This window comes from Urocitellus parryii, chromosome 11 (assembly GCF_045843805.1).
Source record: "Urocitellus parryii isolate mUroPar1 chromosome 11, mUroPar1.hap1, whole genome shotgun sequence".
Taxonomy (NCBI): Eukaryota; Metazoa; Chordata; class Mammalia; order Rodentia; family Sciuridae; genus Urocitellus; species Urocitellus parryii.
This window is the reverse complement of record NC_135541.1, coordinates 10,375,020-10,437,588: the sequence shown is the minus strand read 5'-3', so window position 1 is coordinate 10,437,588 and position 62,569 is coordinate 10,375,020. Positions and strand designations below refer to the sequence as shown.

At 58.1% G+C, this 62,569-nt stretch overlaps 2 protein-coding genes and 1 non-coding gene across 3 annotated transcripts in view; 2 read left to right on the top strand and 1 right to left on the bottom strand.

Annotated features, from left to right (window-relative positions):
- Window positions 1–3,699, top strand: part of Arhgef19 (Rho guanine nucleotide exchange factor 19) — a 9,435-nt gene extending 5,736 nt beyond the window's left edge. The window contains exons 12-15 of the mRNA XM_026400853.2: window positions 773–931; window positions 1,220–1,299; window positions 2,614–2,718; window positions 3,038–3,699. Coding sequence (XP_026256638.2) covers window positions 773–931; window positions 1,220–1,299; window positions 2,614–2,718; window positions 3,038–3,195 — 502 coding nt within the window. The 3' untranslated portion in view covers window positions 3,196–3,699. The remainder of the gene's footprint in view (window positions 1–772; window positions 932–1,219; window positions 1,300–2,613; window positions 2,719–3,037) is intronic.
- Window positions 3,700–4,607: 908 nt separating this feature from the next.
- Window positions 4,608–4,680, bottom strand: Trnat-ugu (transfer RNA threonine (anticodon UGU)). Its single transcript has one exon. It is a non-coding gene; the product is annotated as a tRNA-Thr (tRNA).
- A 31,785-nt stretch (window positions 4,681–36,465) lies between these two features.
- Epha2 (EPH receptor A2) lies at window positions 36,466–62,003 on the top strand. Its single transcript, XM_026400849.2, has 17 exons — window positions 36,466–36,662; window positions 41,207–41,274; window positions 43,103–43,772; window positions 51,690–51,845; window positions 51,921–52,253; window positions 52,760–52,875; window positions 53,148–53,301; window positions 53,790–53,889; window positions 54,314–54,369; window positions 54,627–54,752; window positions 54,859–55,047; window positions 55,187–55,248; window positions 55,369–55,578; window positions 55,695–55,844; window positions 56,369–56,562; window positions 57,163–57,318; window positions 61,114–62,003. The coding sequence occupies exons 1-17, from the start codon at window positions 36,581–36,583 to the stop codon at window positions 61,217–61,219; spliced, it is 2,928 nt and encodes a 975-aa protein (XP_026256634.2). The 5' UTR covers window positions 36,466–36,580; the 3' UTR covers window positions 61,220–62,003.
- The last annotated feature ends 566 nt before the right edge of the window (window positions 62,004–62,569 follow it).

Genomic DNA, 62,569 nt, shown 5'->3' with positions numbered 1-62,569 from the left:
AAGACAGGTCAGAGCTACCATTTGGGGGGTGGTGCGTTGGCACCTGACTTCCTCTGGGGCAGTTGGTGGGGTTCTTCCCTAGAACGGAGAAAGAGAAGGGAATTGATTTGGAATGGCAGATGCTAAGATAAGGAAGCTACGGGACAGACTGGCACAGTGGTGCCACTCAGGATGTTGCAAGTCACAACTGTAATTCCAACAACTCCGGAAGGAGGATCCCAAGTTCAGGGCCAGGCTGGGCAACTTAGTGAGACCCTGTCTTAAAAATAAAAAATCAGAAATAAATGAAAAAATTAAAAATAGGGCTGGGGATGTAGCAGAAGCTGTGATACCCTGCCCACTTTCCACCCTCCTTCTCACAAGTGTTTACTGAACCTAAATCGTGTGCCAGGCAGTGCCCGGCTGTAGGATGCAGGGCTAAGAGGCAAGGTTTGGCCTTCTTGGAGCTTCTATACCAGTTAGGGAGTCAACACCAAACAGGAACGCATCTAGTTGGGTCCTCGCAGCAGGAGCTGGGGCAGAGGTTCAGGGAAAGCTGAAGGTGTGCCTGGGTCAGGACTGGTCACCACTTTCCCCCTCTGTCAGCGACCTGCAGGGATGGAGCTGCCAGTTTCTTGCTGGCCCCTGGAGGAGTGGCACCCTGCATGGGCGAGGTTCCCTGGGAGGCTGCTGGAGGGGCAGAGACCCCTCTCCCTTCGGTCATCTTACCTTGTCCAGAGGATGGTGCTAGGAGCCCGGGCCCAGGCCAGGCTGACCTCCTCCTGTCCCGCAGGCTCGGGAGGTTTGCCGTCTTCGTCCATGCCAGGATGGTGGAGCTGCAGGTGAGGGACCTCAGCCTGCAGCTGCAGGGCATCCCGGGTCACGTGTTTCTCCTCCGGCTCCTCCACGGGCAGCATGCCAAGCACCAGTTCCTGCTGAGGGCCCGTACAGAGTGAGTGGCCAGGGGAGGGAGGAGGACCCCGAGTGTCCAGAGCAGCAGATGTGTCCGACTTGGGGGCCAGGGCCAGGCCCTGGGTGTCTTCTGGATGCCAACAAATATCCCTTATCTCAGGCTTCAGGATGGGGCAAGGCAGGACATGGGCAGCGCTAACATCCTGGGGGCTCTGGGGCGGAGCAGACGTGGCTCCTGGGTTGGACATCGTTCTCCGTGACCTGGTTTCCCTCACCTCTGGGCAGTGGTATTTTGCATGTTGTGACAATACAGCCCCCTCTTCCTTAGGAGTGAGAAGCAGAGGTGGATCTCAGCCTTGTGCCCCTCCAGCCCCCAGGAGGACAAGGAGGTTATCAGCGAGGGGGAAGGTAGTAGCCTCCACCCCAACCACCCCCATGTCCCTTAGGCTGGGGACCTCACTGCTTTCTCTTCCTCCAATCCTGGGTGGCTGTAGGGAGGGAGACTGGCAGCCTGGGGTGGTTAGGGGTGGCTCAGAGGACCCTGGAAGGCTAGGCAGGATTGGCACAGGACAGGCCGGCCCTGTGGGAGGGGGGCAGCACCAGGAATCTCCAAAGTCCATTCTGCATGTTAAAGACAGATTCTGAGTGGGGAGGGGATTAGTCCAAGTTCACCCAGCCTGTAAGTGGCAGAGCTCTCTGGAGACCGGGTCTGCCTCTGCCTTTGCATCAGTTGCAAAGAGAACGGTACCTGTGGGTGGTGGAGAGAAGGTGGGGGTCTTCTTGGTTGATAGAGTCACCTCCTTGGAGTCTGGGCTGGGGAGTCACGGTGCTGCCTAGTCCCAGAGCACCTTGCTGGCAGGCAGTCGATCTTGATGGCTCTGAGCAGAGCCTTCAGGCTGAGCTTTAGGAAGGGGTGCGTTTAGGAAGGAAGGAATGCGTTTCCACCAGCACCTGCCACACGCCAGGCCCAGGGCTAGGACCTTTGCTTTGGCATTTATTTTATTTAATCTTCACCACAGCTCTGTGAGAATCATTTTCTTCATTTTTCATATCTGCCCAGAAAGGTTAAGTAACTTACCCAAGGTCACAGAGCCAGTAGGTGACAGATCTTGTTTAGATGCTCTAACCTGTGGCGTTTGGACCTCCTGCCCACCTAGCCTGTTTGAAAGGGTAGGGCCTGGAGCCACAGATCCTCTGGCTTGGGCTGAGTCCCACTGGCTGGCATGAGACCCCTACTCCAGACAGGTGGTGAGGGCACGCCCCTGGGAAGTAACCTCTGAGCCCTAGGGGATGAGGAGGGCAGCCATGGATGGTCCAGGAGGAGCACTCCTGGCCGACCACACAGGCCTGTGGGCCCAGGGAGGTCTGAGGATGTTCTCAGAGGAGAGGGGAGGGTGTGGCTGGCATCGCTGAGGAGGGAGAGCCTCAGTGCTGTCAGGGGACCTGTGACGCCATCACTATTTCCTGAGTGGCGTCTGGAGCAGTTGGAGGTTGGGGTCTAGGGGTCAAGGGCAAGGTGTGGGATTGAGCTGGGAGGTGAGAGCCTTGGCCAGAGTAGAAACCAAAACGTGGAGGGACTGGACCCAGCAGGGTTGAACTGCAAGAAGAGGGCGCCAGGTCTTGCTGGTGGCGGGGAGGGACAGAAAAGCTCCTCCCTTTGCTTTACATTTTCCTACTACCCCTCCCTTCCCTGGGACTCCCCGACCCTCCCTTGGGCTGTAGACCGCCCTCAGGTTCAGTGTGTCAGGACGTACAAGGCCCTGCAGCCTGATGAGCTGACCCTGGAGAAGACGGACATCCTGGCAGTGAAGACCCGGACCAGTGACGGTGAGCCTGTCACCCTGGAAAGCACTCCCGGCCAGGGCTTGGACATCACAGGGAAAGATGATGCAAAGGCTGATAAACCACAGCGTGTGGGAATCCCTTAGATAAGAGGAGGAACTTCCTGCTCCTAAAGCTGCAGGATCTAGAGTGATGGGGGAGAGTGGGAAATACCCTTCTCAGAGGTGTCAATAAAAACAGGTCAGTTTATCTACCAGACAGCGAGGACATGCTGAAATGATGTCACCTGGGCCCCAGGCTTGCATCAGGCGGAGGCTTGGTGCCCCTTTGATGCTACCAATGCTGCTGTCGGCTGTGTCCCTAGGCTGGCTGGAGGGGGTCCGGCTGGCCGATGGCGAGAAGGGGTGGGTGCCCCAGGCCTACGTGGAAGAGATCAGCAGCCTCAGCGCCCGCCTCCGGAACCTCCGGGAGAATAAGCGGATCACCAGTGCCACCAGCAAGCTGGGGGAGCTGCCCGTGTGACTGGCACCCCTGGCCTGGACAGGTCAGGGGCCTGCAGTGTCTCCACACCCCGGGCTGCTGCTGCGGCTGGCCCTGCCATCGAGGGAACAGGCTGGACCGAGGAGTGGGGCCTCCAGAGGGTCTTCCCTGTCCTGTGCTCCTCGGCGTCCACACTCCAGGGCCGAGTGTGGTTCTTCCTGTGGGATGGGGCCCTTCCCGCTGTGCCCTCCACCCTGCCCACCTCTGGGCCCCTCTGGCAGGGTGCTGGCCGAGGAGTACTCTGGTGCTGGTTGGTGGGTGCTGGGACCTCTGTGTATCTGGAGTCTTCTCTGCCCCCTCCCCACAGCGCCAGGTTGGGGCTGGTGGCTGTGACCTGTCTCGGGAGCCGGGAGCCTGCACACTGCCCCGCTGTTTCCCGCCTGAGACCAGGAGCGCCTCTGGCTGCTTCCCCCTGGGTTTCCTTTTCCAGAATTCTCTAGGGACAGGCGCTGCATGGTCAGGCTGCCTTCAGCTGCCGTCATGAAACGTTGGGTTCCAACAGCTGAATATTAAAGAGATTTTATTAGTTCTTGGATTTGTCTCCTATGGCTTCTGGGTGACTTAAATCAACAGAAATGTCTCTGTCACCGCTCTGGAGCAGGAATCTAAAGTCCAACATCGCTGGGCCCACGTCCAGGTGTTGGCAGGCTGGGCAGGGCTGGTCTCCACTGGGGACCCAGGAGAGGGTCATCCTGCCTCTTCTGGCTCCTAGTGGCTGCTGAATTCCTCGACTTGGAGCCACATCGTTCCAGGCTCTGTCTCTGGAGTCACCTTCCCGGTTCTTGTCAGATCTCCTGCCTCTGCTTACGAACATGTGATTGTTCCTAAAGTTTGGAGCCCACCCAGATAATCCCCCATGTCATCATCCTGCACTGATACAGGCAGAGTGGGGTGCAGTGGCACATGCCTGTGATCCCAGGGACCTGGGACACCAAGGCAGGAGGATCCCAAGTTCAAAGCCAGCCTCAGCAACTTAGCAAGGCCCTGTCTCAGAGTAAAAATAAAAGGGGCTGGGGGCATTGATCAGTGGTAAAATGCTTGCCTAGCATGTGCCAGGCCCTGGGTTCAATTCCTGGCATCTCAGAATAAATTAATAGATCACATTACAAAGATACTCCTAATCTACTATTTTAAAAAACCATTTAATCATTTTTGAAAAATTGGTTTCCAGAGATTAGGATATGGATATACTTTGAGGGGTCATTTTTACCATAGTTTTTATACTGAGCACAGAAGAGACAAGATGGGCTTCAGACTTGGCTTGGTCAGGTGGCTCATTGATGTCACTGAGGACCCAGCTCTCTGCATTTCTCGACTCCTGTCCTTGGTGTTATCTTCCTCTTAGAGCTTCTAGGGGCTTCTTTGTTCCTTTTTTTTTTTTTTTTTTTTTTTTTTGGTGGTGCTGGGGATTGAACCCAGGGCCTTGTGCACACAAAGCAAGCACTCTACCAGCTGAGCTACATCCCCAGCCCTGGGGCCTCTTCATTCATATCCAACATGGAGGAAAAATGTCTCAGTGTTCCCAAAGTCCTGGGATTGTTTTTTTTTTGTTGTTGTCAGTGATCTTTTATTTATTTATATGCGGGGATGAGGATCGAACCCAGGGCCTAACACATGCAGGCAAATGCCCTACCACTGGGCCACAACTCCAACCCCAGTCCTGGGATTCTTTCTGACTGGACTGCCGGGGTCGCATGGCTTCCTCTGTGTTGGTGTGGGGCATGGTTTATGCTGTTAGATGTAGACTAAGTGTGTCGGTCAGCTTTTCATCGCTGGCACAAAACACCTGAGATAATCAACTTAAAAGGAGAAAAGGTTTATTTTGACTCAGGATTTCAGAGATTCAGTCCAGGGTCTTTGGCCCTGTCACTTTGCCCTGTGGCAACACAGTACGTCAGGGTGGGAGCGAGTAGGGGAAGAGGTCTGCTCACCTCAGGAAGTGAGAGGGGAGAACGGGTCCCAGTGTCCACTTTAAGGGCACCCCTCCACAGTGACCTAACCTCCCACCAGCCCCACATCCTACAGCTCTACCACCTCCCAGCAGAGCCATAGGCAGGGGACCAAGCCTGGGACACGTGGGCCTGGGGGCACTGGGATCCAAACCGCAGCACACCAATCACATGCTCCTCCCTGAGGCCTGGCTGGGGTCAGCTGCCCTGGGGTCCAAGTGGTCCCCAAGCAGGATGGGCAGCTGCTGGGAAGCAGGGTCCACGTTGAGGAGGCCACTGTTGGCGAAGTCCAAGCCGCCAGGAGAGCGGGGGGAGCTGGGACAGTGAGCTTTGAGAGGTGAGCGGGGGACAGGGGGCTGGCTTCAGCTTCCAAAGGAGGTCACTGGGGGAGGAAGACAGAGGCCTACCCTGCCCCAGGGTGCAGACTTGGGCGGATGGAGAGAGACACAGACCCAGGGCAGGGCTTGGGGAATGACTGAAGTGCCCTGTCACTCAGTTAACCACACCCCAGCCCCACGTACCATGTTTACAGTCATTTTAAGTTTATTTATTATTATTATTATTATTTATTTATTATTATTTTTTTGCAAAGCTGGGGAAGGAGCCCAGGCCTCACCCACGCACGCTCCCCACCCATGAGCCCCACCTCCGGCCCTCCCACCTTTTATTCCTGAATCCTTTTGGGTGTATGGGGAAATTGCAAGGGGAGGGGTCCCATCCACCCCTCACAACCCTCCACTGGAAATGCCTCCCAGGACGGGGTCCCCGTGGCACAGCTAAGGACCCCTCCGCACCCCACCGCTAACTCAGCTGTTTGCCCTTTTCTTCTCCTGGAGCCCTTGTTGCTTCCAGCTACCATGTCTGTCTGTCTGTCTCCCTGGTCTGTGACCGTTTCTCCGTCCTTCCTTGCTTTTCCTGACCTTGTACATTTTGAGGAGTTCTGCTCAGTGTTTTGCCGACGAGCAGGGTATCTGATGTTTTCCTCATGACCAGACCCGAGTGATGGGGTTTGGGGGCAGACAGATCGCATCTCGGCAGGGGGCACATGCTGGCCCGGGACTTGCCACGTGAGCTGGTTCTGTTTGTGTTTTTGTGGTGCTGGGCATTGAACCCAGGAGCGCTTAACCACTGAGCCACATCCCTGGCCCTTTTTATTTTTTTATTTTGAGACAGGGTCTCCCTAAGTTGCTGACGTTGGACTCCAACTGGTGATCCTCCTGCCTCAGCCTCCCTCGTAGCTGAGATCACAGGTGAGGGCCACTGCTCCAGGCTTTGGCCTTTTTAATTTTTTTTGAAACCACCGAGTTCTGCAGCCCCAGCCATGTTGACCTCGACTATGTGGGTAAGGTGGTGTCTGCTGGGTTTTCTACCATGAAGCTCCTCTTTCTCCTCTTTCCCAAACTGTTCCTTGGAATCCAGTCGAGCCAGGGTGTGCTGCAGTCTGGGAGGATGCATCTCCACGTGTTATTTGGAATGCCTCCTCATGGAGGATTTGTCCCTTTCCCTTCATTTATTTAGTCAGCCGTTTCTTCTAGCCACGTGGACCCGTGTGTCTATGCATTCTAAACTCTGGGCTGCAATCTAATACTATGGGCTTGTCCAGGGGTTCAGATTGCTCCAGCTTTCTGCCGAGGTCTCTCAGTTCACCTCCTGTGACTGTCTGCCTTGCCCACGTCCTCTGAGGTTTTGAGCATTTCCTTGGTTTGGGCCCCCGCAGGACACTCCAGGCTCATCTTGCGTGTCTCCTGCCTCCACGGAGGACTCTGCTGTATCTCCAAGGAGGGCAGGCTCCACTCATTAGGACAGTGGTATTTAGACACCAAGACCTGGCTGCTGGGGGTGCCCATTGCTGCAGAGGCACCTCGCTTCAGCCGTGGGAAGTGTGTGCGCGCACTTGTGTGTGTGTGTGTGTGTGTGTGTGTGTGTGTGCGCGCACGTGCACATATCATGGGATTTTAGACAAGGCCCCAAGCTCCTCAGAGGGTCTTTAAGTCCCTGAGCCTCAGTTACCTCAACTGCAAAATAGGGTACCTACTTCCAAAAGCCTCCATGAACAGAAGCGTTGGACACGTGCCCTGTGAAGAAATTATACCAAGCGATGGCTTTTTTGGCACCGGAACTGCCCAGTCAGAGCACAGGCCTTGGAAGTGGTGCGGCCTCTGCCCCTGGAGGATTTAAGGCACGTGGACAGCGTGAGGACGGCTTTCCTGTGCCTTCCCCAGTGCTGAATCTGCTCGGGGAGAGCCGAGGTTGACATCGGCTGGCAGAGCAGAGGCCCTCCCACGTTTCCCTGCCCTGGCACATCTGATTCTGGCCTGTGTTGGGGCTGGGCTAGACTGCTGGCCCCGGGGGCTGGCTTGGGGGTGCTGCCAACAGGGCTTCCCAAGGCTGGCTGGCCCACTCCCCTCCCTCCCTGCCTGCTCCCCCACCGAGAGATAGGTCCAAACCAGGCCTCTTGGAGGCCCCTCTCTCAGCAGCGCCTGCCTCTGCCCACTAGGCCCTGCACTGGTATCTGGCCTTGGCCACGGACCCAGGGCCCTGCTCCTGCTTGCTGAGGCGGAGGAGGCTGGAGAAGGTGGTATTGGACAGGGCAGGAGGTGGAGGCGGGCATGTCTAGGGCAGGTCTGGCCTGGGGCTGTCTGCCCAGCCAGTCTCCAAGCCACGTGCCTGCGGGAGCCAGCACACATGGCTTCCGGGGACTGTCTCCCCACCAGCACCCACGCCCCTCTCTGCTGCCCATGACCATCCCAGGTCCCCAAACTCTGAGCCTATGTAGATTTTTGTCCTGAAAAATAATTGAGAGAGTGATGCATACCGGTTGACAGTGCAGCCCAGTGGTTGGGCACTTAGTATAGGCAGGGCCTGAGGCTCAGTCCCCAGCACCAACAGAGGGGGCAAAGGGAGGGGAAGAAATTTGCTCAGTGGTTTGTTCCCATGGCACAGCCTGGTTTTGGGGAACCAATGAGCACAGCTTCTGACTTGGTGGGCACTTGTCTGAGGCTGCAAGCCTGGCAGAGCACAGCCCTGTGTGCTTCCGCCCTCCCTCCCTCCTCCTCCCCTTCCCTCCTCCCTCCCTCCTCCCTCCCACCTGCCCCCTCTTTCCAACCTCCTTCATTCTCCTCCCTCATTTACGCCTCCTCAGGACCAGGGGACACAGTGCCAGTCTTTGTGGCGTCCCCTACTGGGTAAACAGGGGAAGTACGGGACTCTTGAATAGCTCCCCAGGGTTGGCACAGCCAGCCAGGCAGGCAGTGGTGGGGCGTGAATGGGCACCGCCGCTCTCAGCAGCCCAGCAGCTTCGCTAGAGCTGAGCACGTGCTGAGCGCACAGTCCCACCACCTTCTTGGTACACACTCGACAGAAATGGGCACATTCAAATCCCCAAAGACGGGAACTGGCACCTAGTGCAGTGGTGCATGCCTGTGACCCCAGCAACTTGGGAGACTGGGGCAGGAGGATTGCAAGTTCTGACCAGGCTGAGCAACTTAGCAAGACCCTGTCTCAAAATAAAATAAAAGGGCTGGTAATGTGGCTCAGTGGTAAAGCACCCTGGGTTCAATCCCCAGGGCCAAAATCCCCCTAAAACACGAAATAGCATGTTCTTAACATTAATTGTCAAAATAGGAGAAGCTACCCAGGTGTTACCAATGATTGATGACAACCACACCGTGGGACTCTGTACAATAACGAGAATAAAACATCTGCAGCCACGTGTAAGGACGTGGACATGCCGTGAGAGAAACCAGACCGGATGGCAGAGGAGATCAGATGGTTGTATTTGCATGAAGTACAAAAGCAGGCAGGACTGACTGGCCAGGGCGGGGAGTCCCCTGGCTCGGGAAGCAACCAGAGAGGGAGGCGGCTGGAGCTGTTTGCCCAGGGCCGGTCCCTTTGGATCCACCCAATGAGCCACACACTTAGGATCTGTGCAGTTTTGCATGTGCGTTAAACTTACTCACTAGCTGGAGTGCAGCCCCTGGGCTGTGGAGTGCAAATAAGGAGCAGCCAGCCCTCAGGAGGAAGGACAGACTGCCTGGAGATGGTACCACCAAGGGGACATCCTGAGAACCCAAACGGAGGTGGCAGGACAGGAACATGCTGAGCTGTGGCTCAGGAGCTGCCCTCCCCTGGGAAGCAGTGGCCCAAGGAGAAGTCCTTTCCTGCTGGGGAGAGGGAAGGGATTGCCTCCTTAATCTGACCTTGGCCTGCTCCTGCTCCGTTTCCATGTGGGAAGGACCAAGGACCCTTCTTGCTCCAATATTCTCTGGGTTTTTTTTTTTGGGGGGGGTGTTGGCAATTGAACCCAGGGGCATTTAAACACTGAGCCACATCCCCCACCACCCTTTTTATTTTTTTTTTTTTATTTTGAGACTTGGTCTTGTTAAATTGCCTGGGCTGGCTTTGAAACTGCAATCCTCCTGCTTCAGCCTCCCGAGCCGCTGGGATTATAGCTATGTGCCATTGTGCCCGATGCTTTGGGCTTCGATGGAAAGTCACCTTCTGACTTTTTTTTTTGTACTGGGGATGGAACACTCGGATACTTCACTGCTGAGCTGCATCCCCAACCCTTCATTTATTTACTTATTTTTTTTTTTAACTTTTGGACAGGATCTCCCTGCGTTCTGAGTGTGACCTCAAACTTGCTACCCTCTTTCCTCAGCCTCCTGAGTCACTGGGATCACAGATGTGTGCCAGGCTAGAAGGTCACCACCTGATCTTAACCAAGTATAGCCCCGTGCCAGCACCTCCCTGGCTTGGGGTTCTGGGTGTCGGGAACACGATCCTTCAGATGTCAGAGGATGGTAAGAAAAGCTTTGGAGTCGGGAGTTCCTGGTTCGGGGGAGCAGGGCGCATGGCAGGGCCTGAGCCTGAGCCTCCTGTGGCCTTTAGACCCTTTGCCATCGATGGCTCCAGAGGTTTTGCAGCGATCAGACTTCGCAGGGCACTTCAGAGATCAGAGGAAGTGCTTGACAAACTGTGAAGTGCCGTGCATGAGCACTCAAAAATATCTTCCAGTACCCAAGGGAACAGTCGAGCAGCCCCTGAGCAGGTGGGGGGCATTTTCGAGGGGGTGGTGATGAAGTGAAACCCCGAAGGCTTTCACGGATGGCCTGGCTACTAGACTAAGGACTAGGTGGTACAGCACTAGGGACTGTGAAGCCGTCCATGTCAAGATGGAGTCGCGTTGGTTGGGCGCTGACCAGAAATTCAATACAGCCCAGAGGCTCTAAAGGAGGGGATCTGGTGCCCGATGACAGGCGCCCCTCCCAAGACTGCCAAGCCACCACCTCACCCAGAGGCCACTGCACCTGACACCCAAAGCACTTCCGCACGAGGCCTCCCCACACTGCCTGCTGAATCCCGGGCCGACACGCGGCCTCTACTGATCCTCGCCGTCAGGAATTGTTATTTCAAAATACTTTGTGGCCTCCTTCGCGTTTTTGCCTTTAAAGCATCCTCCTGGGCTGGGGACGCAGATCAGTGGCGGAGCCCTTGCCTGGCACGTGGGAGGCCCTGGGTTTGACCCCAGCACTACGGGACTCCCCTGCCCGTCTGTCCACCCCTGTGGATCGGAGTACCTTTGGGTACCATTGATTCCATTTGACAGGTAAGAAAACTGAGGCTCAGAGCTGGGGGCCCTGTGAGTTCTCGCCCTGGTGGGCCCACAGAGCCCTGCCCCTGGCCATCTTTCTAGGTGGCTTCACACCAGCTCCTTGTGCCCCGGGGCGTGGGCCCAGCAGCTCGTTATCAGGGTCTCCCCGGGATCTTGGGGCCTCCCTCCTTCTTGTTATTCAGGCCTCATCTCCAAGCCGCCTCCCTGGAGACCCTTCCCAGTCACCTGGCCAAGGGTCACTCCACCACCCTCTGGCCACTCCAGGACTCCTTGTCCATTCATCTCTGGGCTGGCTCACGGTCGTGGACTGTGCCATCCTTGAGGGCAGGGACGTTGGTGTCTTCCCGGTGCCGTGGCCTGGGTGCGAGGTGCGTCACCAGGCCCAGAGGAGGAATCAGCAAACGTGTGTGGACGGTGGCAGAGCTGCTGCCAACCCGGTTCCCAGAATGTGAGCACCACTGTGCGATGAGGCAGGGTGGACTTGTCGGGCTGCCCGGGGCACCAGGAGGAGACCAGCTCGGCCACTCTTGCCACCCTGACCTGGACTTGAACTTGGGTTCGGCTCTCACTTCCTGCCCCTGAGAGCAGCTTTCCAGTCCCAGGGTCCCCCTCCGTGGTGTCAAGTGTGCTCCTCACCTGGTAACTCTGACACCACTGGAACAAAAGGAGATGGGCGGAAACTGCAGCAGGAAGGACTGTGGTTAGACACTAGAGTCTGCCACTATGGGAACCCTCTCAAACACCTGGGCGGGAAGAGGAAGCAGGTTATGGAATCTCCTCCCCTGAGCAGCATGAAGAACAGGATGAACAGTCACCTGCCTGGGTGGGGTGCAGAGGGATGGACGGGATGACCTCTGGAAGCCACTTGCAAGCTCTGGGCTCAAGAGTGGGCTGGGGAGCTGGTCAGGAGGGAAGGGGTCAGCTGCTGGGCTTGGCATTTCAGTGCTGCCACGGAATGGGAGGAGGAAGGGACTCTGACAGGGACGGGAGCTGGGCCTGCAGAAGGATGCAGGCACCCTCAGGAGCTTCAGAGTGCGGAAGCGAGGTGGGGCTGGAATCAGCACACAGGCCTTCAGTCCTGCCTTAGCACCTACAAGCTGTGAGGCTGCAGGCAAGTTACTTCCCCTCTCTGGGCCTCGGTTGCCTAATCTGTTAAATGGGGGTCACCCTATGGATTAAAGGAGGAGACACCTTGAAAAAGCGCTCCACAGAGGGGAGTGGCCTCACAGACCAGGCCAGTGTCACTAGGTGACGATGCCTATGTTATTGTCCCCAGCTCAACCTCTGTGACAGGCAGTGGGTCTCTTAATCCTCATAACAACCTTGTTTTTGTCACCCCATTCTACAGAAGAGGAATCTGAGGCTCAGGAGATGATTCGCACAAGGTCACCAAACCTGTTGGCCCAGGGCTTAAAATCCCCCTCTGATTTCCGCCCAGAACTGTCCCCTGCTCTGTGCTGCCCATGCTCGGCTGGGGAGCTTCTCCGCAGATTCAAAGTGATGAACAGCAGAAGCAGAACTGCAGCATCTGGGGTTTGGGTGTTTGCTTGTTTATTTACTTATTTATTTTGTTCTGGGGATTGAATCCAGGGGTGCTGGACCTTGAACCCAGGGGTGCTGGACCACTGAGCCACATCCCCAGCCCCTGCTTTCTAGTTTGAAACAAGGTCTTGCTAAGTTGTCCAGGCTGGCCTCAAACTTGCCATCCTCCTGCCTCAGCCTCCCGATTGCTGGATCACAGGCTGCTCGACTGCGCTGGTGCATCATCATCATCATCATCATCATCATTATTAATTTATTTTTTAATGGTAATTGCCATTTGGTTCCCCCAGTGGGAGCAGCGTCCTTCTCAGGACAGCCACCAGGGGGCAGCAAAGCCCAGGGTAGGCATGGAGGGGACTTGGGAGCCGGGCTGTGTGTTCCCTGGGTCCCAGGGTGAGCCTTCCTGTTGCTTAGCTGCCCCTGGGGCAAGGGAACAAGGCAGTGGGCTGCGCAGGGGCACAGATCTCAGGAGATAGGAGCTCACGCCCCGTCCTGGTCTCAGCTCTGAGGGTTCCTAAGACTGGAAGGTGCTTATTTCCAGAAACTCTGGGGACCAGCAGCTTGTGCTGTCTCAGTCCTTCATGCCAAGTTCTTGGCTGAATAGTTGGACCATAAAAACCACCAACACCAAGTGCCACATGTCACCAGTTCATTGTCACTAAGTACCTCCTTTAATTCCTGTCACAACCATAAGAGCAGGTTCTATTCATATCATCCAAATTTTACAAAGGGGAAAAACAAGGCTCAGAGAAGGGATGTGACTTGCCTGAGGTCACACCTGACCTGTGGTTAACGACCATGCCACGGCTCCCAGCTGGCTGAGTGCCCGTCCTTCAGCTCCGAAGTTCTCACGACAGGTCCTGAGGCAGGCAGGCAGGCAAGCGGGATGGGGAGGTGTGCCAGGAAATCTCCGCCCTGCACAGAACCGGTTGTTAATGTTTACCAGCACACCACTGTACCAACAGGGGACCCCGACATTGAGCCATCGGAGGACCCTCCTGCTTCGCCCTCCAGGCCTCAGCCCTCTGCCTGGCCCTCCAGATGCCTCTGCCCAGCTCTCTCTGCCCTCGCCCCGCCTGGGTGTGGGGATGATGCAATTGGTGGCCGCCAAGCCCCTGATCCCATTATCCCCTATAGGGCGTGACAAATGCCTGTGACTGGCCCTCCAGGCTCCCAAGGACCGCAGGTGCTCCTGCACCCAGCCCCTGTTCTTGACCCCAGCTGGGCCGTGGACGCCTTGGTCCTGATGCCACGGGGTTCTTATGTTTCCCTAAAGATGCTCCCCATGGCAGAGCCGCACTGAAGTCCCCAAGTAAGAGTGGCACCTAATGGTGTCACACAGATGTCCATCCACGCCTGCCCCCTTCAGGATGGGGCAAAGCCAGTCTCTGCGGAAGGCGAGTGGGCACATGCCCAGCCAGGCTGTGCTGCTTGGCTGAGGTGGTCACTTAGGGGGCCCTACTGGCACCCTTGTCCCAGCCCCACGGCCAGCTCTGGCCCTTGGATCCAGGAGCCCTAGGTCTGGGCACACGGCAGGGGGCTCCTGAGGCACCTGGAGGGGGATCCTTGTGGACCAGCTGAGGCAAGATCTGCGGGCAGAAAGGGGTGCCCACACCCCCTTCCCAAACCGGAGCCTCCCTCCCTGACTCCCTCTGTGACTGCCGTTTTCCAGGAAAAGGCCCTCACAATGGCTGAGTCAGCGGGTTGAGGTGGCATCACCCAGTGGCTCCATGGGATGAGCCTGCTGCTTCCAGGGCCCGGCGGGGCCGGCCCAAGGGCCCCAGCCTGGCCAGGCTCCCGTTACCCGCCCTGCTGTGTGGCTGCCTGGCACCTGCCTGGGCCTCTCACTCTCCTCACCCGCCCCACCCTCTAGCCCAAACAGCACCTCATGCCCAGCCCAGCCTCTCTCCAGTTCCATAGGTGCCAATCCTTCCTGGCCCTGGGTGTGAGTGGGGGTGGCCAGAAGAAGTGAATTGGAATCCCAGGACCACACTTTTTGGCTGTGTGGCCCAGGGTGAGTCCTCTTCCTTCTCTGAGCCTCACTTTCCTTGTCTGTGAGATGCAAGTCAACATCCCCACCAGACCATGCTGTTCAAAGTATCAGGTGCCAGGTGCACGGGCCGCACCTGTAATCCTAGAGACTTGGGAGACCGAGAGAGGAGGATCACAGCTTGAGGCCAGTCTGTGCAATTTAGTGAGCAATTTAGTTTTTTTTTTTGGGGGGGTGTGGGTACCGGGGATTGAACTCAGGGGCACTCAACTACTGAGCCACACCCTCAGCCCTATTTTGTATTTGATTTAGAGACAGGGTCTCACTGAGTTGCTTAGCAAGTCTCTTTTGCTGAAGCTGGCTTTGAACTTGAGATCCTCCTGCCTCAGTCTCCTGAGCTGCCGGGCGATCCTATTTTAAAAATAAAAAGGGCTGAGGATGTAGCTCTGTGGCAGAGCACCCCTGGGTCCATCCAGTACTGAAAAGAAAAAAGAAAAGATATTAAAAGCCCAGCTCAGAGCCTGGCCTAAGAAGGAATTTGGGGAACAGCTCTCACAGGCTCCTGGTAGGTAGGTTCCTGCCCAGCAAACCTGTTTTCCGGGGCCCATGGGGAAGGAGGAAGCCAGTGGAGGATCTTCGGCTCAGCTGTCTACCATTAATCAGCATGCAATTATTATGCACCGCACGCAACTCTGCTTGTTCACTGGGGAAATGGAGCTCACTGAAGCCGGCCCTGGCCGCTGGCTTGGGTACCAGGTCCAGGGTCCTGGCATTCCTGAAGCCTGAGGTGTGAGTGCTTGAGGTCTGGCCCTGGGACAATCTAGCTGTCAAAGAGGCGGGGTGGGTGAGGCCACGCTGGGAAGGACATTGACGTGCCACCTGCAGGCTGGGAGGCCCGACCCTCTTCGGGCAGTGCCAGGTGCTGGCTCCCGGCCAAGGAGCCCATCCTAGGGGCTTAGCGTCCACACCCAGGTCTGGTCTTAGCATGTCACCCCTGCTCCAGACGGCCCTTCTCGTTTGTTTTGGGCCGAGAGGAATTAAGGAAATTGTTGCAGTCATTAGCAGCTCAGCCAGCACCGTCCAGGACTGGCAAGGGGCTGGGAGGCAGGACCGGCGGGCCTGGCACTCGGGGACTGCCCAGCAGATGCCTGGCAAAGAGGGAGGAGGGTGAGTGGGGCACTGAATCAGGGAGTGAATCGGTGAGTAAGTCAGTGGATTAGCGAATGTGTACACTGTCACCTCCGTCACCCATGGGCACACACAGGCCTGCCATCGTTCCCATACTTGTGTGGATTCACAAAACCCCGTGATATTATTTTCTCCATTTCACAGAGAAGGGACAGGAGGCACAGAGAATTTAAGTTGTGTGACCAAAGCCACACAGCTGGGGAGGGACTTGAGTTGGGACAGAAACTCAGGCCAGCTGGCTCCAGAGTCTCTGGGTCCCAACTGGGATCATAGCTTCAGCTCCAGGAGGAGGAGACGTGGAGGAGGGGACGGGAAGAGGGGCTCCTCTGTTCCCTTGAGCCTGGAGCCTTCAGACTGCACAGTGATCATCTGCCTGTTCTGCATATCCGCGCACCGGCTCATCCACGCTTGGGGTGCTGCCTTCAGGGTTGGGGAGGGCTGGGATGAAGAAGATTCCATCCTGGCCTACCAGAGTTCACCCTTCAGGGCTGGGTCCAGGTGCTGCCTCCTCCAGGAAGCCTGCCCTGACTTTCTCTGCAGGGAGCCCCTAGCTCGGCCCTGCTCCCGCTTCTGTCTTGGAGCACTGTGGGTGCTCAGCAAGTGCTTGATGAGCATCCCTTTCTGCTGCGCCTCCTCCTGGTTCTCTGGCCCATCCTCTCCTCGCCCCTCTGGCCTCCAGGCACTGGTTCCAGCCAGGGGCCACGGTCAGCGGGGCTGGGATTCACCCCTGCCCCTGCCGAGGGAAGGAGGGAACTGGGCCCGCCCTAGCTCAGCCGCCAGAAGCAGCCTCTTCCTTCCCTGGCTAAATGTTTGTTTTCAAATTCCTGAGGCCCGAGTCACCCCTCCCGTGTGTCCGCTGGCCCTGAGCTGCCTCCACTTCCTTCCTTCCTTGCTTGACCAGGCTGGTCTGCCTTGGGGCACCAGGCCAGGCCTCTGCTCCCCACTCCCCACCCACCGGGGCCAGAGCCTGGGGCTGATGGGTGGGGAGCCCCAGAGATTGGGGAAACACAGGACCGGGCACCACGGGAGCCCTCCACCCCTCTGGAGGCAGCATGGAAGAGCCCCATGTTGGCTCTTCAGGGAGAAGCACAGGCTCCTGGGAGCCCCAGGCTGCTAACCAGAACTAGTTATCTTCAGGTTTGGGTTAGCTGGGTTCCGGGAGCCCTAAGGGGTGCCCACCCTGGGCAGGCCTGGTCCTCACAGGTCAGACCTGATGCAAACTCTTCTTAGCTGGGAGTCTTGAACAAGAAGGGTGGTGGGTTCAGACTTGACCTTGAGCATCAGAATCACCCGGGGACTCTGATAAAAACACAGACTCCTGAGCCCATTTTCTGAGATGCTGATTCCGTGGGTCTGAGTGGAACCTGGATTTTAAGCATGCTTCCCTGGAGACTCTGATGCAAGAGGTCTGACCTGCTGCAAGGCAGTACCTGGAAGCTTGACTAAGACAAGGCCAGGGGAGATGGACGGGGCTCTGAACGGCGCACACATGACTCACTGGAACTGCACAGTCCAGTTTGGTAGGCATCAACCACCTGCGGCTGATGAATTTAAATTAATTAAAATGAAATAAAATTAAAGTCAGTTCCTCATTTGCATTAGCTACAGTTCAAGGGCTTAATAGCCCCGCGCCGCTCCGTAGCTAAGGGCCACCCTATTGTGCGGAGCAGATCCAGAACGGGCCACCCATCTGTCACTCCATTCACAGAAAGTTCTCCGGGCAGCACTGTTCTAGAATGTTAGCTCCACAAAGGAAGAGATATTTGTTTTGTTCCTCTCTGTGTCCACAGTATCTGGCACAGTGTCCAAAACACAGTTGGGGATCGATACGTTTTGTTTCTTTGTTTTATTGTGGTAAACTACACGCAGCGTAAACAAAGACAAAAGTCCAAATCAGCACACCTGGCCCACGCGTGGCCCCTGTAACCCTCTGAAAGCTTCAGTTCTGAGACTTTAAGTAGATTCATGCTGTGGTGCGGCCTTCAAGCCTCCTATGGGGAACTTTTTCACCTTCCCTAACTGAGACTCTGACCCGTTGAACACTCCCCGTCCCTAACTGAGACCCTGACGGTTAAACACTCCCTGTCAGTCAATATTTTTCAAGTAAATAAACTTCTTCAGTCAGGTCTCTGTTCTTCTCTGGGCCTCAGCTTCCTCATCTGCAAAATGGGTATCATTCCGGTTCCCACCTCACCAGGGTCCGGGTCCCTCCCCCACTTCATGCAGTGAGTGCCCCCAGGGAAGTCTCCTGGGGCTCCCTCCAGGGTCCCACACCTCCCTGTTCTCTGAACTCTGCAACGACCATGATCCAAGTCCTTGGAAAGAGACCCCTGCCGACTGGATTCACACAGGTATGCGTGGGGCCTGGGCTCTGAACCACAGCTGATCCCTGGGTCCAGCCAGGCGGGTTGCCCTCTCCTGGGACTCTGTGTGGTGGGCTGAGGATCGAACCCAGGGCCTCGCACATACTAGGCGAGCGCTCTTCCATTGAGCCACAATCTTAGCCCATCTCCTGGGACTCTGATTGCCCCAGATGGGAGGGAAGCTGGAAGGAGCCCTTACACAGAGGCCGTGGTCCAGATGGGAGGCTGAGGCCCAGTAACACAGGGAGCCCACAGCTGAGCCAGGACTCAAAGCAGAAATCCTGATCTCACTGTTTCCAGACATCACCTGGCACACACGGGAGACACCAGGCCATGGAAGGTGGACGAATGGATGGGCCTTGCCCATGAGCCCACCATGCCGAGGAGGAAACGGGCTGAGGGGGGTAGGCGAGGCGCTTGGTCGATGTTTATGGTGCAGTGTCAGGGGGCAGGGTGTGCTGGGCGGCAACTCTGAACATGCAGGACTTTTAATTTCTGCCCCAAAGGGACAGTCAGAACAGTTTCTTGCCCTGGACAGGAAGTTGTCATGGCGGAGTAGAAAGAAAGTGAAGCCACCTCCTGACATCACCACCGGGGAGGAAGGAATTTCTTTGGCTTTGGATTCAGACAGGCTCAGATCTGTCTCCGGACCTGAGACAAAGCCTGGATCTCACTAAGCTATTGTTCCTTCTAAGCCAGGGACCCCTCTGAGACACTGTGAGGGCTGTGGGCTCCTGTCAGTGCGAGCTGGTAAATGTTTAACAACCCCCTTCTGAAAGGAGAAAGAAGACAGAAAGGAAAATCGAGGCAGGCTGGGGCTGTGTCCTCTGCTGCAGAGCTGATTTCCAGGAACCAGGGACACCTGGTCACAAAATCCACGCAAATGTAGCAGTCTTCTCTGCCTGGAGCAGCAAAAGCCAGCCCCGGCACAGGGCTTGGTGCCAGCAGAGTCCCACGAGAGGGCAACCCGCCTGGCTGGACCCAGGGGTCAGCTGTGGTTCAGAGCCCAGGCCCCTCGCACGCCTGCGTGATTCGGGTCGGCAGGGGTCTCTTTCCATGGACTTGGATCATGGTCGTTGCAGAGTTCAGAGAACAGGGAGGTGTGGGATCCTGGAGGGAGCCCCGGGAGACTTCCCTGGGGGACACTCGCTTGGTGCAGTGAGCTCAGGGCGCCTCTCCCCTCCCGCTGCCTTGCCTTCCCCATCTGTCAAGTGGGTGCTGAGGGTTCCTGCCAGGGTGGAATGAGTCACTTCCACGCTCCAAGGCAGAGACGAAGGGACCGGGGACACAGGTGGGGACCTAGGAAGGTCCTAAGGTCATACTTCCCACCCCTAACTGGGGCATCTTGGGGGCCCCAAGGGGCAGAAAGGAGCATCGGCTGTTGGAGGAGCCTCACCCTCCCCTGACCTTGGGCTCCTGGTCAGCTCATCCTCTGCTCACCAGCAGAGGCGCTCATGGAGCCCTTGCCCTTCCCTCTTGGCCACGTTTAGAAGCCAAGCAGGGGTGGGTGGGTGGGTGGCAGGCGCTGGGACGGTCTGCCCAGACCTGCCTTGCCCCCGCCTTGCTGATCCCCCCACCCCGTTTACCTGCGCTTGGCAGCTGGCGCTGTGCGCCGGGAAGGGATTCCCCTCTGCCAGCAGGCACCACCGTCCTGTCCCCACCCGAGCCCTGGCGTGACCTGCATATGCAAGGGGGTACAGCTTTGGCTGCAGGGTGCCAGGTTATGTGCCTCTCCTCGGCCGTGGCCCTCAGACACAGGGCACCAAGGGCCTGGATCTCAGGAGGGGGAGGTCGCCTTGAGGAGGGTCCTTCTCACGCAGGGAGGGGAACCTGCAAGAACTCAGTGAAGGATTACAGCAGGAAGGCCCTCAGTGGCCAAGGCAAGCCTTCAATTACAAAGACAGGGACACTAGGGCCTCGGAGGGCAAAGGTCATGTTCACAGTCACTAGAGGACCCAGAGCTGGGACTTGGATCCCGCCCCTAACACTGCGACCAAGGAGCTGGAGGTGGGAGACAGGCAATAAGGCTGTGCGGGGGCCAGAGGTGACCGACACGCAGGGTCTGCCTTTCCCTGGGGGTGCCTCATGCCATGCCGGGTGACCATCTCAGGGAAGGGGTCACTACTCCCTGAGGAAGCAGACTTCCCTGCTACACCTAGGGGACCCCCATCTGCCCAGCCTTGTCCCTCATTCCCTTGGCAGCTGTGGTCCCCTTGGCCCTGTCTCTAGTTGCAGGACGAGTGATTTGGATTGGACCAATGTTCAGTTTTGGATTTTGCCCACCCCCACCCTTTTAATATTTATTCTTAAGTTTTAGGTGGACACGATGTCTTTATTTTACACGTATGTGGTGCCGAGGAGCCAACCCAGTGCCTCGTGCATGCTAGGCGCGCTCCCCCGCTGAGCCACAACCCTAGCCCCCCACACACACTTTTTAAGCTTTTTTTTTGCAATGATGGGGACCAAACCCAGGGCCCTGAATAGTGAAGCAGGTGGTGTACCACTGAGATTCGACCTTAGCCCGGGGCCGTCTTTTAAAACTTATTTTAAGGTGAAGGGCTTTAGTATCTGAGATGCCTAGTACAGAAAACAGACCCAGAGGGCAGAGGAGCGGCCCTGGAGCTGCGCAGACCCCAGGCCCCCAGGAGCAGGCTGGGCCCTGGTGGCAGGGGTCCAGGCCATGTCCTCAGCCTCCCACCTCTGCAGACGCCTGCCAGCCGGGAGGAGATGGGGAGAGTGACAGATAAATCAAGAAAGAGGGAGGGGAGGAAAGGGAGGCGCCAAAGAGAACAGGGGAGGGTGGGATGGAGAAGGATGCGGGAGGACACATGTTTCCACTCAGAGTTCTTTCTTGTTTAAAATAAAACCGACCCAACCATTTCTGCTGCTGACGCTTGGCCAGAGCCCAGGCCTCAGGAGGAGCATGACCACGACCTTCTGGCCCCCTGCCTGGAAACTCAAGTCATCGCTGAGTGGACAGCTCTTGGCCACTTCTGACAAGGCGCCTTGTCGCTTTCTGAGGGTCCCAGCAGAGAGCCCTGAGCCGGCAGGGCCCCTGAGGCACTCCCAGCTGCCTCCCGGGGCTGCCCAAGCCACAGAGCTTTGGTCATTCCAGGCTGGAGGCCAGGGGTTGGGGCCAGGCAGGGGACTGAAGCCAGGAGGAAGCCCTAGGTGGACAGGCTCAGGCTCAGCCTTAACTCAGGGTCCCCTCAGCAGCCACCCACATCCAGACTGCCCTGGGCACTGCAGCCCTAGGCCCCGTGCACTTGGCTGAGAGTGAGACGCACTGTCCTGGGGACTTTGCAGGTGTCAGGGGAGGTCGCTCTGGCAGGTGGCAGGGTGGGTCACGACTCTGGCTTTCTCACCTGCACACACTAGCCCTGGCCTAGGCCCCAGACTCATAGGCAAGACCAAGCGAGTCAGAGCGACTGCCATCTGTCTGTCTGTCCCATGTACGCTGGGCCTATGCTGCCACAGGCCTCCTCTCATGGATCCTCAAACCCGCCAGGCAGGAGCCATCACAAGTCCCACTGACAGATGGTGACACTGAGGCTCAAGGTTAGAACACCTGCCTGATCCCACAACAACCAGGATGTGGGATGGACCCCAGGTTTGCTCACCTACGGCTGCTCACACCCAGGGTGTGGGGAGCTCCCAGGGTTTGTCCCCCATCCCACCTGCGCATCCCAGGGCCTCCCAGGGCCCGGGAGGGAACACAGCTCATCCCTCAGGCCCCGACTGCCATCCCTTCCGGAGCAGAGAGGGGCAGGGCAGAGAACAGCTGATCCCCGGGTTTTGTTCTTGGTACAAAGGCGCCGGATCCAGGCTTAGCGATGAATGGCCTGGGGGCCCACAGCCCCCTCCCTCAGCAGGCCCGACAGGCCCAGCCCCTGCCTGCTTCCCACAGCCCTGAGCTCCCTGCTTCCTATTCAGACCTCAGCTCAGCTGCCCACAGGGGAATTCAAGGCAGGCAGATCTGAGGGGATTAAAGAGGCTGTAAGGGGCTGGGGGCAGGTTGATGTGGGGTGGGCGCAAGCACCTGGGACTCTCATTTTCCAAGGAGCAACTCTGTTGGGCACATGGTGATCAAATATGCAGTAAAGGTGATCTGACTTGAGCTCCCTCATGCAAAAATCCCAAATCTGAAATTTTTGAGGGCCAACATATGCTCAATTGATTTCAAATTCTGGAGCATTCTGGATTTTGAGATTAGGGATGTTCAACTGGTGAAGTCTGTGCAAATGTTCCCAAATTGGAACTATTTCTGATTCTGAGCATTTCAGACAAGGGATACTACCTACCTGTGATGGGAAATGGAAGACCAGAGAGGGCAAGGGACTACACAGCAAGTCAGAGACAGAACAAGTCCAAGGGACTACACAGCAAGTCAGAGACAGAACAAGCTCCGAGTCAAAGCTTCTTTTCATGAACGAGTTCCTAGTGCTTCAGACACCCCGTCCTGTGGCCTCTTCCCAGGCCGGAAGAGAAAAGGCACACAAAGGAAGGAGAGACACCAGAGAGAGGGTTCCTGGGGCAAAAGCCTCTCCTGGCCTGTTGAGGGGCAGGGGGCAAGGACACAAGAGTGACACAAGTTCTGCCCTTGGTCAATGCCTGTCTGCTGGAAGAGTCTGGGACTGGCAGGGGTCCCCAATGGAATAGAACTCCTGAAAGAGGAAAGACAGAAGCCCAGGTTTCCCCACCCAGAGCCTCCAAGCCAGTGTAAGGAGAGGGGCCCCCGGGTCCTCACTGACCTGAGGCTCTGGGTGCTTGTAGAGGACAGAGGGCAGTATGATGGGAGCTGGCCCTACTGGGCCTTAAGGAGGTGTGAAGCCTTCTCTGGGCCCCAACCCCTCTCTCCAGGGCCCCAGAGCCTGAGGGTCCCCCCATTCCTTCAGGAGACGAGCTCTCCACAGCTGAGGGTCCCGCCACTGAACGGCTCCTCAGGTCAGCCGGGCTGGTCTGAGCCCTGGCCTGCTTTCCTCCATCCAGGCCAGTCCTGAGCGCCTGTCACCCTCCCCACATTACAGATGAGGAACCTGAGGTTTGGTCACACAGCTTGTAGAGGTCACAGAGCCGCATGACTCTCTGTGGCTCTCTTCTCTCCGGTCACCAGATCCAGACTCTGGGCTGGCACTCTGAAGGCCAGGCCAGAGGCAGACAGCGGCGGAACCCTGGGCCCTGGTGAGGGGGCTCCCTCCTGCCTGGTGCCAAGGTGGCAGAGCTAGGAAGGTGCCTACCTGCCCCCCAGTCCCAGGCACGGTGCCACAGCACCCCCAGGAATGCCGCCGCATTCCTGTGGCAAGGGTGTGGCTGCCCATGGCTCTGTTTGCCTGGGGCCTGGCCTGTTGCTAAGCAAAGCCTAGCTCCAGGCGCTGAGTCAGCAGGTTGGGTGCCCGTCACTCCCAGCCAGCCGACCATCACCAGGAAGGTGGTGGCAGGAGCTAGAGAGGAAGTTCCATTTCCCTTGGAGGAGGAAGGAGCCCCGGGGTTTAAACCTGGGGGCAGAGCCGAGGAGTAGCAGGGAAGACTGGGCCTGAGGTCTGGGTGGGAGGGAAGACATCCGGCCTTGAGGGGGAGGGGGTAACGTATTCCAGGGTCAGGGTGCAGGACTGGGGGAGAAGCAGGTGCCCTGTACCACCTGTGTGCCAGGCGCCGTGCTGGCTGCAGCAGCCCGAGCTCTTATCTCAGATAATAAAACTGACTCACTCCTTATCCTGGATTTCACCAAATGGAGAAACTGAGGTGCAGTCGGCGGGTAAAGGGCAGACGGCCTGTGACCATGCTAGGACTCCTGCCTCAACCCATCAGGCCCAGGGACATGAGCCTGGCCAATCCCCTCCTTTCCTGGGCCTCGCTTCTCACCCTGGCTGGGGTCAACCCAGGTCTCTCCAAACCCTGTGAAAGCCAGAGTGGAGGTCCCAAGATCTCCTTCTTAGTGGGGTTTGCTCAAGTGGCTTTCCCTAGATGGCTTCTGCCCTCAGGTCGCCTTTGATCTCCCCGCAGAGCCTCAGCCTCAGGATCCCTTTATCTTTATGGACAGCGCCCAGGCCTGCCACCCCAGGCTGGCGTCTGGACAGTAAATAGCGGCACACCCAGGAGAAACAGTATGGGGCCGAGGGCCAGGGAGCTGGGACTTTGGGGTGTGGGATGTTGGCTCCCTGAGGCGGGTTCTGCTCCCTTGGGGGCCGCCTTGGGACAGAATTGGCAGGATGTGGGTGCTGGGTGCCTGGGTGCGGCAGACGGGGTGGGACAGGGGAGGGCGCCAGTCAAGAGCCTGGGAGTTTCGATGGCTGGTTTTGGTGGTTTTGATAAGAGAACCAAGGGGTGGGCAGAGTCCATGGGAGACAGGGTGGCCGGGGCGGGAGGGGCAGTGGGTGTCACTCCCAGGCCACTGAGCCCTTTGTGTTCGACTGTCCAGGCCAGGGCAGAGGCCCTGCTGCCCTCTCAGGTAGATGGGATTGATTTGGGGGGAGTCAGGGATGAAAGCAGATGCCCCCTCCCGAAATGCCCACCCGGGAGCTGGCGGGCTGGGGTGGTCCAATGTGGAAGCTGGCCTCCGCCCTGGGATGTCCCTGCTCGGGTGCAGGAGCCACAGCCCCCAACCAGGGTGGCTCCAATCTGTCCAGGGCACTTGCTCCATTCCTGGAAGATTCCCTTCCTCTGGGGGAGGAACTGTCACCCTTTCCTCTAGGGGAGCTCCCAGTCCGAGGGCAGAGGCCAGCATGGAGGTAAGGAGGCAGGACTGGCCCAGATCCCCACCCTCCAGGATCAGCCTGGAGTACAGGGCCAGCTGCCCTGACTGGGGTGGGGGTCTCCCTTAGACAGGCCTGAGGCACATTTTCAGACTGTGACAGGAGGCTGCAAAACAGTCATTACCTGCACCCCTGCAGCCTGGCGAGTCGGGAGGGTGGATTACAGGGCTGGAGGGCAGGAGGCCCTCCCTCCTCCCCACCCTGCCCACTGCACACACCCAGACCCAGACACACACCTGTGCACACATGCCCACCAGCAGACAAGCAAACTTCTTCACCGCCGTGCGCCTCAGTTTCTTCATCTGTAAACAAGGATTATAATAGTATGCACGAGGGCTGGGGGTGGGGTGGCTCAGTGGCAGAGCATCTGCCCATCACGCTCATGACTCTGGGTTCCATTCCCAGCAGAGCAAAAAAAAAAGCATGCACAGTACACAGTGTCTGCATATACCAGCGCCTCCTCCACACCCTGTTGCACTGGGACACTCAGGCATGAACACATAAGGGACCTCACAACCCACCTGGGCTGGAACATGACCATGTGGCCCTCCTCAGGGCACCCCCGTACTTACGCGCAGTATGCATACATAAAGTTGAAGGCCAGACCCAGAGGGAGCCCTAACTGACTCCGCCAGCCACACCCCATCTCTGGGGTGGACCCCCAGGTAAGACAGGCCATCTCTGCAGGCTCAGGGACCCTCCTGCCATCTCTCCCAGGGAAAGGCCAATCTGGCTGAGGGAGAAGGAGTGTGAATCACACAGGTGAAGTTTCAAATGCAGTCTGGGGCTGGGTGAAGCTTGCCTGGCAGGTGTGAGGTCCTGGGAAAGAAAGAAAGAAAAATAGAGGAAGAAAGGAAGAAGACAACACTGAATCAGTTTCCTCATCTGTAAAATCAGGGAAATGAAAGTAGGCGTTGTGACGCACTTCTGTAATCCCAGAGACTTGGGTAAGGCAGGAAGATCAAAAGTTTTCGGACAGCCTCAGCAACTTAGTGAGATCCTGTCTTAACACAGAAAAATAAAAAGGGCTGGGATGTACTTGGTGGGAAGGCACCGCTGGGATAAATTCCTGGTACTAAAAGAAAAAAAAGGGAAATGAATTTTTTTAAAAATACCTTCATTTTATCTATTTAGTTTTATGTGGTGCTAAGGATCGAACACGAGTGATGGTCTTTATCAAGTGTGATTTGAGTTGAATGAGTGGAATGTAGTACATGCTTAATACATGCTGGGTGGGTTGGCTTGAGTAGGCAAAAACCTATCTGGAATGTGGAAGGAGAGATAATTATCAGGTGCATTCAACAAACCTGTTATGTTCCAGACCCTGAGCTGGGCATTGGAGACCAAGATTAAAAACAAAGAAAAAACAAACCAAACCAAACCCTGTTCTCTCCCTTCCCTGAAGGTGCTCACCCGACACAGGAGAGGTGTCAACAGCCAGGTTCCAGGCAGTATGAGGAGCTCGGCTGACCCGGGACACAGGGGAAGGAGAGAGGGGCCACTTGCCAGGGGTGATGGTAGTCAAGTGACTTTCCCTCTTTGATTTGGTTTCCTTAAAATGAGCATGAAATATCCACCTCACTGGACTGTCGTCCACGTTCAGAGGCTCAAGCACGCTAAGCAGGAGGGATGACGATTCTGGCATGGCTGCTCCCTGGGAGGTGGTCTCTGGGCTCTTTTCTCCCCTTCTGAGCTTGTGTGGAGAAGGGTCTCAGGGTCTGGGGCAAGGCTCTGTTTTCCATGGCACAGCCTGCAGGAACCTAGTCCTTGCCAGGCAAGGAGGCAAGGTGGTGCACGCCTGGAACCCCAGTGGCTTGGGAGCTGGGATAGGAGGATTGCAAATTCAGAGCCAGCCTCAGCAAAAGTGAGGTGCTAAGCAGCTCAGTGAGACCCTGTCTCTAAATAACATATAAAATAGGGCGGAGGGTGTGGCTCAGTGGTCGAGTGCCCCTGAGTTCAATCCCCAGTACCTGCCTCCCCACCCACCCCCCAAAAAAAGAAAAGAATCCATCTCTGTAGCCATCAGATCTCAGGAGCAAGGTGAGGAACCATAAAAGAGCCCTGGGATGCTCTTGTCCTGGGAGGGACAAGGCCCACCATGTCCAGCTTGGGTTTGGGCATTTCTAGTGACCACAGGCTTGGGGAAGTAGCAGAGATGTACCGACCCTTAGCAGCACCTAGTCTGATTAGAGAGGCACAACCCCCTGCCCCAGGGAGCACCGGGTATGGGTGAGGCACTAAGGCAAGTCACCTGCATGGCCTAAGTCTTCAGAACGTCGGAGCTGGGAGGCCCCTTAGAGATGTCTCCTGAGTGGCCAGCAGCTTGACCCGGAAAGAACCACCGAGCATCCCAGGTGAAACTGTCCCCGGATAGGAGGTGATTTTTAGCTGCAAGGCCCTCTGCCAGCCTAGTTTTCTCCTTTGTAAATAGGGACAAAAGTAACCGGTCCCCACAGGGTTGGTACGAAGACAAAATATGATGGACGTGAAGCGTGCAGCCCCTGCTCGGCCGAGAAGAAGCCAGGTCCAGGAAGCGCCAGCGGGGCCGCCAGGCGCGGTGGCAGGTGCTGAAGGCTTTCTGGAGGAAGTGACTTTAAAGGGTGGGTGATGGATCCGGGGAGGTGGGTCGGAGAGAGGCGGGCCTGCCGGGTGGTCGCGACCGAGGGGAGGAGCGTGCCAAGACCGGCAAGGTGCGCAGCGGGAGCGTCCTGCGCCCTGCAGCGCCCACCCGCCCGCCGTCGCCGCCCCCAGGGCTGCCCCGGTTTCCATGGTGACGGAGGCCGCCGCTCCGCAGGCCCCGACCCCTTTTACGAGGCGCAGAGGCGGTTCCCAGCCGCGGGAAGGAGGCTCGGGCCCCGCCGTAAACCGCACGCGGCGACCCTCAAAGGCGGCACCTGCAGGGTCGGAAGCCCGGGCCGCCCCGGTGCGAGACGGGGCGGGGGAGGGGCGCTTCCGGGCCGCCCACCCTGGGCTCGGCGCGACCTGCGGCGGGGCAGGTGGGCCTCCCTGCGGGGGACCGGAGTTCCGATCGCTGCTCCCTCCCCCGGCCGGGTGTCCCTCCCCAGGTCTCCTCCGGCCCGCTCTATTGTCCTGCCGGCCTTTCCCTGTCCTTCCTCCGGGTCCCGCCGCTTCTCCACGTGGCCCGGGCTCCCTCCTGGGCCCATCTGGGTTCTCCAGCATTCCCCTTCCCTGGGTGTGCGCGTCTCGCTCGCTCGGCCTTTGTCGCTCTCTGCCTGTCTCTTGTCTCTCAGCGGCAGGAAGAGCAGAGGGGGCGGTGGTGGGGAGAGTCTGCCCTTGGGGGAGGGGACTGGTGGCTCTAGGCAGGGGCTTCCAGGGCGGCTGCCTGGGCCCCCAGCCATCCTGGGCGTTGGCTAGGTCCCTCTTAAGGAATCAGGAAATAAGAGTGGGGGGCTGGATATCATCTCAGATTATGTCTATATTTTTGAACAGGTCAATGATGAATATGGGAGAAAGTGCAAACAGGGGCATAGGAAGACTGGACAGTAAAATAGTCCACACCCATCTGCCAGCAGGAAAGCCCCCAGTTTCCCCCACACTGGCACACACAAGGTCCTTAGAGCAGCAAGACTGTGCCCAGGTTTTCCTGCCCTCTTTCAAGGATGCAGCCCAATGGATGCTGGAGGTCACAGAAAACTCTAATGTGGGTTCCTGTACACACAGATACACACACCTACCCAGGCCTGCGGAGGTGACCTTAGGGGGCCTGACCAGGAAACATGTGAATGGTGGCGGCAAGACTGGACAAGTGGTTTGCAGCGTGATGGATGGGCTGGTGGACAGATGGATGGATGGGCTGGTGGACAGACAAACAGAGCAGCCAGGAGGTGACTACCTGGCAGGGCAGGGCTGTCTGGGAAGTGATGGATGGGCCCAGGGGGAAGGAAGTAAGTATGGATGGATAGATGGACAGACTGACAGATGAGGGAGACAGATGAGAGGTTGGGGGATGGATGGGTGGGGGTCTGGTCGAGTGATGAGAGACCCTGCTGAGAAAGGGGACGGGGACGGGGCTTGCTGGGATGTGACAGAGATGAAGGATCAGGGATGAGGATAGACTGCTCACCACTGGGCTGGCCCAGGCAGATCACATACAGCTGGACTTGTGCAGGGTTCCCCGGGGGTGGGCTGAAGGAGAGAGATGGACAGATAGAAACAGGACAGGAAGGAGGAGCAGGGTGGGGGTGGGGTGGGAGGAGAGAGCCCTAGATCTGTCCCCAAATGATCCCTGAGATCTGGTCATTAGGAAAGTGCATGTTTCAGGATTGTTGCTTGTGGACACAGGAGTGAGTGTGCATGGGCAGATGTGTGTGCACATGCATGGGTGTGTGCCCAGGCATTTGAGGATGTTTCTGTGGCTGGGTTCACAGCACTTCCCAGAGGGTTGTGTAGGCTTGGAGCGTGCAGGCCTGGTGATCGGGCCCTGGCATGTGGGGACCTTCTCATCCAGCTGGGCTGGATGTGGTCCTGGTGGGTTTCTCCAGGAAGCATAGCAGGAAGGGGACCTGGGACAGATTTCCTGATGTAAGGGGCCTTTCTAGTGCTCTATAGGGGCAGGTTTGGGGGGGGGTTCTCAGAGGCAGGGCAGCTTCCTTCCGCCTCCCGCCTTCCTTTCAACCTCTACCTAGGCTTGCAGCAGAACTGTCTGGACTCAGGAAGCGGGTGGCACCTGGCAGGTACTGGGCCAGCCTGAGGCCCCCTAGTATGATGTCAGTGATAAAAATAATCACAGCTGACATTTAGGGAGGACCTGCCATGTGTCCCACGACATGCCAAGTTTCTCATGCTTCCATGTCTCCCCAACAAGGTAGGCATTGGATTACTTTCACCTGCACTTGCTGGAGGAAAAAACAAACTCAGAACTTTTTTTTTTTTTTTTTTTGGTACCGGGATGGAACTCAGGGGCACTCAACCACTGAGCCCCATCCCCAGCCCTATTTTGTATTTTATTTAGAGACAGGGTCTCACCAAATTGCTTAGTGCCTCACTTTTGCTGAGACTGGCTTTGAACTCTCCATCCTCCTGTCTCAGCCTCCTGAACCTCTGGGATTACAGTGAGCCACCATGCCCAGCCCAAACTCAGAACTTTGAAGTGCATCACCAGAGTCTCACAGCAAGTGGTGGCCATGGGAAGCCAGAGATGTGTCCTTGGTCCTTGGCCAACCATGGCTCAGTCTTCATCCCCACATTTGCTCAGGGGACCCCAGGTGTTAGGGAGGGGACCAGGGTAGACAGAAGATGGCAGTGAGCTCAGGAGGCCGTGATTGTGACAATGGGAGCCAGAGGAGCTGCTAAACTGGTTTTAGAACCTGGCTTTGCCACCTATTTGTGCAACCTTGAGCAGGTTACCTCACCGGGGTAAGCCTCAGTTTCCCAGTCTGTGAAATGAGGAACGTGCTACTCACAGGGGGTGTCGTGAGGATGAGATAAGATAATGTAGGGTAAGTAGGGGCATATCACATCAGAAGGCCCCACAGCCACAATGGGAAGAGTGGAGGATTCTGGGACTTGGGAAAGGCCACTTTTGGAGCCTTCTCCACCCCCCCACCTTCCACCCCCTTTGTTGGCCCCACCATTGCAGCAGTAGGAATACCCCACTAGTTATTCTCCCCAGAGTTTATGGGGCCTCTAGACAGGATGCCAAGCTTTGTACTTGGAATATGGTAAACCATGCAGACTTTACACCTCTTTAAAATGGTGAGGAGCTACTGATCAGGAAGTAAGGCAGGCAGGGAGCACAGGGTGGGGGAGGGGTCCTGTGTCCTGTTGGTGTTTTAAATAGAGTGGTCAGGAAAAGAGTCACAGATGGGCTAAACCTCTAACAGGGCTCTGAAAGAAGAGAGGGAGTCAGCCCTCCCCCTTGGGGTGGGGGTGAAGGCAGGGTAAAGGCAGAGAGACAGTCATTGCAAGAGGTGTGTGGGGGGTCAGTGCTACAATTTCCTTATTCCCAAGATTGTGGGGAAGCACCTTCCGGAGGTCTGACAGCCTTTAAGGGCTGCAGTGGGGACAGAGAAATAAATAACTGAGAAGGTGAGCAGAACAGAGACCAGGTTTCTAGTGTTCACATTAGCTCTTTCACCTCCAGCAAATCCCTTCTCCAGAACTTGGATTGACTTCATCTCCTAAGGTTCTGAATATGGTCAGGTGGAGGTGAGGCATGGAGAACCAATCGGCTTCAGAGACAAGTGTATTTTTTTTGGGGGGGGGTGGAATTGAATACTCAGGAGCAGTTGACCACTGAGCCCCATCCCCAGCCCTACTTTGTATTTTATTTAGAGTCAGGGTCTCACTTGGTTGCTTAGCACCTTGCTGTTGTTGCTGAGGCTGGTTTTGAACCCCCGATCTTCCTGTCTCAGCCTCCCCAGCCACTGGGATTATAGGAGTCTGCCCAGTGGCTGTTTGTTTATTTATTTATTTGGGGGGCCAGGGATTGAACCCAGGGCATTGTGCATGTGAGGCAAGCGCTCTACCAACTAAGCTATATCCCTGGCCCTGTTTTTTTTTTAAACATTTATTTTGTAGTTGTAGGTGGACACAATACCTTTATTTTACATTTATGTGGTGCTGTGGATTGAACCCAGGGTCTCACTCACGCAACCTAGGTGAGCACTCTTCCTCTGAGCCACAACCCCAGTCCCCAAAACCAGATTTTGAAGATACTTTTGCCCTTTCAGTTTCCTGACCCTGAGCTCCCAACTTCTCAGAACTTCAGTGGTTTCATCTGGAGTTCCAATGGGGGCAGAGTCGTCCTCCTACCCCCAGCACTTGTGCTCATGGATGAGGTGAGGCTGAAATACCCTGGGCCCAGAGTCTGGCACCTAGTCAGGCTCAACAAGTGGCCACTGCTTTTGCTCTGATTTCTTAAAACACCTGGCTGCAGACCAGACACTCAGAGGCTGGGGAAAGGCCTGGGGTCCGGGTGGACAGTGAGGGAGTGGAAGCCTAAGCTGAGTTGGAAGGGGAGGAGGAGGATGTGGCTGGATGGGGAGAGGAAGGCCAAGCGGAATGAGGGGCGCTGGCCAGGAGCCTGGACTGGAGGAGGGGACTAAGAAGCCCGGCGGGGGCTGGGGCTGTAGCTCCGCGGCGGAGCGCTCACCTAGCATGTGTGAGGCACTGGGTTCGGTCCAACACCACGTGAAAACAAACAAATAAGGGCATTCTGTCCATCTACGACTACAAAAAAGAAAAGTGCCCGCCAAGAGGTGGGCAGCCGGCGCCCCAGAGACCCTGGGGTGGTGCCTGGCTGCGGTCCGGCGGAGGCCCCGCCCCTCCAGGAGGCCCCGCCCACTCAGGCCCCGCGGGCAGGATTTGCCCAGAACCCACTTCAAAGGGGCCCAGGAAGCGCTAGCGAGCCTCAGAGGAAGCGGCGGAGCCTCTAATCCAGCGCAGGGGTGGGGGAAGCCCCGCAATTACCGAGGGGTTTCCTCCCGCGCCCCCCCAATCCTGGAACATTTAAAGTTCCCTCCATCCTCACCTCATACTGCCTCATCTCTGGGAGTGGGGACCCCACGGTGCTGAGCAAAGCTTTTATTCAGCAAAACCTCACCTGGAAAGTGGAGCAACCAGTGCCCACCTCTTGGGGGGGGGGCTAATGAGAAAAGGGGTTCAGCGCAGAACCGTCCTGAGCACTTCCCAAGTGTTGGCTGCTGCAATTGTGGAATGTGTTCTTTTGAACACAAAAGTCGCCGCGTGCCCGCGCAAACTGCAAACGTTTGCTGAGCACCTAACCATATGTCAGGCACCACTGGGGCTGGCAAGATGGAGGAAAGGGAGCCTCTGTTCCTCCAGGAGCTCCCAGCCTGAAGGGGAGGGAGTTATAAGATACTATGGGAGCAGAGTTTGTTGCAGGATGAAGCTATTTATTTGGCCCCAGGGAGCCCAGTTGGCTTTTCAGAAGTGACTTTTGATTGTAAAAGCAGCAATAGCTAAGATTTAATGCAATCACTGAGTGCCAGACACTGTGCTAACTAAGCGCATTAGCTACATGATCTCCTGTAATCCTAGCAGCGTCCCTGGAGGGTGGAAACCATTTTTATCTTGCCCATTTTACAGACTATGCAGCTGAGGTCACACAATTGGTTACACGGTAGAATTCAGGTCTGCTGGAATTCAGGTCCATCCGTCCACTTGCCAAGACTATCTTGGGTGCACAATATAGACCAGGCACTCTCCTACACTTTGGGGCTCCATCCTCCTGTGCTCCACCAAAGCAGGTCTGGAAGAATGAATGGGAGCTGCTCAGATGGAAAGAGGATCCAGGGAGAGGGTACAGCTTGGACAATGGCATTCAAGCATGAAAGCACATGGTGTGTTCAAAAGGAGCAGGCAGACCTGGCTCTGGGGCAAAACACACTTAACCCTCTAGTGCCATCTCTGTGGTGTACGAGTCATGTAACTTCAAGTGAGTTGGTTCTCTTCTCTGAGCCCCACTTTATCCAAAATGGGGTCAATATTAGGTTTTCCTCTAGGGCTGCTGGGAGGATTAAATGAGTTCCCATAGATGGAGTGGCTTGGCATACAGCAGACCTTCGAGAAACATGGATTGAAGTAAGTGGAGGAAACTGATTCAAAATGTCGTCATCGAAGGTGAGCATCTACCCAGTGAGGCACTATTCTGACTAGTGCCAGGAATACAGAGGGCTGGTAGATTCATCCCCTGCCTCCAGGGATCTTCACAGTTGAGTCAGGGATAAGGTTCGGTTCAGAGGCTCGAGAAGGCAAAGAAAAATTCACTTGGCTGAGACTAGAGTTCTGACTGGCATGTAGCCTGTGGCTCAGGGGCAGGCACGATCCCTGGGGTTTCTCTGAAGAGGTGGTCCCTAGACTGTAGAGTGGGCAGGGGGCGGCCATTTGGGTTCTGTAGAATTCAGAGACAGAGGACAAAAGAGATGCTCACAAGGGTGTGTGCTGGATCCAGACTAGAATCCCAGCTACAACTTTCACCAGCAAGGTTGCTTCTTGGCAAAACCCATACAGTAACAATGCCCACCTCTTAGGGGTAATGAGAACCAAGGGGTTCAGTGTGGGAGAAGTGCTGAGAACCGGGCCTGCTGCGCAGTAAGCACTTTATAAGTTTTGGCTGCAGTCATCTTTTCTGATAGTGTCTGGCTCTTGGCCAAGGCAGGCGCAGATCAAAGGTGGGGTGGGTGAGACCAAGGCTCCAGCGTTCAGCCTGCTAATCTGTTTGTGCCCAGCCAAGTCCTAGCAGAGGTGAGCACCTGCAGGGGCAGATGAGGCAGGCGTGCACTCTCCTCTCCTTCTGTCTCTCTCTTACATACATACGCTCAGATTCTACCTGCCTGTACCAAAGCTTTGCCCGCTGCAGTGGCTCTTAGGCCCTGAGGGCTCTTTGGGGCCTTTATAGGTAATTCCATCTCCATTAGAGCTGATTATGTCACAGTAAATACCACATTTCCATGCCGCTTTATAAGACTCACTGGAGAACTTTCCTCCTTAGCATCTAGTCACCCAGAGCCAGAGACTGACTTGGGACAGGAAAAGAAGAAGGCTGAGTTAACAAGTGGGTGACTAAGGGCCAGGGAGCTTCCCCCACCCCACACCCTCCTGCCACCTCACATATCTTCCTTCCCACAGGCTCATGTCACAGGCTGTTAAGTGAGCACCATTCAGTGCCAACATATACTGCTGGGCACACAAGCCACAGCCATGGGGACCTGCCTGACACCAGCATGGGTGGGTCGAGGCTTTGGGGGGGCTGGACACATCCAACACATAGAACCTGCAAATGGCATGTGACACATGTACAAGCAGGGCCTTTTTTTTTTTTTTTAATATGGTGCTGGGGATGGAACCCAGTGCCTCACACATGCTAGGTGATTGTTCTACCTCTGAGCCCATACAAGCAGGATCTTACAAACAACTCCTATGAAGTGTTCCGTAAGCCAGTGTCCCCAGCCCAGTAAACATGCAGAACACTCACCATACCACATATTACGCACACGCACGTGCCCATGCAGGTACCCTGTGCACACCGCATGAACCACCCTCTCCAGAGGGGACTTCCTTTTGCTGAACCACATGTACCAGTAATGACAGCTGAGACTGAACTGGCGCTTTCTGACATCCCGCCTGTGTGGCTTACACACATGACCTTATCTGATCTTCACGGTCACTCTCCCAGATAGGCGTCTTCCCAAAGAGCAGACTGAGGCTCAGAGAGCAGAGATAGCCTTTCCAAGCCTGAGTTCTCAATCACTGTGTGCATGGCACACTCACACAACACACTCAGAACAAACCCTCTCACACGCGTACGTACATCAGCACCCATATCCACATGCACACCAGCAGTCAAACACAACGTTACACACTCACACACACATACAGTTCCTCTCATGGCCACATACTCTCACACACACTTATAAATCAACACTTGTATCTACACTTACACCTGCATACACACTCGCCAACACGTCTCCACACACACACATATCAGTATTTACACCTATACACATCCACACTCAAACACAATCGCTCGCACACATGGACTCCCTCTCATGGACACTCACACATACACTCTCGGAAGCCCAAGGCTCCCCTCTCATCATCCTGATCAAAGGCTTTAATTAATCCCAACACCTGTAATTAACCTTTCCTCTCCCCCTCCAGGGGAGATGTCCAGACCCGCTTCGCAAGGGCAGAGGCCAAGACCAAGCTGTCCACATCTGGCAGGAGGACCTGGGTACCTGAGTAGCCCAGCATGGCTGCTGGGTGAGGGCTCCGTGGGAGTTGAGGAGAGGCTGGGGTCAGAGAGGAGGTGAGCAGAGGGCAGCTGGGGAAACCAGGCCAGCTGCAGCTGTTCCTTTCACACTGGCCAAATGGTGACAAGGCAATGGGCATCTGGGGGTGGCTGGGTGGGTGGCCACTGGCTGGGCAGTCAGTTGAGAGGACATTTCCCATTTGTTCCTCAGCCACTTCCATCAAGAGGGGAGGTTGTGAACTCACGTCTGAGGGACCTTTGAGGAGAGGCCCCTGGAAGGGACAGGCAGGAGGCAGGAGTCCTCCAAAGTGTCAGAACACACCAACTGGATCATGCCAGGGTCAGGGAATGAAGGGTGTTAAGCTCAGCCACCCTCCCAGAATGCAGCAGGGGTTATAGCGGAGGCCACCAAATCCAAACTTTGCTTCTACTACCTGTGAGTTATGTAATCTTCCGGCATGGGGTACAATCTCTTGTAGCCTGAGTTTTCCTCTTCTAAAAAAGTGTGGACAATGATGGCTGCTTCCTAGATGAGAATTAAATCAGGGCATGTCTGACCTGTTCCCCGAAGAGGGTTGCTCCTAGATCCCAGTAAGCATAGAGGCTCCTGAACAAAGGAACTCTCCTTGTCCTTCCAGGGTCTGGTGCACCCTTCAGAGGTCCCAAGATAGAAGGCATCCGGTTTATTTCAGGCCTCCTCTCCCAGGACTGATGCTAAGGAGGCAACTACTTCTTGGACATCCGGCCCATTTCTGCCTAGACTGAGTCCAACGTTGAGTTCAGTCACAAAAGGCAAAGGACGAGAGCGGGGACGGCTCAGCGCACGTTTGGGCTGAACATCCTGGATTCCGAGATCCCTGGGGACTAGCGCGTGGGGGCGCTGATGCTTTGAGACACTCAAACTCTGGAGCGCCTGGGGGGCGCCGGTGAGTCCAGAGGGCCCCAAAGTCTTACCCAAACCCCTCTGGACTTTCCCTCCCTCCCCTCGGGATGCCAGCCCGGCCCCTTTAAAGACATTCCTGAGGGCGTGGCTTGGGTGACGTCAGCGCGGGGCATGAATGAACAGGAGCGGGTTCTCACCCAACTTCCATTAAGGACTCAGGGCAGGAGGGGCAGAAGTTGCGCACCGGCGGGCGAGCGGGCGGGCGCGAGCCGGACTCCGAGGCCTGCGTACGCGCGTGCGGGCGTGCGGGAGCCGGGCGCCGGGGATCTGTCCCGGAGCGAGGAGCGCAGCATGGAGCACCGGACAGTCGTCGCCTGCCTCGCCCTGCTGTGGGGCTGCGCGTTGGTGGCCGCGGCGGCTCAGGGCAAGGAAGGTGAGCGTGTGAGGCCAGACCCTGCCCGGCCCCGGGACCCCTAGACCCCTGCTTCTCCTGGAGCCGCGCGTACTCTAATGCGCACAATTTTGGAAACCGACCAGGTGCTGCCCAGTCTCGGCGCGCTGGCGTCCGGAGGGCGCGGGAGCTGCGATCGGGACGAGCCTGGGGCTCCTCACCGGGATTATAGGGGCTATGGAGACTAAGGGGTTTCGGCTCCGGCGCGCGGGACTTGGAGGCCTCGGAGAAAGGGACGCAGTGCGGGCCACGCGGTTGCAACCGGCTTCAGGAACGCGTCCCGGCGGGGCGCGCGGGGGTCCCATGGAGAAGCGGGTGTCTAGGGGGCCTTTCCGTGGGATCAACTTCTTAGTGGCTTGAATTCACTTAACTCACTTGTCCCGATTTTGCATCTGTGGAGGCCCGGTTTCGGGGGAGGGGGCTCCTCCACGGGCCGGGGGCCCTAGCCGGAGGTCCTGCTTCTTGAGATTTTCTGTATGCTCTGTTTTGCCTCAGTCCCAGCAGTGAGCCCGGGGAGAGGCTGGGGTCACTCCTGACCACGCACGCCCTTCTCTCCTTTCCCAAACCTCACTCCGAACTCCAGGACAGGTCAGGGGACCTGGGAGAGAAGACAGGAAGTCCCAAAGTCAAGTGTTCTGAGTAAGGGGTGACTCAGAACGAGGAAATGCGGCAGGTGGGGGCGCGGTCTCCCAAGGTGTGGAGCCGTCACCCCAGAGCCACCAGGGAACCTGGACACACGGGGGTGGAGGATTGAATCACCCACCTCCGCCCCAGCGTTTGTGAGCCGCGCTGGGTGAGGGGCCGCAGACTTTGTCCTGGGCGGGGCAGGTGTGTGGATGGGGGCGTTGCCTCTCAGCTAGGGTCGCTGAAAGGATGGGGGCTCCTGCCCTTGACCGAGGACCTTCCTGACCACCCAGCCGCGATCGGCTGCGGTTCCCAGCAGAGAAAACAAGTTTTCCTCGCCTGCCAAGGCTGAGCGCGGCTCCCAGGCTCCACCAGGGGAAGCCCGGGAGGAAATCCTGGGCCGGTGAGAAGTTGCCTTGAGCCCTGCGGTCGCTCCCCCTCCAAACTGGAGGTTTTGCTCTTCCACGTTGGGAGGATAAAGAGGACCGAGCAGCGCTCTAGGGGGCGGGTGGTTGGGTGTTTAGGGGTCACATCCCGTTCCAGTCCCTATGGCAGACATGAACTCTGGTCGCAGCTCAGAGCTCTAGCGGGGAGCTTGGCAGGGATTTCTGCGACCCTCCATACGCCCTCTCTTGTGATCCTCCCCCTTCCAGGGGGACTGTGGTTGGAGGGAAGGGGAGAGACAGCTGGAATCAGTACCGGCCTCTCTCCAGGCTGCCAGCGGGTGGGGGGATTAAACGGTTGTTTTGGGCCCCAACCCCCAGCCACCCCTGGGGGAGCTTGGAACTCCCTTCCTTGCCCTCTGCCTCTGTATGTGTCTCTCCCTGCCTATGCCACTAGCCCAGAGCCCCATTACCACCCCACATAAGACGGAGGGGAAAGGACAGCATACTGTACTGGGGTGGGGGGGCATGAGAGCAGCTTCCTGGGGTGCTGTGCCTGGTGGGATGGAGCGGGGGTCAACACCGGGCTGGCAGCTGCTGGTTTTGATTTCCTTTCCTTTTTTTCTTTTTGGTGCTGGGGATTGGACCCAGGGCCTTGTGCATGCGAGGCAAGCGCTCTACCATTAAGCTGGGTCCCCAGCCCTGGATTCATTTATTTGGATTCACGCTGGATGCACTGTGTCTGCCCTGGGGAGGTTTAGAGAGAGATAGGAGGCCACCCGGGCCTGTCCACCCATGCTGCTCAGATTCTCTTTCTTTCTTGCCCCCACCCTTGCATTTGGAGGCCCAGGTGGAGACTGCTAGGTCCTCTCTTCCACATCCATTGAGTTGACCCTCCTTTACAGATGGGGAAACTGAGGGAGGCCTGATGCTTGCCAACCAGAGCCCTCTGCACAGAGGGTCAGACCCCAGCACCCGGGCAAGAATCTCTCACCTTGCTCTTGGTGGATTTTGCTGGAAAGCTAGCATAACCCAGGATCCTGGTGGCCAGGGTTGTTCACCTGGAGTGTTGCCCATAGGAAGGGGGCCAAGCAATGCCCAGGGCCTGGGGAGTCTTGGGCTTCTTAATTCTTTTGGGGCCCTGTCTGCTCTTTGTCTACCCTTTGACTCCCTCCCTATTTTTCTTCCAGGACCCTAGCCTCCTGCTTTCTTAGGCTTTAGGGGTGAGCAGGGAGAGGGCAATGGGGGAGTGGGTGTTAAGTACTGCATTTGTGGGAAAATAAGTAAAGCAATATGGACCCAGGGTGGCATTGATAGCGGAACTTCAGGTCGAGGAAGGCAGTTCTTCCGGCGGTGTTAGTGGGGGGATAGAGGGTAAATGGGTAAGGCCCCAACTGGGCCACCCTCTCAGTGAAACTCTAGGGGGCTAAAGAGCTCCTAGGCTCCCCACTAGAAACCCAGCTTATGGCCTGGGGGAGCTCAGGGAACCCAGCCAGCTCCAAACTATGGGCTGGGCTCCCCTTGTTCCTGGTGGTTGGTTCTAGGGAATTTCCTGGGAGGGGGCTGGGGCTGGAAGCCTCTGGGGAGGCTCCTTCCTGGTGAAGGCTTCTTTTCTTCTCAGATTGATCCCTGAGATACTTCTAGAGCCCGACCCAGGTTGGAAGGGGCGGGGCTTCTGTGCCAGGTTAACCCTTCAGAGCCATAATCTCACTCCCTGGGGTGCAGACTGCAGGTTCCTGCCCACTGAGTGTGTGTGTGTGTGTGTGCCCCAGGAGCACCCACCTTGTCTTCCTACCTACCCAGTTGGATTCAGGAGCCCCCAGATTCCTTCCTGTATAGCTAGGACATTCCACTTGCTAGTGGAGTCACTGACTTTCCAAACCTGGGCCCTGGACATGTCTGAACAAATCCCTGTCCCTCCCCCTGCCCCCGCCTGTGCCATGGGGCTTGGTGCCACATGGATTTCCTCTTCCCTGTCTGGACTGCTGGACCCTTCCTAGAGAGATTTGAACAAGGTCAGCGGTCAGGGGGTCAGGGCCTCATACCAAGCTTCCAGCCTGCAGGACAGAGGGGGCAGGCTAACCTCAGAGGAGGGCTTGCTATTTATTTATTATCACATCATTACTTTTTGTGGTATTGGGGATTGAATCCAGGGGTGCTTTACCACTGAGCTATATCCTCAGCTCCTTTTTTTTTTTCCAAAAATTTGAGACAGGATCTTACTAAGTTCCCCAGGCTTGGCTCAAACTTGCCATCCTCCTGCCTCAGCCTCCTGAGTGGCTGGAATTACAAGGTGCACTCACAATGCCTGGTGGCCTTTTAAATTTTATATTGTTATCCTTTCATTACCTCTGGGGATAGAACCCAGGGCCTTGCACTGTTGCTTTACTACTAAGCTACTCCCAGCCCAAGGAAGAGGTTTTCAGCTGCCCTCAGGGCCTCCAGGGGTTCAACTCACCTCTCATCTTCCCAAACAGGTGACCTGGCTCCCAGCCTGCCTGGTCTCCCAGACTCAGGGCTGGAGGAGGCCAGATCCTCAGGATTCCCAGCTGCAAGTGTCCTTGGTCCCTTCCCCTCCACCTTAGGCCTTACCTTCCAGTACATGGCACTTGTATAGGTTCTAAGCCTCAGTTTCACCAATCTCCTTGCCCTCTATTGAGGGTGGCCCTTGGTGGCACTACCTGGACTTTATTTAGAAATAGAGAAGGGACAGTACTTTGGGTCTTGGCTTCAGCCACTGACTCTGGCGCAGAACCAGAGGGTGCTCCCGGGAGGTGTTCCCGGGCAGGGCCAGCTCTAGGAAGCCCCTGGCAGTGGGTCCCTCTGCCTGGCCCTGGCACCTGGTCCCTCTGAGCCTGGAAGTCCCCCACCAGGGTTCTCCTCCTGGCACTCCTGGCTGTGGCAACAGGAGCAACTTTCCCAGGGCGGGGACCTCAGCAGCTGTGTGTACCTTGGGGCCCCTCCTAGAGGCCCCTGTGGGCTCAGGGCTTTACCCCGCCTGCACTGTGGCTTTTGTGGTGGGAAGATCCATTTCCAGCCCCTCCCCTCCCCCAGAGCAGTTTCCACCTGTTAACTGCGCTCTCTTGGAGCGCCAGGAGACACGTGTGTTCAGCATGTGTGCTTGTGTGTGCTGTGTGGCCTGGGCTGGGTCTGGGAATTTTATGCTGGGGGATGTCATAAAAGCAGACACCAGTGTCCCCAAGGCCCACGTGTGTGAAGTGCTGCCTGGGGGCCTTGTTCAAGGAAGCAGAGGGGCTGGCCGGGTGTTACTTAATACCCCTGCCCGCCCCTGCCTCTGCCCAGCTGCTACTCTCCCACTGGGTTGAGTCCCTGTCTGCCTGAGAGGACTGCAGGGCTTGCAGCCCTGGCCTGGGAGAGAGGAGGCCCAGTCCTGACCCCGGCCTGCTGTGTGACCTCCACAGCCCTGTCCCTTCTCAGGTCAAGGCCCCTGTGGGTTCCTGGGAGGCCTCTCCCCTGGAGACGCCCCTTGCTCACGGCTCCCTCCCCTCTCGCCTGCAGTTGTCCTGTTGGATTTTGAGGCTGCAAAAGGAGAACTTGGCTGGCTCACGCATCCCTATGGCAAAGGGGTAAGTAAGCCAGCGGGGCTGGGCCCGGGGTGAGAGCTGGGCTCTGGGTCCCTGGGATCAGGGAGGATGGCGCCTGGCTGGACTCAGCGGCTGGGCCAGGCTTCAAGCTCATCTTGCTTCCTGCATCCGACTGAGTTGCCCTCCCAGGCCCAGGCTGGCTGGGGTGGGAAGGTAGGGCAGGGGCCGGGAGGTGGGGGCTCTGGGGAGACGCCGGGGGGCTAGCAGAGCAGGACCCTTGGATGCCCCAGAAGGGCTGATGACCTGAGGGAATGTTTGGCTTCCTCCATCTGCCTCTGGGGAGGGAAAGAGTTGACAACTCCCCCATCTTGAAGATCGCAGATGAGGAGATGAGGGGTGAAGGAGGAGGGCTCCCCACAACTCCAGGGACAGGGAGCAATTCGCCTTCTGCCTGTCCTGCCTCTCTGCTGCTCCTCTTTGACCAAGATTGATGGCCCAGAGGCTAGGCTCCCTTCCCCAGTTTTGCTTGTGACTTTCCTGTGATATTTTTTGGGGGTACCAGGGATTGAACTTGGGCACTCAACCACTGAACCACATCCCCAGCCAAATTTTGAATTTTTATTAGAGACAGGGTCTCGCTAAGTTGCTTAGCGCCTTGCTATTGCTGAGGCTGGCTCAGTGATCCTCCTCTCTCAGCCTCCCGAGCTAGCGGGATTACCGGTGTGTGCTGCTGTGCCCGGCTGCCCTGTGATCTTGGGGCAAATGCTGGTGCTGCTCATGAGGGACCCCATTTCTTCCTCTGTACAGTGGATTCCTGCTGAATTTGTCCTGGCGCCCTGAGTGGGCAGGGGGACTCAGGGAGCTCCTTGGCCCAGTTCCTACAGCTGGTTTCACCTGTGACCTGGGTGCCTGTCCCAGGTATAGCTCCAGCAAATCCTGGGGTGTAGCTCTGAGTGGATTTCTAGGGTCCTGGAGTGTCCAGCAGGGAGGCAGAGCCTCTAAGCCAGCCCAGTCCTAACAGAATGGGAAACAGCCTAAGGGCCTCAGGGCCTTGGCCAGTGCCATCCAGTGCTGGCCCGGCCTCTGTTCTCGTCCGCTCTGTTTTATTCATTTACACACTCAGTCACTCAGTCACTCAGACTTCCCTGAGCACCTGCTCTGTGCCACAGAGGCCCAGGGGACAGAGATGAATTAGATGAAGTCCCTGCTCCAAGGAGCTCAGAATCTAGCTTGGAGCTAGGGTGGGCGTCACTGTGAGCCACGTGCAATGACAAAGGAGACATGGAGACTGTAGGAACCAGAGAGAGAGGGGCTTGGCCCAGCCTGGGAGGTCTTCCAGGAAAAGGCTGCGCTCTGTTCTGAGGAGGGAGGAATGCATGTTGATCTGTTCCAGGGCTGAGATCAGGATGAGGGAGCTCACCCACTGCCTGATCCCACCCTCCCCCTGCCACTCACACACAGGGACCCCCCCCCCACCAGTGACCAGTGACAAATAGCAGTGATCAGGCAATGAAGGCTACCATGCCAAGTGCCGTGTTGGGCATTTTGTAGACATTCTGTCATTTATCCTCACAGCAGCCCTGTGAGTTTTGGGGTCTTGCACCCCATTATATAGATGGGGACATTGAGTCTCAGAGAGCTTAAGTGACCTGCCTGAAGTCACACAGAGTCCCATATTCCACCCTGGGCTCATGACCTCAGGTTCAGCACCCTGACAGTAGGGTCAGAAAGGCCAAGGGTGAGACCCTGGCCGGAGGGCTCCTGGGTGCTGCTCTCCAGGCCGCAATACCACCTCCCCCACCCTGCTCTGCCACCTGGGCCTCAGTTTCCCGCTGGTGCCACCCACACTGACCTGTTGACCCCCCCACAGTGGGACCTGATGCAGAGCATAATGGACGACAAGCCCATCTACATGTACTCCGTGTGCAACGTGGTGGCCGGCGACCAGGACAACTGGCTCCGCACCAACTGGGTGTACCGCGGCGAGGCGGAGCGCATCTTCATCGAGCTCAAGTTCACGGTGCGCGACTGTAATAGCTTCCCCGGTGGCGCCAGCTCCTGCAAGGAGACCTTCAACCTCTACTACGCCGAGTCGGACGTGGACTATGGCACCAACTTCCAGAAGCGCCAGTTCACCAAGATCGACACCATCGCGCCCGATGAGATCACGGTCAGCAGCGACTTTGAGGCGCGCAACGTGAAGCTGAACCTGGAGGAGCGCTCCGTGGGGCCGCTGAGACGCAAGGGCTTCTACCTGGCCTTCCAGGACATCGGTGCCTGCGTGGCTCTGCTGTCTGTCCGCGTCTACTACAAGAAGTGTCCCGAGCTGCTGCAGGGCCTGGCTCGCTTCCCCGAGACCATCGCAGGTTCCGAAGCACCCTCCCTGGCCACCGTGGCCGGCACCTGCGTGGACCATGCTGTGGTGCCGCCAGGGGGCGAAGGGCCCCGCATGCACTGCGCGGTGGATGGCGAGTGGCTGGTGCCCATTGGGCAGTGCCTGTGCCAGGAAGGCTACGAGAAGGTGGAGGACGCCTGTCAGGGTGAGTGGTGGTCCTGGGTGTCAGGGGAGGGGGACGTGCGGGGGATTCTCTTGCAGAACTTGGATGGCCTTTGTGAACAGCAGTTTCCTTATTTATGGTGAGGCTAACTTAATGATCAAGAATGAATGAACTGAAGCCAGGTGCGGTGGCATAGGCCTGGAATCCCAGTGGCTTGGGAGGCTGAGGTGGGAGGATCAAAAGTTCAAAGCCAGCCTCAGCAAAAAGTGAGGTGCTAAGCAACTCAGTGAGACCTTGTCTCTAAATAAAATACAAAATAGGGCTGGGGATGGGGCTCAGTGGCCCCTGAATTCAATCTACCCACACCCCCGCCAGTATCCCCCCCCCAAAAAAAAAAAAAAAAAGAATGAATCGAGAAAGGATTCTAGAGAAAGAAAGTCTGGCTTCAAATCCCAGCTTTCCGTTTAGCTTGTGTGACTTCAGGCTGTTTGCTTAACCTGTCTGTGCCTGGGTTTCGTCCTATGTAAAATGGAGATGATTCTAGTATCTCTCTTGTAGGGTGGTTATGATAATCAAATGACTTAATACTCATAAAGTGCTTAGGTCAGTGCCTGACACATACTTTTAAGCATAGCTGTTATTCTTGGCTGTTCCCACGAAGAGTTCCTGAGTATCTGCTCTGCATCAGCCCTGTGAAAGAGTCCCAGGAATTAGTTCACCTCTGTCGGTTATTCCCTGTGTGTCCTTTAGGCAAGTTACTTAACCTCTCTGGGCCTCAGACTCCTCGTTGATAATCAGAGGTAATTGAATTGGACCCAGGGTTTGCATTAGACTCACCTGAGGAGTTTTTGACCCAGGCTTGTGTGGAGGGAACAGTGGAGGGGGCCCTTCTCACCTGATCCTGCCCAGGCCACAGACACAGATGAGCCTAGAAAAGAGACCAGTTCATTCAGATTCTGGGAACTGGGCTTGTGCATCAGTGAGCTCGGGGAGGCTACGGCTTGGCAGGGCCAGGCCTGTGACAGCGGAAACCTACACCCAGGTGAACTTTCATTGGATGACGCCTTCTGGAAGTAGCTGTGGGGCAGGGCATTTGAGGAATGCGGGTGACCTTTGCCAGGCCCACTCATCCTTCTCTCTTACTGAGATAAGCTAGGTGTTGAGAAATCCGCTTTGTCCCCCGCACATCCCCGCCAGTACCTCCGGAGAACCTCGTCTCAGCTCCTGCCTTGAGTTTCCCATGAGTTAGATGAAAGACTTCAACATCACGCGCAGAGTGGATGCTTGGTTTCTAGCATGGAACTTGCACCCATGAAAGCACCTCAAGTGTTGGGGGACCTCAGAGCCCTTCCTGAGAGAGGGTCCGCATGCGCCTCAAGGCCAGTCCTCAGAATCTTGCTTAACCCAGCCTGCAAAGTCCAGGGTGAGAAGTTCCTAGGAGCCATGTGCGTGCGGTGTGTGCGGTCTCTGCTTCGGCCTCTGCTTCGGCCCTTCTCATCTCCCCCTTGTCCTCCCAGCTCCCCTCTGCTGACGGCCCCCTTCCCCAGGCGGCCCCTGTTTAGGTGACCTCAAATGCTCACTCTCAGCTCCAGACAATGACTGTGAGGTGGGGGGGCACCCGTTGGGCGCAGGCTCCTCCCACATGACATCCTCGCACAAGAATGCGGGGGTGGGGGTGAGGGGCAGCTGAAAACTTTCCACAGGCCTGTGATTCAGGCCCCGCAGAGATAAGTGGAAGGGTGGGGGGGGTCTCTCCAGGCGCCTCCCCTTCTCTGGAGGTGGGGGTCAGGGTGCTGGCAGGCCTTGTGTGTGAAGAGCTGAGCAGGCCCCTGGTTGGGAGGGCCAGTTCCCTAGAAGGACATTTCACTTAGTTGGAGGGACCCTCCCCAGTTGCCAGCCACCTATTGCCGTGGTTCTTCCTCCTTGTGATCCCTGCCCAAATCAGTTCCCCTGTGGCTGGGAATCCCTAGCCTGGCTCCACACTTAAAGCAGCTGCCTGACCGTGGCGCCGGGAACAGGGACGGTGACCACCAGAGACAAGTGCTTTCTGAGCCCTTTATCTGCACCTCCTCTCTGTGCAGAGGTGGTGTTCTCCCTCCCGTGAAATGGATGAGCAGCCTGAGGCTCAGAGAGGCCAAGAGGCCCGCCTGGAGTCACAGAGCTAGGAGGTGGCTGCCTTAGGATTTGAATCCTGGCAGCCAGGCTGCAGGAGGGTCAGGAAGTGGGGTGGGAAATGGGCAGTTCCTTTGGAATCCCTGATTCAGCTCCTGGCCCCTGGACAGTCCTGGTGCACGGGACTGGGGGCTTGGAAGGGGAAGTGGAGGAGGCGGGGTCTCCCCTCTGCTTGACCCTGTTTGGGCCCGTGGCCCAGATTCTCCCCCTGGGACTTCTATTGAGGATAAACAAGCCCACTGTGTGCAGGGTCTGGGCCGAGATAATATGGGGGGGGGGGGCATGGTGTGCCAAGGCCACCCGGCACCTTGTCCAGGTCACTTGGCCTCTCCCCAGGAAGCCGAGAGGATCCTGGAAAGTGTTAAGTGGGCAGTAGCCAGTGGGAGGCACCTCCCAGGTGCCTCTTACGGACAGGTGGGCACACTGCCCAGCCAGCTCCAACAGCTATGTCAGGAATGAGCCACTTCCCTCCAGCACCCCACCCCCCGCCCTGCCCAGGGGACAGTGCAGTCACTCGGTTGGCCGCCATCCCCCGGGGCTTCCTGTGCGGGCATCACTGGTGGGGCCCCGGCTGGCGCCTCAGCCTGGGGAGATCGCCAGCCAGGTGAGCAGGTGGCCAGCAGCCGTGGCCAAAGGCTCAGCCCAGCAGCTGGGAGGCCAGGCCAGCCCCTTGGGGATGTCTCCTTCCGATTCCAGTTTTATTGTCTCTGAGCTCATAGGGACACCCCATTCCTCACACCATGCTGAACATTTCACAAGCAAGATTTCCTTCATTCCTCAAAACAATCCTGGGAGGGTGAGGACTTTAGCCCCATTTTACAGGCGAGGAAACTGAGGCCCAGAGAGGAAACAGTGACCCAAAGAACAGGGACCCAGCCTGAGGAGGGCAGTGCACCATCCCCAGTCTTCCCTGGTGTGTGTCCTTCCACCCACAGCAGCGTGGCCTTGGCAAGTCCCTTCTGGGCCTCGTTCTCCCCATTTATAATATGAGTAGATGGGCCAGGAGCTGTGAAGGGACTTGGCCCCTGGAGATCAGAGCCAGCCCTTGTGGCTTTGAGCTGTGGCTCAGTCTGAGCTGTGGACTGTATGACTCACTGTGTGTGGTCAGGAGGGGGGTCCAGCACTGGCATCCTGAGTGGCCCAGGCCTAGCCCAGAGTCCACCGTGAAGGGGACAGCTCTGGTGCAGCTGGTCGTTAGGCAGGGTGGCCTTGGACCCTGGCCCAGCTGTTTGCAGGACCCTTGCTTCGTAGGGACCTGGCCTGGGGGCTCCCAGGCTTGTCCCCGCCCTGGGGAGGGCCGCAGGCCTTATTTCTATGGCCTGCAGAGGCAGCCCCCACCCCATCCCATGTGGCTCTGACCTTGGTGTCCTGGCAGCCGTCCCTCCCTCCCTCGGCTCACACTGTGGGGAGCCTGGGTGCTGGCAGCTCCACCGGGCAGGCCCGCCCCTCCCTCCTTCCCCGGAGGTGAGTGGGTCCCCAGAGCGGAAGGAGGCAGGAGGGCAAACAGGAGATAAGAGGCTGAGTAGGGGGAGGAGGAATGTGCCACAGATAGCTCCCGGGGTGTGTGTGACAGGGGCAGGGTGCTGGCAGCAACGGGGCCCTGGGGACGGACCCCCTTCTGCAGGAACAGCAGGGCCTGAAGTTATCAGTCCCCCCGTTTGCTGGGTCAATAACTCACAGGTCACCAATTTACTGCCATCAGGGCGTAGAGACAAAGTCCAGGCTCCACATCCTTGGGCTGAGGTGGTGCCTGTGGTCACTCACTGGGCCTGGTGTGGGAAGGTGACTGGCCCTAGGCGAATTGCCACTGTGACCTCTTAACCCCAGGACCTTGCCACCTGAGGCCTAGGAGGTGGCCAGGCCTGGGGGGAGGGGCTCTGCTGGGGGCTGGGCTTGCGTCATGCAGAGGGTGGCTGTCCCTGAGTCACCCCACGCTGCCACCTGAGGGGCGGGCATCAGGAACTGGAAAAACCGGGGTACAGCCCTAGGTGCAGCCGCTGTGCCCCAGTTCCCCTGCTCCGAGTGGCCGGGGCCTGCCAGGCAACTGGGGCCAGAGACGCTCCACACAGGTGTGCCAGGGTGTGCCAAAGCCAGGCTCTTGTGCCAGGCAGGTGGGCGTCCAAGCATATGCCCCCGGGGGTCCCCTGGGTGTTGAGACACTGCTCACCTCCGTGGCCCCAGAGCACATGCTCAGCTGCAGCGGTAGGTTTTGCCCTTGATTCATTCATTCACGTCTCCATCCCGCCATGCAAGAGACCCTGGCTGAGATCCTGCCTGTGCCAGACCCTAAATCACACTCCCTTCCCGCTCCCGGGAGGGCTGGGGGGGGGGGGTCTGCCAGTCTCAAAGAGGATCCTAATATGTGCAGAAATGATTTCAAATGACACGCGAAAGCCAGGCTGTGAATTCCTCTGGAAACGAAAGATGTTTATCTGTGTCCCACGTATCCCAGCACCCAGCTCTGTGCCAGGCTCGTAGGACGCGCTCCTTTCTGTTTGGTAAACATGAGATTGAGTAACAGATGCCCTGATGGGGCCTAAGGGGGCCAGCAGTGGGGCAGTCTGGGAGGCCGTGTAGGGACCCGTAAGCTGGGTATTGAAGGGTGCATAGGAGTTTGTTGGTCGCCCAAGGAAAGGCGGGTGGGTGTGATTCTCTCCCCACTCGCCTGCCCAGGATGCCAGGTTGGAGGCTCTCTGGTGTCCTACTCTGGGACCCCCCAAGCACTGGCAAACTCCTGGCAAGCCTGGGGAGATCCCGGTCTTTCGGGGTTGGAGGAGGGGCAGCACATTCTCATCAGGCAAGCACATGCCCCGTTGACGCCGCCTCTCCACTGCATTATCTGGCACATCCGCAGCGGAAATCTCTCCAAATTCCCTCTTTCCTGCCGGCAGCAGGCAGGCCACCCCCAAGCTCTGGGGCCAGGGAATGGAACCCATCTCTTCCCCCACTTCCTCTTCTTGGCCTCCGGTGAGGGGCTTGAGAGCACAGGGTGGCCAGTGAGGGCAGGTGGGGGCTTGCAGGTGTCTGGGGCCCTGGGTGGAACTGACCCTGAGCCCTGGGGCTTGTGGTGCACTCGCTAGCAGGTGATCCAGGGCTGGGAAGGGTGACTGTGGTTCCAGGGGCTGGACATGCTGCCCCAGGCCCCTGCTCTGCTGGACCTGGACCAAGGGCCAGCACTTACCTGGAAGGCAGGTGCCTCAGGGGACAAGTCAGGGCATTTGGGGGAATTGTAACCCCAAGATAAAGACGGCCTGGCTTCCGGGAGTCTCATTTTTTAAACTTGGAAGATTTGGGGGAAGAGAGAGCTATTTATATGTGGTGGGGAGGATGGAAAGTACACATGGATTTCTTAAATCCAACAGGAGACTTTGAAAGACATTTGGGAGGCCACATTAGCTCAGCCCCCCAGCCCCCCAGCAGGGAGTCTATGCTCTTCCACAGCAGATGTGCCCAGTTGGAGGGGATCTGAAATGAGTCCTGGATTTTTCTGGCTGTCAAAGCAGGTCAGGGCTCGACTCCTCTCTCTTTGGGCTTATTGCAAATTGTTGATTTTTTTTTTTCTGAACTAAATGTTTTATTTATTTTTTCTTTCTTTATTTGTGCATTACTGTTCTTAATACACCTTTATACCACAATTTATCATGCTCAAATTGGAGTTGATTTCTCTTAACTCCAAGTCGAGGCGTTCCTGGGCAGGGAGGCGGGGAGGAGAGAGGTCAAAGCCAGGCATCCCGGGTTTACATTTGGATTTCGTGTCTTGGTAGCTTGGAGACCTTGGGCAAGTTGTTCTGCCTCTGAGCAGCACTTTTCTCACCTGAAGAATGGGGTGCGTGTTGGTGGCCGTGGTAACAGGTGTATTGTGAGGACTGATGGACGCGAAGTGCTTGGCCCAGACCCTGCACACAGTGGGCGCTTCATGAATGCTCACTGTCCTGGGGGTTCCCAGCTTTGCAGAGATCAGGCATCGTTTCTGGGCCTCCACAGCCCGGCTGCGTGTCCCCAGCCCCCTGGTGCCCAAGCTCTCAGCCTGTGCTTAGGCAGAGGGGATAGGAGAGGCTGTTCCTGTGATCCCCAGGCCAAGGTGGCTGTGGCTGGGCTGCCTCAAGGGATGGCCAAGGGCTGGGTGCAGCCCAGTTCCGGTTGCACTTGGAAGTCACAGTCTAAGAACTTACGGAGCTTCTGTCCCCTGCCTCTGTTCCCCTGCCTGTCTCTGCTCACACAGGGTACTGTGCAAAGGGGGCGTGGCCCTACTCTGCAGCCCAAGGGCGAGCTGCCTGGCATGATCAGAGGTGCCCGTGGGCCAAGCCGCCCCATTTCTTTTCTGCAGTCCTGGGAATTGAACCCAGGGCTTCACATGTGATAGCCGAGAGCTCGTCACCTCAAGCAGGCCAGGGCGCTTGACCCTGGCTTCCCTGGAAGGGTTGTCCTTAGGCCGTGACAGGCCAGGCTGCCCCAGATCTTAGGCAGCCTCTGTCCAAGAATTTTTCCTGACAGCGCAGATCCGACTGTCAATCACTTCCGACATCAGACCTCCGGTGGCTTCCGTTTCCCCACTTCTTGGCCCGGCATTCAGGGTCACTCTTGAGTGCTCTGTAGCCTGCTGCTCCTTCCATTTGTGTCCCCAGAGCTGCTCACACCTTCTCCATTGGGCATGTCCTTTCACACCCTAACTCCCTCCCACAGTATCGCTGGGCTGCGGACTCCTATGCAGCCTCTAAACCCTAGCTGGAGTGTCCCCTCTGAGATTCCTCAGATTCCTGACCTAGGTCATTTCCCTTCTCTGTCCCATTAGCTCACCTCTTTATTATGGACATCGTCACATGCTCCCAGAGCTGGGGGACGGGCTTTGTTTTCATCCCAGGGTCCATGCTCAGCCTGGGGTCAGGCCGCTAGGAGCGCTGGATGGGCGTGGCACTTGGGGGGAGGTGTCTGCCGATAGGCAAAGGGTGGTATTGTAGGGGTGTGGGGGGAGGTCTCGGGGCGACCCCACTCTGGTCCCTCCTGCATCCACCCAAGCCCCTGACAGTGGGCTATGTCTGAGCTGCTTCCTGCCGGGTCAGGAAGGGGCTTGGGGCAGGGACAGGAGAGGGCAGTGGGAGGAAGAAGCCCTTGGTCAGGTGCAGGAGCCCCCGGCCAGCTGAGCCAGGATGGAGGCGCCACTGGCGGAGGAAGAGCTGCTTCCTGGCTGCCCTGTGAGCGGTGGAAATGACTCGGCCCTGGAAACAGGTCCAGGGAAACGCCAGGGGCTGGCCTCCCTGCTTCCTGGTGGGCCGCCCCGGAATGGGCAAGGTGGCCGGGCCCTGGGTCGGGGGAGCCCCTGAGGAGTGGCATCCTGAGCCGTGGAGGCCGGCTGGTCAGGCGGGTGGTGGTCACGGTCCGTCAACAGACACGATGGAGAAGCGGATGCAGTTGCTTCCCTGGTCAGCTCGGAGCTGCCTGCTGGCGGGCGGGCGGTGACCGTCTGGTTGTGCCTATCAGGAGTGACAAGGCGGGCGGGCAGTGTGCTGCGAGGTGCTGAGCCAGCACGTGGCAGGGTTCTTAGGGCGCCGCCATGGACCTTGGATGCCAGCACAGGGTGTGGCACCTCCTGAGTTGGTGGGGACGGTGCCAAGGTTTGGGGACACAGGCCAGGCTCCTGCTAGTATCCCCCACACCGGGTGCTGGCACGTTTCTTCTCATCCAAAGACATTTTGAGAAAACAGGTCCAGGGAGGAGGGGTGGAGGGGGACCCGTGGGGAGGGACACACCCAGCTGATGTCCTTGTGCCCTCTGTCCCTGTGCCATCAGCCTGTTCACCGGGATTCTTCAAGCCCGAGGCCTCCGAGAGACCCTGCTTGCCGTGCCCGGCACACACGCTGCCGTCCCCCGAGGGTGCCAGCTCCTGCGAGTGCGAGGAGGGCTACTTCCGGGCGCCCGAGGACCCGCTGTCCATGCCCTGCACACGTGAGTCCTCCGGCCGGCCGGGGAGGGCGGGTGGGCCGGGGTGACCGGGGCTGACGCCAGCTGCCCCCTCCGCAGGCCCGCCCTCCGCCCCCCACTACCTCACAGCCGTGGGCATGGGCGCCAACGTGGAGCTGCGGTGGACACCACCCCAGGACAGCGGGGGCCGCGACGACATCGTCTACAGTGTCACCTGTGAACAGTGCTGGCCGGAGTCCGGCCAGTGCGGGCCCTGCGAGGCCAGCGTGCGCTACTCAGAGCCCCCCCACGCGCTCAAGCGGACCAGCGTGACGGTCAGCGACCTGGAGCCCCACATGAACTACACCTTTGCCGTCGAGGCCCGCAATGGTGTCTCGGACCTTGTGACCAGCCGCAGCTTCCGCACGGCCAGTGTCAGCATCAACCAGACAGGTGAGTCCCAGGGGTGGTGGCTGTGCCCTGGGGGAGCCTGCCCAGGGGGCAGAGCACAGCCACCCAGGGCTCAGCTGCGTTCCAGAGATAGGCAGCAGGACAAGAAGTTTCAAACACTGTCTCTGGAGCCACTTCCAAGCTCTGTGACCGTGGGCAAGTTACTTAGCCTCTCTGGGCCTCAGTTTTCTCATGTGTGAATTGGGCGTGATAATGACGATTGAAAGGATCGAACCAACTATTATGTTTAAGGCTCTTAGAGCAGAGCTTGGTTCACAGCAGTTATTTAATTTTTATTATTTGTGTACTAAATGCTCAGAGGGCACTTCTGTGCCAGCCCCTGGGGTGGGGCCTGGGGCTCTGTGATCTGCTCTGGAGCTTGCCTTTAAGGATGCAGGGTGGGGTCTGGGAGCCTGGGCTTTGGGGGCAGCTGGTCCTGGGCCTGCTGGTTCTCTGTCCCCTGTCCCCCGGTGGCTCCTCACCCCCTTCCCCACTCTCTGCCTGCCCAGAGCCCCCCAAGGTGAGGCTGGAGGGCCGCAGCACCACGTCACTCAGCGTCACCTGGAGCATCCCCCCGCCACAGCAGAGCCGAGTGTGGAAGTACGAGGTCACCTACCGCAAGAAGGTAACCCACTGAGGGTCCGCGCTAGGACGGGGTGGGCTGGTCACGTAGACGTCCACACCCACGCCATCTGGAGGGACTCCCCTCTGTAGCTGGGAAGCAGGTCTGGGGTCTCCCAGGGCCGCTCAGCAGAGATGTGTAGACGTGCTCTAGATCCTGGAAGCCGCGGTCAGGGAGGGAAGGCAGGGCCTCCGGGTGGACGGGTGTCTTGGGGTGCTGAGCCGAGGTCCTGCGGTGGCCTCATGGCCTGCTCCCTGCCTGCCTGCCACCCACAGGGGGACTCCAACAGCTACAACGTGCGCCGCACTGAGGGCTTCTCTGTGACCCTGGATGACCTGGTTCCTGACACCACCTACCTGGTCCAGGTGCAGGCGCTGACGCAGGAGGGCCAGGGGGCTGGTAGCAAGGTGCACGAGTTCCAGACGCTGTGTGAGTCAGGGGCCCCAAGCACGTGCCAGACCAAGGCTCTGAAACCGAGCCATCGGGACATGGGTTGGGGGTGGATCCAAGAGGTGAGAAACTCGTGTCTCCTGGTCAGCTGGAGCCTGGGACAGCCCTGCATGGGCTGTCTCCCGGTGGGAGAGGGCAAAATTGAGGTTGGGGCGTGGAGGACCAGGGAGGTGCATTCAGGCTGTGGGCTCCGGCGTTGGAGACCTGAGTTCAGATTGTGCACCACGGACGGAGCCAGAGCTGAGTCCCCATGCAGGGGAGTCCCTGCCACGAGGCCCCGGGGAGGCCCCGTGCTGGCTGTCCATGGGAGGGAAGAACATATCCTCAAGGGCCTCAGGATCACTCTTGCGGCCAGCACTTGGAGACCCCGGGTGTCCTCGATGCCTGCAGTGGGTCTTGGGTGCAGCAGGGAAGTTTGCATGATTTGGGTGGGGGGGCCCCCTGTCATCAGCTGGTCTTTCCTGCAGCCACAGAAGGTTCTAGCAACATGGCAGTGATTAGCGGTGTGGCTGTTGGCGTCTTCTTGCTTCTGGTGCTGGCAGGAATCGGCTTCTTCATCCACCGCAGGTTGGTCAGAGCCCACACCCAGGTCCCCGAGGGCTGGGGGAGGACTCGGGGCAGGAACCTCAGTTTCCTCCTCTGAGGAGTGGGGCTGAGGCTGATCTAGTCCAGTGCTGTGCAGTCCCCAGCTCCTGGGTGACGTGAAGGTGTGCCGAGCCAGACACGCCAGGCAGGTGCCTGGCACCACGGGGGGGGGGGGGGGGGGGCTCAGGACACGGTGGGTAGCTGCCCTGCAGGAGGCCTGGCAGCCCTAATGAGAGAAGCCCTTGTTAAGGCCACTTACGGGCCATTATGGGGCGTGGATCCCAAAGTGTGAGTCCCGACTGGCTCATTTCCTCTGGTTCCCCACGCCCAGTGCCCGCAGGGGGCTCCCCCGGCCCCGGCAGGCCTCGCTGACCTTGTGTATCTGGGTCCCTGTGGGTTCTTTCAGGAGGAGGAGTCTGCGCGCTCGCCAATCCTCAGAGGACGTCTACTTCTCCAAGTCAGGTGAGATGCAGCCCGCCCCGTGCCGGCCTGTCCCCTCCCCAGGACACCCCTCAGCTCTGTGCAGAGCTGAGGGCAGCCAGGACATCCCAGGGCTCTGGGTGGGCACAGAGGCATCATCCGGCAGCTCTAAGGGCTCTTCCAGAAGGCCTGTCACTGGGCACGTCTCCCGGGTCCCTGGTCATGTGGCGTCTCCCTTCTCCTTTAGGGACTTGGCCCCCCGGGCGTTCTGTGACCCCGCCCCTTCTCTCCCCTTCCAGAACAGCTGAAGCCCCTGAAGACGTATGTGGACCCTCACACATATGAAGACCCCAATCAGGCTGTGCTCAAGTTCACCACCGAGATTCACCCGTCCTGTGTCACCCGGCAGAAGGTGATCGGAGCAGGTCAGCCAGCACACCTGTCACCAGGGGAGGCGGACAGTGGGTGATTCGGGTGGGGCCCTTTGGCGTCCAGGCTGACCAGGAGGTCCCCTACCTTGCCCACCCACAGGAGAGTTTGGGGAGGTGTACAAGGGGACCCTGAAGGCGTCCTCGGGGAAGAAAGAGGTGCCCGTGGCCATCAAGACCCTGAAGGCAGGCTACACAGAGAAGCAGCGCGTGGACTTCCTGAGCGAGGCCAGCATCATGGGCCAGTTCAGCCACCACAACATCATCCGTCTGGAGGGCGTGGTCTCTAAATGTGAGACTTGGGGGACCCTCGGGGCCTGACACAGGGTGGGGGCAGAGGGACTGCCTCGGGGCCCCCCGACTCTAGCCGTGCCCACCTGGCCCACCCATCTGGCCTGCCTGCCTCTCACCCCTGTGCCCACACCCTGCAGACAAACCCATGATGATCATCACGGAGTACATGGAGAACGGGGCCCTCGACAAGTTCCTCCGGGTAAGGATGTGGGCCGTGGCGGACGTGGGCCGTGGCTGGCGCGGATGCTGAGCCGGGGTGCGGGGGGTGGTGCCCTGGTGGCTCAGGGCCACGTGGAGCTGAGGGCCTGTGCCTGGGCAGGAGAAGGACGGCGAGTTCAGCGTGCTGCAGCTGGTGGGCATGCTGCGGGGCATCGCGTCGGGCATGAAGTACCTGGCCAACATGAACTACGTCCACCGCGACCTGGCCGCCCGCAACATCTTGGTCAACAGCAACCTGGTCTGCAAGGTGTCTGACTTCGGCCTGTCCCGCGTGCTGGAGGACGACCCCGAGGCCACCTACACCACCAGTGTGAGCTGGGAGAGGGGCCGTCACTGTGGGGGCTGGGGGGCGGGGGTGAAGCAGCCTTCACGCTGCCCCAGAGGCCTGGCCAGAGGGACAGCGGTGACTGGGCCTGTCCTCTGCAGGGCGGCAAGATCCCGATCCGGTGGACGGCCCCCGAGGCCATCTCCTACCGCAAGTTCACCTCGGCCAGCGACGTGTGGAGCTACGGCATCGTCATGTGGGAGGTCATGGCCTACGGCGAGCGGCCCTACTGGGAGCTGTCCAACCACGAGGTGGGGGCCCTTCCCAGGCTGAATGGACCCCAACCCTCTGGGTGTCCCCAAATCCGAGGGCACAGGCAGAGGAGGGAGGCTGGGGCTGTGCCAGGGCTCATGCTGGGCGCCAGGCCCTGGTCCCTGCCTACAGTCCAGTGGGTACAGAGCCGAGGAAGCAGGAAGTGGGTGTGTGTGCACACGTGTGTGTGTGTGTGTGTGTGTGTGTGTGTGTGAGAGGGTGCACGTGTGTTTGCATGTGTGTGTGTGTCCCGGTGCCTGGTTTGTGACCCAGGCATGATGAGGAGGAGCACCCCCGCCAAGGGAAGTCCAGAGGGAGGCTGGGCCGCAGGGGGCACAGTGTGGCTGCCCTACGGGGCCTTGTTGGGGAGCCGGATCTGCGGTACCTTCCTCCCGGGAGCCAGCCCCTGCGCCTGGCCCGTCCCTTCCTATCTCTGTGCCGGGGATGGGGGGGGCAGGGGGTCTGTGCCCCAGGCTGCGGTGGCTTCCTGCCGTGGCCACCCTGACCCTCCTTTGCCACCCAGGTGATGAAAGCCATCAACGATGGCTTCCGGCTGCCCACGCCCATGGATTGCCCCTCGGCCATCTATCAGCTCATGATGCAGTGCTGGCAGCAGGACCGCGCCCGGCGCCCCAAGTTCGCGGACATTGTCAGCATCCTCGACAAGCTCATCCGCGCCCCCGACTCCCTCAAGACCCTGGCTGACTTCGACCCCCGGTGAGTCCCATGCCCTTGGCCCGTGGTGACCCCCAACTTCACTCCTGGGGACTCCTGAGCCACTTGGGTGTAGTGGGCAGCTGGGGGGAGTCAGGGGCAGCAAGGAGGGCTCAGAAGGTACGCTTGGGCTTTCCTTGAGCTAGACGGGGTTGTCTCTGGTGAGTACCAGCCTCCTCGTTGCCCTGTGGGCTGCTCAGCGCCCAGCGTGCTTTACCTCCTGGGGACAGGTCCTGTAATGATCCCCTTTGTGTAGATGAGGAAACTGAGACAGCGATTAAATATCTTTTGTGGCTGGCAAGTGGCCAGGCTGGGGTTGTGACTCCAGGACTCTGAATCTCTGTCCCTTATACTTTGTGATTTGGGGCTCCTGACGGTGGTCTTGTTGGTAAGATCAGGGGAACCACAGTAGAGAACCGTCCACTACCGATGTGCCACCGTCTCCTGGAACCCAGCCTGGCTGGGCTTCCCTATTGCCCAGATGGGGAAACCAAGACTCAGGCGGCTGTGTGAGCTGCCCAGATTAGGGGGCAGCAGGGCTGGGGCCTGGGACAGGCTGGGTGCTGCAGCCTCTCACCTGGGCGCGGGCGGTTCCCCTTCCAGAGTGTCCATCCGGCTGCCCAGCACCAGCGGCTCAGAGGGGGTGCCCTTCCGCACGGTGTCCGAGTGGCTGGAGTCCATCAAGATGCAGCAGTACACAGAGCACTTCATGGCAGCTGGCTACAATGCCATCGAGAAGGTGGTACAGATGACCAGCGAGTGAGTAGCACCCACGGCCCCGCCTCCCTCCTGGAGGCTGCCCCGACACCCTGTCCACATCCTCACCCTCCCGCCCGCCTCCCTTGCTGCTTCTGTCTCTCCCTGGGGGGAGGGGCTGGGCAGGAAGAGCAGAACAGGCTGGCTGCCAGTGGTTCTGGGGTCCACCCTCCGCGCCCACCCTTCCTGCCTCTTTCTCCAGAAAGGGAAAATAACAGTTAATGTCACAATAGCAGAGCCACCAGCGACGGGCTGACTGCAGGCCAGCTCTGGGATGGAGCCCTAGGACCCAGTCCTTACAAGGACGGGGCAGTAGGGCCTATCCACGTCCCCACCAGACAGAAGAGACAGGTACAAGAGAGAGTTCCTGCCAGCGGCTCCCGGGCACTGTCCCCACGTGGTGGCTCTCAGCCCTGCAGAGGCTTGCCAGTCCTGGGTCTGCCCTCTATCTGGCTGCCCCTCCGGACTCTCCTGCCCCCTGCACTCCAGCACCACGACTTCCCAGCACAGCCTTGGAAGGGCCACTTCTTCCGGTCCCTGCAGGGAGAGGACATTATGCTCTTAGCCTTCTGTGCCTCTAAAAATAGTAGTGGGTCCCCACAGCCCTGATTGTGCAGCGTCCAAGGTCTCATCAAGAACAGACCCTGGCCCGGGAGGTTTTGGGAACCACTTGGAGGGGATGACCTGGCCTCCCACACTTCTGGATCACAGAAGTCCTGGGACTTGGGTCTCTGCATGAATATTCTCTAGGGCTTCTGGAAGCTGCTCAGTGGGGCTTCCAGCCTGCTGGCTGTGGCCTGCCCCAGGGGGACGGCCTGCAGTGGGAATCAGGCAGGGACAGAGCTAACCAGAGGGAGGTGCAGAGACACAGGTCTCTCTCACTGCCAGCCAAGGGCAGGCACACACTTGGGCTCTGTGGTCACACCTGGGTTCAAGTCCCATCTCTCCCTCTTCCTAATCACCTTGATCCTATTAAGTCCACCTTGACCTGGGTGGCCATCTCCTGCTGTGGGGCCTGCATGGGTCTGAGGCGGGTGGACCTGCCCAGCACCTAGTGAGGGCTTAGCTGGGGTCTCCTAGTCCACGTCTCCCTGGCTTTCTGCCTGGAGACCATGGTCAAATAAATACCCAGGTTCCCGAGCTCTCTCCTCCTCCCTGGGAACCTGGGCCAGGCCCCTTGGCCCCCCCAGGGGTCCCCCTGGAGGACAGCACAGCTTCTCTCCTGGTGACCAGAGCGGAGGGCGAGAAGTCCTTACAGGAAACACATGTTCTTAGAAACATCCCGAAATAGCCTGGGGTGCTCCTGGCCAATTCCTTTCCCACGAGCAGGGACAGGGCTCTCTGGGATGGACAGAGGCCGTGTGCTCACGTGTGTGTGTGGGGTTTGGAAGGACCTGGGTAAAGCAGGGAGTCAGCCGGCACCCCGTCCTCCCGCCAGCCTGCCGGGGTACTGGGCCCACGGGACTCACAGCCGTGCAGACTCCCCAAGGAAATGGGGATCTCAACACAATTTTACAAATCTGCAGTGTGTTGTCTACACGGCGTAGATCTCACGGGAGCTGGTGGCAGGGGCACGGGCCCTGGCCTGGTGGGCTCGCGCTTTGGCTTCCTGTCCCCGGCCCCCGCTTCTCTGCTCCCTGGGGCCTGCTGCTCGCTCCTGCCCAAGTTTCTGGCTAGACGAGGAGTGATGGGACAGGTGGGTGTCGTACACGCCCCCTAATTGCCCAGCCTGACAGCAGGTCCTGCCCAGTGTCAAGGCGACAGTGAGCAGTGCCTGTGTATGGCCGGGGCACAGGCCACAGCCCCTGGACAGGCTCTGCAGGAGGAATAGCCCAGGGAGAGTGGTTGAGTGACTTGCGGGCGCTGGGGGCCATTCCTCGTGTCCCCCTCCTAGACTCAGAGCCACATGCCATAGATGTGCATTGGGTAGGTGGCCTGGGAGTTTCCTGGGGCCAGAGCTGGCATTACGAGTGCTCAGGAGGTGGCCCAGCGAGGTGTCACCTTGCTCCCGTTCAGGTAGCTGGTGGAGGGCTGCCCAGCGTCGGGGACCCCCGCTGGCAGGGCAGGCTCGGGGCGTCTGCCGTGGGTCACTAGCTGGCCCCAGTGCCTTGCTCTGTTAGCAGTTAGGAAAGAAAGGGGAGGGTCAGGGACCGCGTGTGAAGGAGGAGGGGCTGGGCTGCTCTCTGGAGAGGCTCGCTGACCCTCCCTTTTTACATGTAAAGACCCAGGACAGACCCACCGGGGCTTCTGCCTCCCAAATGGGGTCAGAGACCACTCAGCGCCCGGGAGATGAGCCTGCGCTGCTCTGATGGAGGAGAGGAGCCCGAGATGGCCTGGGCAGTGGCTCCATCCTCACAGAAAGCACGTATCTGCTCATTCTGTGCTCAGCAGGTGCTCCCTGAGGACCGGGCATGTGCCAGGACCCCTGGAGGGGTGGTACGGGAGTGCCAGCCTCCGCACGGGTCTAGGAGCTCACAGACGCTGGTGGTTCTTAGACTGAGCGTCCGTGTCGTCTGGGGACCCACATGCAGACTTCTGCACTTTAGCTGCCCAGGATCCTGCCTTTTCTGGGGATGCCACCTCCCCAGGTGTTCTCAATAAGTGCTTTTCCAGCACCCACACTATGACACCTCTAGGGGTGGGAGAGTGCTCCCAGCTAGGTAGGTTTGAAGTGTCATTCAGGTGGTAGCTTTGGAAGTTGTCCTGAAAATCTAACTTCTGGCTTTCTTGCTGCAGCATGAGCAGCCACCTCCCTCACCTGGGTCTGCCCTTCCCTGCTCAGCACTTCTCAGAGGGTTCCCGGAGCCTGTGGGAAAGTCATGTCTCCGGAATTGCAAATAGGAGCTTGCACCATATAATTAGCTTCGTTTACAGCCAAGAGACGGCTGTAAAAACCTGGGTGTTTTCATGGGTTTGGGCTGGCGGGTGAGGAGAGCAGGGGAGAAAACTCCCAAAGTTAGCAATAAACGGCCTGTTGCGGATTGCTGGGAGCCTAAGTGGTTTTACAAGGGGACGGCGGGCAGGCGTGACGGGGAGAGGCCGGAGCCTGCACCTCTCGGGCACTCCTGGGAACAGGTTCCCACCTGGCACTGAAGCTGCGTGCTCTGCCGTCCCTGAGGTCTCTGTCCCTGAGGTCTCCCGCCTGCCATTGGGCACTGCCATCCCCTTTTACAGGGGAGGGAATCAGGGTGCGCGCACCAGGGAAGACACCGGCCTCCGGCGACCTGGTCACTCTGCCGGTCAGAGCTTTAATGCTGATGGTCCTTCAGCAAGTCTTTCCTGAGCCCTTCCTCAGCTGCCCGAGGGGAACTTGAGATGAGGCGATGGACAGATAGGAAGAGACCTTGAGTGGAGGAGGGCTTTGTGCAATGGCCTTCGAGGGTCCCTGGAAACCAGTCACCTGGCAGTGGCCTCCTGCCACCGGGAGAAGGGGCCTCGGCTCCCCACTGGTTAATACCCAGCTCTTTCACCAGAGAGCTGTGTGACCCCGGGCAAGTCACTCCACTTCTCTGAGCTTCAATTCCTGAATTAGCAATAAGGGGCTAAAAAGAGCACCCACCTCAGAGATAACTGTGAAGTTTGATTAGATTAAAAACAGGCAGAGTGGGCGCTTCAGTCATTTTCCCAACTTTGATGATGGTGGGCCATCTTAGATCCTCTCAGGATCTCCTCGGGCCTCCCTGACGGGAACAGGTCCCCTTGTTCTCCTCCTTGCTCCCCTACCCTCCCTGCCCCGTCCGCCTCCCTCTGCAGCTCTGGCCCCTAACTCTCCCTCTCCCTCTTCCTGCCTGCCCGCAGCGACATTAAGAGGATCGGGGTGCGGCTGCCCGGCCACCAGAAACGCATTGCCTACAGCCTACTGGGACTCAAGGACCAGGTGAACGCCGTGGGGATCCCCATCTGAGCCGCGGCCTGGTGCACCCTCGGCCGAGAGTACTTGAAGGATCCAGATGGCCCTCTGCCGGCTCTGCAGTTGACCACCAGGGACCTTATTTATTTCTAGTTGTTCTTATTGATGCCCCCCCCCCCCGAGGACTCTGCTGGGGGGTCATGGAGGACATCCTGCCCTGAACTGATGAGACCCTCGGGGATGCTGGCCAAGGCCTCATCCCCAGTGAGGGACACGGCCCAGCACTTAGCAGGCACCATCAAGTTCCCAGCATGCCCCCGGGCAAGCCCCACCGAGACCTCGGACATCCACGAGGGACATTCCAAACTGACCCCCACTTTGCCTCCTCCCACCTGGTAGAAGCCACCTTGGGAGATGGGAGTCAGCCCTGGCCACGGGAACAGGTGGCCGCCTCAAGCCCCACCCCTCGCCGAACCAGGGCTGACCTTGAACTTGGCTGGGTGAGAGCCACAGTGGTGCTCCGTCCCTCGGGCCTTCTGCAGACCCCAGGCCCTGTCCTCAGCCCTAACAGGCCAATCTCTCGCTCTCCCGGGCCCTTTCGGGACGCTTGGTTGTGCTGAGGTTTTTAAATCTGTATTTTGTACTTCGTGGAGAGAGGCGCGTGTGGCAGGGGCCCCGCAGGGCTGGGGACAGAGCGGGCCTGGGTGGACGCAGCCAGGCTGCGGGCGCCGATGCTGCCGGAGGGTCCTGCCGGCCGCCCGTCCACCCCGACTCCCGCCCTCTAGACGACATTCCCACATTGTCAGTGTTAATGACTTTGTTTTGTTGGATATTTTTTGAAACCTTAATTTATTATTTTTTTTATATTTATTGTTAGAAAATGACTTATTTCTGCTCTGGAATAAAGTTGCAGATGTTCAAACTGATCTTGGCTTTCGGTCTTGGGAGCGGGCTGGGGATCGAGAGGCCTCCTGTGTGGGGTGTCGGGCAAGGGCTCCCCACGAACCCCGGGTGTTTAGACAGAGCTTCTTGCGTAAGGCAGGCATGTCGTGTCACTGGGAACAGGGGTGGGTGGGAGGTGGGCAGGGGGCCAGGGAGCAGGCCCTGCCAAGCCCGGCCTCCATGCCAGCAGGCCTCAGTCACCTTTGATCTCCAGGCTTTGGCCGGGCCAGGCAGGCACTAGGCAGGCGCGCAGTGGGGGCAGCTGCCGGCCTCCCTCCCACACGGCTCCACGGAGCTGTTGGAAGAGATTCTTCAGCGAGCGCTCGGAGGTTTACAGAAGTTTTTCACAGGTTTTGTCTTGTCGGAGCTTCAGCGACCTGCGACGGGTTTTGTGGGTGGCCCCATTCTACAGAAGAGGCAAACCGAGGCTGAGCCCAATGAACAGCCTTGCCCCAAGGCCAC

Bases quoted from the DNA above. Each gene is read 5' to 3' on its own strand.
- Epha2 (XM_026400849.2), top strand. From the start codon at position 36,581: ATGGAGCACCGGACAGTCGTCGCCTGCCTCGCCCTGCTGTGGGGCTGC. The intron at 53,302-53,789 runs GTGAGTCAGGGG...TCTTTCCTGCAG, and splicing joins GCACGAGTTCCAGACGCTGT to CCACAGAAGGTTCTAGCAAC. The intron at 55,048-55,186 runs GTGAGACTTGGG...CACACCCTGCAG, and splicing joins GGAGGGCGTGGTCTCTAAAT to ACAAACCCATGATGATCATC.